Raw genomic sequence first — 60,948 nt, 5'->3', positions numbered from 1 at the left:
AGGATTATGTGTTGAGCTACATAGAGGTCTGCTGACGATATATTGCTGTTTTCTATTAAAATGCTTTAAAATGTGACAGCATGACTTTCACTTTGGTTTGTGTATTTTCAAATATCCTGTTACTTTTGTCAGTTTCAAATTATTTCAATGAAAATCATAGATTTTTCTCTTCATCATAAAAGATTACATACAAATGTATCCATGACTACAGATTGTTAAAATAGAGCCTCAACCGGACAGATAGTTTGGAGCCAATATTATAATAACACCAGTATGATTCCTGATAGGCAAACTGCCCTCATCAAGTGTTTTAAAACTTCACCCATTGATCAAAGTCAGTAAACAAACTATTTCTTCTTTATATATATATTCTATATAACTATATTTATTTATATATGTATATATATATTTATTTATACTTTTCTTTTATCAAACTGCAAAATAATCAGTACTGAGTAAAATATCTCCCTCAGTGTAAACATTATGAAAAAGTGTTGGCACAAGAACATACAAGAATATATATTTACACATTGTGTACCTTTTATTGCGTGGTTTCATAAACAGTGTATGTCTTATATGGTCTAATTTATAAATATTCAAACAAATCATGAATATATAATGTTCACACTAAGGCTGCTATTTTCAAGTCAATCTTCCTTATATAGCCGTATGTCACTAATTTACCGAAATAAGCTTTACAGTCTGTACAGTGTAGTTTGACACAGCAACTATTTCAGCACTCCAAACATGTCAAAGTAGTTTTGTGTTGGCAAAATCACCTTGAAATATTTTTCCAGTAATAATAATCCTGAAAGCCGACCTGAACCAGCTGTAAAAGAAAGCATAAATGAATGGATTGAGCATTGAATTGGACAGTGCAAGCCAGTTAAGAAGTTCATTCACTGCAACTGGTACACTCACGTTATCTAATAGCTGAAAGGAAAAACAGAGAAAGAAAGGCAGCCAACACATCAGAAAAACTCCCATAACTATAGTCAGAGTTTTGGTGGCCTTCCTCTCCATCTTACTGACAGCTGCTCCAGACTTTGTTGTGTTCTGGATTCTCCGTGCCTGTCTCAGTGCAACAAGGAAAATCTTCAGGTAGATACACAGCATTATAATCACTGGGAGGTAAAATGAGAAAATAGGTCCCAGCATGTTTGCAAGCAGAACATAAAAGTAACATTTTTCTTTGCATTTTTCATGGTTTAATCCTGCAATAATAAAGCCAATGGCAACGAGAACAGAAATGCTCCAGGTCACCAGGATCATGATCACAACAACATGAACATTTATCTTAGTTCTGTATGTCAGCGGCTGACACACTGCATAGTATCTGTCAATGGAAATACAACATAGGTTCAAAATGGAAGCTGTGCTCAGTGTAACATCAAAGCTTTCTCGTACCTTGCAGAATAAATCTTGATAATACAGACAGGCGCTGACAGTGAATTCCATGCTGAGTGGAAAAACTAAAACTCCAACAAGCAGGTCGGCCACAGCCAGAGAGAGGATGAGGTAGTTCGTAGAAGTGTGGAGCTGTTTGAAGTAAACGATGGAGATTATTATGAGAAGGTTTCCACACACAATTACAACAGATAACGAGCCAAGGAAAATACATAATAAAACACATATTGATGAAGGCTTGTTTGTCACTATGTAAGAGACCATATCTATTTCATAACAAGGATGTATGTCATCAACATCTGTGCGGTTTACAGAGACTCCTGGTGACATGTCGTCCTGTACAAATGCAAAAATACAGTAATAGTTGATTAGAAGTACAGAAGGATTTTCAGTTAATTAAATGCTCAGTATCACTAAGGCATCAATTTGCCCGGGTATCTTTCATTACTGTGCCACTGAGCACAGTCTTGATTTTATCAGCCCCTATCTCATTACCATAACTCATACATTCTGTAATTGTCCAATCAGATGCATGACTCCTCATGTGGATGACATGAGATGGCAGAATACCATAATGTATTAATTAATTTACCCAGAACTGCTAATATCTCCTTCACCATTTAAGTAGACATATACCATAGTGTCCCCCCACAGCTGTCAAAGTCTACTGGCCAAAATGTAAAATTAAAAAATTATGATAAAAAAAACAACAACAAAAAAACAAATCCTAATCTATATATATGAGATCAGAAAATAGACCCAATCTAACAAGATCTGACAATAATGTGGAGATGCAAAACAATACATCATTTTACATTTGGGGAGAGTGGAGTAAAATGAGTCGTATTGTTTTTTAACGGAGCATCAGACAGGAATACAACTCAATTATAAAGGATGTGTGCCATCAGTTGAAACATTAACACAGTCTCTCAACAACATCTATGATCTCATATTTGGTGGCCCAAAGAAAGTGGTCGTGTGGCTCAATTGTGCTCATTTCAAGAATAAGTTGATCCACCTGAGAAAACAGTTACTAACTAATGTATTAACCAGATTTCAAAATATAATGGTTAATGATTAAAGACCTAATCTGCTTATTTTACTGGTCTTTTTTCAATTATTATTATACATGTTTGTCTATAGTTCTAAAACCCGAATATGGTTTGCCAAGTATCTATTAAGAAACACAACTGGAGGTCTTAAATTGCATGAAACCTTTATTGTTTTGGGGAACATCAATAGATTGTGTATTTATAACTTCAAATGTAGACTCTCAACAGCATGTTTACTGTAATAGAAAAAACTTTTAGCCTATAAACATGACATAAACACTAACATGACACAATGTTCTACAACTATTGTGAATAGTTTCACAATTAATGTGGTTCATGTTGCTTGTGTAACACTGTTTATATTGTTAAGCTGTAAACGTGAGAAGCTTAATTGACATGATTTACTTTTGTTGTGAAAAGCATAAAACAAGAAATGCTGTTACTTTGAAGTACCAGGAAGTAGCCTGGTACGTGGCTTCTTGACGCTAACTGAAAAATGATGATACGGAGAATACCAGATGTCGGGTGCAAGAACGCGTTCTGTTCACTGTTCCAGTTTGTAATACTGCAGTTCAGACAGTAAAGTGTTCCGTTCAAATGAGACGTGTCTTGGTCCTCAGTAGAAGCTCCACTTCACAACAACAACCCTGTTTCCAAAAAAGTTGGGACACTGTAAAATATGAATAAAAACACAATGTCACAACTCACAAGTCATACAAACCCATAGTTAATTGAAAGAAGACCAAAGACAACAAATCAAATGTTGAAACTGAGAAATTTGATTGTTTTGGGGAAAATATATGCCCATTTTGAATTTGATGCCAGCAACACATCAAAAAAGTTGGGAAAGGGACATGTTTACTGCTACTTTTCATTGCTTCTTTTAACCACACTCTGTACAATTTTGGGAACTGAGGAGACCAGTTGCTTGAGTTTTGAAAGTGAAATTTTGTCCAATTCTTGCCTGATTTAGGATTTTAGCTTTTCAATAGTTTGGGGTCTCTTTAATCGTATTTTTCATTTTATGACACTCCAAATGTTTTCGATGGGCGACAGGTCTGGACGTCAGGCAGGCCTGTTTAGCACCCAGACTGTACAACTACGGAGCCATGCTGTTGCGATACATCCAGGATGTGGTTTGGCATTGTTTTGCTGAAACAAGCAAGGTCTTTTCTGAATAAAACATCTGGATAGCAGCATATGTTGCTCCAAAACCTGTATATATATCATTCAGCATTAATGGTGCCTTCCCAGATGTGCTAGCTACCCATGCCATGTGCACGAATGCATCCCTGTACCATCATGGATGCTGATTATTTAACTGAGCGCTGATAACAAGCTGGGTGGTCCCTCTCCTCTTTTGCCCGAAGGACATGGTGTCCATGATTTCCAAAATGAATTTAAAATGTATTTATTGTTTTAGCCTTGTCCCTTATGTACAGAGTTTTCAACGGATTCTCTAAATCTTTTACTGATTGTATGTATCGTAGATGATGAATTCGCCAAATTTTTTACAATTTTACATCAAGGAACATAACTCTTAGATTGTTACACTATTTACCCATGCAGTCTTTCACAAAGTGGTGAACCCCACTCCAAATTAATTGCTGAGACTGCTCCAATCTTGTTACTATTCAACACCATAATTCAGGAACAGAAGGGAAAATGGTGACCATATTTGGTCTGATGTGGACTGGGGACACTAATCTTGGGTGTTCACTTTGAAACTGTGGTGATTGTATAGAGACATTCTGTGCTGTCGGGTTAGAGATGTGTGTCATAATTTATAGGTTCTTTGCAGCAAAATATATATTTGAATAATTTTTTACTGTTAATCAGCTTCATTGACCAAGCATGTGAACATTTATGAGGATTCCTTCAAAGTCTTCGCAAAATAAATTATATTTGTCCGGACAGATATAATTGTAAACTGCAACTTGACTGGTAGGTGAAGGCATACATTTTTATGAAAACAAATACCCTTCTCATTATACTTATCATAACATTAATTTTTAATGATCATTCATATAGAGAGCTTTTCTATTACAGGTCCTGTTTAATGTTTAAGTATAGCTATGATAGTTTTCATCTTAGGTTGGCAAGTTCATGGAACAGAAGCATGATATACTGTACATTCAATAAAGTACCAAAACACGGAACTAAATTATATGCAACGGTGTTGTACAGGAAGGAAATGTTGTAACTTTAACTTATGCTTAAGTCAAGAAAAGTTATCATGTTTCTTTGGTTTACGACACAGTATTTCACTATGTTTAGACACTCCAGGAACAGTAAAAAAAAAAACACTCTTGGAATACTGCAAGAAAAGCAGCTTGTGATATTTTCAATTTTAACTTGCAAATTTAATAGCCTGATTTTTGTGCTTCCAACAGTGCATTTTATTATGGGAATGCAACACATGAAAAACACATACATGATGCCCAGTTATACATGTAAAGTCATTATTTAAATTAGTATTTCTCAACTGTGCCATTATCAGATGGTAATCCTAATGCTGTCAGCATCAGTAAATCAATGCATATTTCATCATAATAGATTTTCTTGAAGCCAATCTGAACCAGCTGTGAAAGAAAACATAAATAAACATAATGTGCATTAAAGTTGACAGTGAAGGCCAGTTTCTAGTTTCAGACAGAAAGTGGCACTTCATCAAGGATCAAAGGTTAAAACATAATGAAGAAAGAAAGGAACAGATCAGAGAGTTATTAGGTTACATTATGACTGCTTGTTTCTCATCTTTAATTTAAGTCAGTTTTTTAGGGGTCTTTGTATCCAATTGTTTATTTCTGTAACAATGGCAACAAAGCATCCCTGACTCGTCATTTTAACCCAAACCACAATGTTTCCCTTAAAACAGGGCCTGATTGTTCCCGAACTCTTTGGGTATTTTAGTCTTTTATTGCCAATTACTGTCACATTTTTGACAATTCAATTGTGTTTTATGCATCTTAAACAGTAACTCAATGTAATTTTGAGTTAGCAAAATCCCCTCTAAATATTTTTCCAGAAATAATCATTTTAAAGGCCAATCTAAACCAGCTGTAAAAGAAAGCATAAATAAATGGATTAAGCATTGAATTTGACAGAGCGAGCCAGTTAAGTGTTTCCATCACATGAACAGGTACTGAATCATTATTATAAGGCAGAAAGATGATGCAAAGAAAGAAAGGAGTCCAACATAGAAGAAACACTCCCAAAACAACAGCCAGAGTTTTGGTGGCCTTCCTCTCCATCTTACTGACAGCTGCTCCAGACTTTGTGTTCTGGATTCTCCGTGCCTGTTTCAGTGCAACAAGGAAAATCTTCAGGTAGCTACATAGCATTATGATAGCTGGGAAGTAGAATGACAATATAGGTACAATAGTGTTGGTTATGAGAACATTAAGTAAACATCTTTCCTCGCATGTTTCACTGTTTAATCCTACAATTATTACAACAATTCCAAGTAGAGCAGAGACACCCCAGTTCACCAGGATCATGATTGCAACAACATAGTGATTGATTTTAGTTGTGTATGTTAGGGGCTGACACACTGCGTAATATCTGTCAACAGAAATACAACACAGAGTCAGAATAGAACATGTACCCAGTGATATATGAAAGCTGCCGTGTACTTTGCAGATCAAACCGTCAAGATACAGGCATCGGCTGAAAGAGAACACCATGCTGAAAGGAAAAACTATAATCCCAACAAGCAGGTCAGCTGCAGCCAGAGAGAGGATGAGGTAGTTAGTAGGAGTGTGCAGCTGTTTGAAGTAAACAATAGAGATTATGACAAGGAAGTTTCCACATATTGTTATAACAGACAATAAAGCAAGGAAAACATATATCAATACACATATAATGGAAGGACTGTTTGTCAGTATATTATTGAAATTATCTATGATATAGCAGGGATGTATTTCAGTCCTATTGACAGAAATGTCTGGTGCCATGTTTCAAAATTCCTGCGTTTCAATAAAATGAATATAATCAACAATGTAATTTCAGCGTCTGCACCAACCTGAAGCTCCACTTGACCTGGCCTCTCCTGGTCAACTAACGAGCTGCTCAGCAGTAAGAGAGTCGACACACAGAGTTAAAGGTTGTAAAGAAGAGAGACGGTGTTGAGAGTTGTCCTATCACATGTTGATGACAAAAAACACATTATCATACTCTATCATGAAGGTGGGAGGGTCCGGAAGAGATGAAGCACGTTTTTGGTGAAAAAACTTCCTTCGGCACGGGGGGTGTCAAATGCTTCCCAATTATGTAGAACCTAAATGGCCTCTATCAGACAGGAAGTATACAGTGCATCCGGAAAGTAATCACAGCGCTTCACTTTTTCCACATTGTTATGTTACAGCGTTATTCCAAAATGGATTACATCAATTTTTTTCCCTCAAAATTTTACACACAATACCCCATAATGACAAAGTGAAAAAAATGTTTTTAAAATTTTTGCAAATCTATAAAAATAAAGAACGAAAATATAATGCGTACAATGCCTATACAAAGTATTCACCCCCCTTGGATGTTTCACCCTTTTGTTGCTTTTATACATGAAATCATGGTCAATATTATTTGGCTTTTTTGACAAGAATTTGCAAAAAAAAAAAGCTTCTTTCATGTCAAATTGAAAACAGATTTTTACATATTAATGTCAATTAATTAAAAATATATAGTGTGAAATAAGTGTTTGCATACATATTCACCCCCTTTAAAGTGACTGACCTAATTCAACAGAGGTCCAGCTAGTTGATGCCGGCAGTGTCACAATTAGTGAAATGGAGAGCACCTGAGTGCAGTTGATGTTTGTCAAGTGATTGTAGTATAAAAACACCTCTGTCTGGGAGGTCCAGTCTCTGGTTCATCAGTATTGCTGCTACAATTGCAACATGAAGAGAAAAGAACACTCCAAGCAACTCAGAGAAAAGATCATTGAAAAGTATAAGTCAGGAGATGGCTACAAAAAGATTTCCAACTCACTGGACATACCACAGAGTTCAGTTAAATCCATCATTAAGAAATGGAAGGAGTGTGGCACTTGTTTAAATCTGCCTGGAGCTGGCCGTCCTCACAAACTGAATGACCGGGCAAGAAGACTGGTGAGGGAGGCCACCAAGACACCTACGACCACTCTGAAGGAGTTAAAAGCTTCAGTGGCTCAGATGGGAGACTGTACATACAACAACTGTTGCCCGGGTTCTTCACCAGTTGAAGCTGTATGGGAGAGCGGCAAAGAGAAAGCCACTGTTGAAAAAAGCTCACGTAAAATCTCACCTGGAATTCGCCCAAAGGCATGTGGGAGACTCCAATGTCAATTGGAAGAAGGTTCTTTGGTCTGATGAGACAAAAATGTAGCTTTTTGGCCATCAGAGTAGACGCTATGTTTGACTAACACCAAACACTGCACATCACCACAAACACACCAGCTCCACCGTGAAGCATGGTGGTGGCAGCATCATGCTCTGGGGATGCATCTCAGCAGCAGGCCCTGGAAGGCTTGTAAAGGTAGAAGGGAACATGAATGCAGGAAAATATCACCAAATCCTGGAGGATAATCTGATTCAGTCTGCAAGAGAACTACGATTTGGGAGAAGATTTATTTTCCAGCAAGACAACGACCCCAAAGCATACAGCAAAAGCTACACAGAAATGGTTCAAAGACAACAAGGTGAATGTTCTGGAGTGGCCAAGTCAAAGCCCAGATCTCAATCCAATTGAGAATTTGTGGCTGGACTTGAAAAGAGCTGTTCACACCTGATCCCAGAGCAACCTGACGGAGTTTAGGTTGCTTTGCAAGGAAGAATAGAGAAAATTGCAGTGTCCAGATGTGCCAGCCTGTTTGAGACATATCCACACAGACTCAGCGCTGTGATTGCATCTACTAAATACTGACCTGAAGGGGCTGAATATTTATGGGATCATTTACTTTTTACCGTAAAAAAATTGGTTTAAATCCACTTTTGTTCATTTTCTCACATGAACGTAGCCTCCGTGACATTAGACATATTATAAGACTGTTTTTGAAGCTCAGGCTGAAAATAGTCAGTTTTCAAAAGCTTCCTGACTGAGTGAAGTGACCTGGAAGTACTAATAAGGTCTCAATTATGTAAATGCCTAGGAAAGGTGTTTCAATGCTTCCTTTCTTGTCTCATTTAGCATAGGATACACCATCTTTTATGAAAGAAAAGGACATAATCCTGTATGAAGGTATTTTTGTGTCTTTATAATGCAAGCAAAAAGCTTGGAAATAGAAAAAAAAACAGTTCCTGAGTTCAAAATAAATGTTGTAACCCATCCATCCAGCTTCTCATCTAGACTCTTTCAACCTGTAACCACATCAACTGACTTCTCCTTTCTTTTTTGCTGTTTTCTTACTGACACTTTTGAAAGTTTTTAAACTTTTGATCATGTTTATATATGGTTTCTTCTTTGCAGTGTGGAGTTTTAACCTGCAATTGTGGATGCAGCAATGAACTGTGTTCACAGACGATGGATTTCAGAAATATTTCTGCGCCTATTCAGTGTTTTCCAGTAAAGATTTTTATCCGTTTTTAATGCAGTGCAGAGGGGCTGAAGATCAGGGCGTTCAACATTGTTTTTTCAGCCTCATCCCTTCTGTACGGAGATTTTGTCAGATTCTCTTGGTCTTTTACTGATTTTATATATCACAGATGATGAAATCCCCAAATTCTTTGCAATTTTACATAAAGCAACATTATTCTTAGACTGTTACACTATTTACCCACAAAGTCTGTCACAGAATGGAGAACCACACCCCATCTTCTCTCCTGAGAGACTGCCTCTCTTGGAAGCTCTTTTTACATCCAATCTTGTTACTTATCTGTTGGCAGTCAACTTAATTTGTTGTGAGATCTTCCACCTCGTGTTGTTTTAGCATTATACAACTTTTTTACCCTGTCCCAACTTTTTGGGAAACAGAGCTGTATAACTGTATAATTGCAAACTTTGTAGCCAATGACATAAATCCTAACATGTCACGTGTGAATGGAAAATGCTCTTGAAAATGGCAAACCAGTGAAACTTCCATGTCATCCATAAAAACTGTATGCAGGGATCTGAGGACATAATGAAAAATAGGCCTACATGACCATGACAGCAATGTAACGTTGCTCCCTCTTTACAGTTTTGGGGGTTTAAGCAGCATTTTCAGGATATCACTCCAGGTGAAAAATCCTTTATCTTGTTCCTTAAGGGCAAACTGTGACTTCAAGGATGAACTGAAATGATTTTGGAGGTGAAAGGTCATGGTGACCCCCAAAACATATTTGTGGCCATGACTCAATAATTCATACCATAATAGCATTTCACACAAATGTCTAAAAGGATGAAATTATGAAGTGGTACATTTTATATTTAAAAGAACACAGGTCAACTTCACTATTACATTATTCTGCAGGGAAAGGGAAATGGTGACCATATTTGTGAAAATTGGTGTTATGCTGAACTGGGGACACTAATCTTGGGTGTTCACTTTGAAACTGTGGTGATTGTATGGAGACATTCTGTGCTGTTGGGTTAGAGATGTGTGTCAATTCACGTTTTAGAATTCATTGTTTCTTCACAGCAACATCTATATTTGAATAATTGTCGAGTGACTTTAACTTGTCATAAAATTATCATAGTTGTCTGGACAGATATAATTGTAAACGATAACTTTACTTGATGATGGAAGCATACAACCATGAGGAAGTAATTCAGTTTTGTCTGAAAACAAATACCCTCGTAAAATTAATCATTTTCTAAATAGAGCTTTTCTATCACAGGTCTTACATTGGATCTATATAAGAAAGTTGAGGTGGGAATTCTAAACCGTACTTGTAAAGTCATATAGTACAGAGACATATATGGCGAAACTATTTACATAGCTGTCTGTTTGCCAAGTTTCCTGTTTAATGTTTAAGTCTAGCTATGATATTTTTCATTTTAGGTTGACAAGATCATGAACCAGAAGCATTATATGCTGTATATTCATTAAAGTACTAAAAGATGGAACTAAAAATATGCCCCGGTGTTGTACAGTGTGGAAATGTTGTAACTTTAAATTATGCTTATTTCAAGAGAAGTAAATTTCAAAAGTTGCTTTGAAATTTGATTTGGTTTATGACACTGTATTTGACTATATTTACACACCGTGCAAAACATCAAGAAAAGCAGCTAAGGAAATTTGTAATTTCAAGTGGGATTTTTAATCATATTTCAGTCAGTTAATTACACAAAATAACTTACTTCTACATCTGAGCCAGGCTTTGACAGCATTTATTGTTTTTCATGTACATGTAAACATATTAATGGCCGGATTTTTCTGTGATTCGAACTGCATGTTACCATGGAAATGCAAAGAATTTACAAATGAAAAACACATACATGACGTCAGGTATATTTATTTATATATATATATATATATATATATATATATATATATATATATATATATATATATATATATATTAATGATTTATGTAAGTAAGTTTAGTTTAAATGATATCAACCGTGCCATTATCAGATGGAAATCCTAATGCTGCCAGTGTCAGTAAGTCAAAACAGTTTTCACCTTATTTTCTTGAAGCCAACCTGAACCATCTCTAAAAGAAAATATAAATAAACATACAAAGCATGACATTTGACAGTGTAGGCCAGTTACTAGTTTCAGAGAGAAAGTGGCACTTCATCTAAGAAAGCATCAAAAAGAAAAGAAGTCAGCTGATGTGGTTACAGAGTCCACATGAGGAGCTGGATGGATGGGTTACAATGTATAGTTTTAACTCTTCTTCAATTTAATTTTGTTTTTTTAGTTTTTTGTATCCAACCGTTTATTCCTGTAACAATGGCAACAAAGGTTCCCTGACTCGTCATTTTAACCCAAACCACAAAGTTTCCCTTAAAACAGGACCTGGTCCTTCCTTGTAACAAACCAAATCATTGGGTTTATTAGTTTATTACGGTCTTTTACTGAAACATTTATGACAATTCAACTGTGTTTCTTTGCACCTTAAACAGTAACTCAATGTAATTTGGAGTTAACAAAATCCCCTCTAAATATTTTTCCAGAAATAATCATTTTAAAGGCCGATCTGAACCAGCTGTAAAAGAAAGCATAAATAAATGGATTCAGCATTGAATTTGACAATGTTAGCCAGTTAAGTGTTTCCATCACAGAACCTGGTACTGAATCATTAGTATAAGGCAGAAAGGTGTAACAAAGAAAGAAAGGAGTCCAACATAAAAGAAACACTCCCAAAACAACAGCCAGAGTTTTGGTGGCCTTCCTCTCCATCTTACTGACAGCTGCTCCAGACTTTGTGTTCTGGATTCTCCGTGCCTGTCTCAGTGCAACAAGGAAAATCTTCAGGTAGATACACAGCATTATGATCACTGGGAGGTAAAATGATAATATAAGTCCAATAGTGTTGGCTATGAGAACAGTAATTAAACACTTTCCCTCGCATGTTTCACTGTTTAATCCTGCAATTATGACAACAATTCCAATTAGAGCAGAGACACCCCAGCTCATCAGGATCATGATCACAACAACATAGTGATTGATTTTAATTGAGTATGTTAGAGGCTTACACACTGCGTAATATCTGTCAACAGATATACAACACAGGTTCAGAATAGAACATGTGCTCAGTGATATATCAAAGCTGCCTCGTACTTTGCAGAATAAACCCTCATGATACTGACATGAGCTGAGAGAGAACACCATGCTGAAAGGAAAAACTATAATCCCAACAAGCAGGTCAGCTGCAGCCAAAGAGAGGATGAGGTAGTTAGTGGGAGTGTGCAGCTGTTTGAAGTAAACAATAGAGATTATTACAAGGAAATTTCCACAAACTGTTGTAACAGACAATAAAGCAAGGAAACCGTATACCAATACACATATAATGGAAGGACTGTTTGTCAGTATATAATTCAAATTATCTATGACATAGCAGGGATGTATGTCAGTCACAATGTCAGTCCCATTGACAGATACTTCTGGTTTCATCTTTCACAATTCAATAAAATTCAAATGATGAACAATATAATTTTACCGTCTGCACCAGCCTGACGCTCCACTTGAGTAGCCTGATCAACTAACGAGCTGCTCAGCAGTAAGAGAGTCAACACACAGAGTTAAAGAAGGTTGTAAAGAAGAGAGACAGTGTTGAGAGTTGTCCAATCACATGATGATGACAAAAAAACACATTATCATACTCTAACTATGAAGGTGGGAGGGTCCAGCAGATCTGCAGCACGTTTTTGGTCACGTGCAGCCTAATTGTGCAGCACCTACATGGCCTCTATCAGACAGGAAGTATATGTATTCACAAAGAAGTTAACTAACCAACTACCAGGTAGACATGAGTAAACAATTTTTTACCTCAAACTCATTTTGCAATACCTTGCAACAAGTACAATTTTGGATACTTGGTAGCTTTCCAGCAATCAAATCCACCCAAGACACATGAAGTGACAAAGTGTACATGAGGTTTGTCACTCTCAGATCTTAATCCATCCTTGCACATCATGACCCTCCTTAGGCCATGCTCCACTGCACTGTCGAGGCATTTTCCCAGGGCCAACCAACATCTTTTCCTGGTAGTCCTGTGGATTATCAGTTTGTTGTTGATGAAGACGACAAGTCCGTCACCGTTAATGTCCCAAGGACTCCCAATCATTTCATAAAACTTTATTTTTGATCGGTTTGTGATTTTACAAGTCTCTGCATGTATCGGCAGTAGTGCTGGAACTCGGTTATTGTCCTCTGGACAATAATCGGATGACTCTGAGTCCTTGCACTTTTTGCTTTTGGACCCCTTCTTTTGAGATATTCCCCCATTTTTTTCATCTCGTTCCTTCTTTTTATCCTCCGAAATGTCAACCACCCTAATTAATTCATTCACTAACGGGGTCATTTGGTTTGGCAGAGATTTAGGGATGTCAAGTTTGGTAGGGTCTGTGTCTGGAGGTCATGGTGATTCCTCTATCCCCCATTTTCTGGATCAGATTAAGGATCAAAACTGCTTTTTTCTGATCCATCTCTTTTGGAGCCATGGCTTTCGAACTGGCTCTGACTATTTTTATAGTTGGCTAGTTTGGGTCTTGTATGCTCACAGGCGGTTCAGCTGGTTTGATGCTATTTGTACCTGCTGGTTGCCTTAGATCCAGTGTTTACCAACACAGAGTCTATTCCAGCTTCACCAGCAGTCATTTTAACTATGGAGTCATACATGGTGGATGGGCTCACTTGGGTGGACACCCTGCCACCCCTCCAGTAGCATTACCCACCATTCCAGCCAGATGTGAATGTCCCCTATTGTCTTTACATTGGTTGGACTTTTCCCCACCTCTACTAGCTGGTTCCCCTTGGTCTTCTGGGAGTAGTGGATTTCCTGGACCCGGCAGGTTTCTTCCACCTCTGCCCCGAGTCTGTCGCTGTCCTTCCCCAGGTTGCATTCTTGGAGGTGACGCTGCACCGACTGGTCCCAGGTGTCGCAACTGTCCCCCCTCAGGATGATCTAACACGGGAGCTGATAGGTTGCTCTGGCAGGATCCGAGGCCTGACTCCCTATAGAACCTGGTTCAGCCATGCTGTTATAATATGTCCAGAATGTGGTTTGGTAGTGTTTTGCTGAAACAAGCAAGGCCTTCCCTGAATAAAACGTGGTCTGTATGGCAGCATATGTTGCTCCAAAAGCTGTATATATCATTGAGCATTAATGGTACCTTCCCAGATGTGCTAGCTACCCATGCCATGTGCACTAACGTATCTCTGTACCATCATGGATGCTAGTTTTTTAACTGAGTGCTAATAACATCGTGGATGGTCCCTCTCCTCTTTTGCCTGAAGGACACAGTGTCCATGATTTCCAAAAAGAATTTCAAATTTTGTTATGTCAGACCACATGACCGTTTTGCACTTCACTTCAGTCCATCTTTTGGGAGGCACGGTGGTGCAGTGATTAGCATTGTCGCCTCACAGCAAAAAGGTTCCGGGTTCGAATCCGGTCCTGGGCCTTTCTGTGCGGAGTTTGCATGTTCTCCCTGTGCTTGCGTGGGTTCTCTCCGGGTTCTCCGGCTTCCTCCCATCATCCAAAAACATGCACGTCAGGTTACCTGGCGCTGCGCTAGTGGCAGCCTGTTGCAGCAGCTCCCCCCTGAGAGCCCCCCTGCTGTAGCGAAGAAATTTCCCCTCGGGGATTAATAAAGTGAAATAAATTAAAATTAAATTAAATCTTAAATGAGCTTGGGCTCAAAGACAACAATGTTTGTGGATCATGTTTATATATGGTTTCTTCTTTGCATGGTGGAGATTTAACCTGCAATTGTGGATGCTGCGATGAATTGTGTTCAAAGACGATGGATTTCAGAAATGTTTCTTCTCCTACTCATTGTTTTCCAGTAATGATTTATATCTGTTTTTAATGCAGTGCCGAGGGGCTGAAGATCACGGCGTTCAATATTGGGGTTTTTTCAGCCTTGTCCCTTAGGTACAGAGATTTTGCCATATTCTCTTAATCTTTTACTGATTTTATATATCGTAGATGATGAAATCCCCAAATTCTTTGCAATTTTACATAAAGCAATGTTACTCTTAGACTGTTACACTATTTACCCACAAAGTATTTCACAGAATGGAGAACCACACCCCATATTCTCTCCTGAGAGATTGCCTCTCTGGGAAGCTCTTTTTACACCCAATCGTGTTACTTATCTGTTGACAGTCAACTTAATTTGTTGCGGGATGTTCCACCTCATGTTGTTTTAGTATTATACAACTTTTCCCATCTGTTTTGACCCTGTCCCAACTTTTAGGGAAACAGGGTTGTAAATATGTGTAATTGCAAACTTTGTAGCCAATGACATAAACCCTAACATGTCACTTGAATGGAAAATGCTCTTCAAAACGTCAAATCAGTGATGCTCCCATGTCATCCACAAAAACTCCTACAAAGCCATGGCTATTGCAGAAATGTATGCAGGGATCTGAGGACAGAATAAAAAATAAGTGTACTTAACCATGATAGCAATGTAAAATTGCTCCCTCTTCACGGTTTTGGAGGTTTAAGCAGCATTTTCAGGATATCAGTCCACGGGAAGAGTCATTTATCTTGTTCCTTCAGCGCAAACTGTGACCTCAAGGATTAACTGAATTGATTTTGGAGGTGAAAGGTCATGGTGACCCCACAAAACATATTTGTGGCCATAACTCAGGAATTCATGCAATAATTATAACAACATTTTACACAAATGTCAAAAAGGATTAAATTATGAAGTGGTGACATTTTATATTCAAAAGATCACAGTTTAATTTCACTGTTACATTATTCTGCAGGAAAGGGCAAATGGTGACCATATTTGACACAACAGATATTATTGCAAATTGCAACTTGACTTGTTGTTGGACGCATTCAGCCACAAGACAGTAATTCTAGTTTTTTTCTGAAAACAAATAACCTTCTGACCAGTGTGACTTTTTTATTATCATTTTATATAGAGAGCTTTTCTCATGCAGGTCTTACATTGGATCTATATAATAAAGTTGAAATGGGAATTCTAAACCATACTTGTAAAATCACATATAGTACAGAGACATATCTGGATAATTTTTTCACGTAGATGTCCGTTTGTCAAGTTTCCTCTTTAATCTTTCAATATAGCTATGCCATTTTTCATTTTAGGATGAAAGGTTTATGAACTAGAAGCATTATACACTGTACATTCATTAAAGTACAAAAATATGCAATTAAAAATATGCCCCGGTGTTGTAGAGTATGGGAATGTTGTAACTTTAAAATCAAATTAATTAAAAATTAATTCAAGAGAAGTTAATTTTCAAAACTTGGAAACTGCTTTGCATTCACCGAACTCTTCGTAATTGGAAAAATAAAATATGATTTCTTCAAAACATAGGTATATATTTTATTAGTGCACAAAATAAACCATGCATCAGTTGCACACAAAATCACTGTGTGCAAAGAAAAAAACCAACAAACAAAACATGAATTTCACACAAAAACATAACTCAATGAATGATTTGCGATCAGGTACGCAACTTCATACGATGCTGTGAGGATCGGTTTGTCGACAAACAAAACATGAATTTCACGCAAAAACATAACTCAGTGAATATTTACTGCAAATCAATGTGACTTTTGCTGTTGCCTTTCAGATACAAGTTCAGAAATGCACGGCTTCTCCTTGGCAAGTGCCACTCTCATATCATTTTTGCAGCAAAGTCTGTTCCTTTTCTTAGTTTTCATGTCCACCATCCTCGAAAAGGATTGCTCACAAAGATACGTTGTAACAAACGGTGTGAGTATCTCAAGGGCTTTCTTGGCAATATGAGGGTATGGTACGATTTGGTGACACCAAAATGTTGAGAGCGTTGTTGTTCCGAAGAGTTGCTGTTGAAGCTGGCTCTGCTGAAGTTCAATGATTTCGTCGAGGCATTCATCGTTGACATCTGTTGTCGCAACACTAAACGTGAACGGCTGTCTCACCCTTGCTGGATATGACTGTGTGGTGGGGAAGTATCCGTCGAGGGACTTTGCGAGCACATCTAAGTGCATGGCAATCGCTTGCTTCAGCTCCCCAGGTACAGAAATGTCTCCAATTCCAGACACGTCTTCGATCTTACTTACACAGTCGTCCAGCAGGGGAAAGTTTGCAAAGTTGTCATTCTCTGTTCGTCGTTTCCATAAAGGTAGCTTTTTTTTAAAAACGCATTCAGGTTTTCTTCCGCTTCGATGATGTTGACTCCACCGCCCTGCATCTGTCGATTGAGATGATTGAGAGCATCGAAAATATCGGCCATGTACGCCAAGATGAGAATGAACTCAGAATCTTCGAAGCAATCTGCGTGACAATGTTGATGCTCTCGCAAAAACAGGGCTAATTCCACACGCATTGCAAAAACCCGATTCAGCACATTTCCCCGGGATAACCACCGAACGTTAGAATGGTACAGAAGTACCTCGAATTCAGAGCCCATTTCCTGACAGAGCTCTTTGAAGATGCGATGATTCATAGCACTATTTCGCACGTAGTTCACACATTCAACTACGATTTTTAGTACTTCTGCCAGTTTTGGAGGCAAGGTTTTTGTTGCCAACGCATGCCTGTGCAGAACACAGTGTGTAACAATGATGTGTGGTGCATCGGATTTCACCAGCGCTCCAAAACCAGAGTGTCGTCCCAGCATGGCTAGAGCTCCGTCCGAACAAACTGCAGAAACCATATTCCACAAAAGATTGTTGTCTCTGAAGAAGTCATCCATGAGTTTCTTCACATCGACTGCCTTGGTTGTTGTTGTAAGAGGCTTACAAAATAAAAAATCTTCCTTTATCTCGTCGTCTTTCATATAGCGCACGAATACAACAAGATGGCTGAGATTGGAAACGTTGGTGGTCTCATCGAGTTGGAGGCTGAATTTTGCTGGGCTTGAAATCAGATCTGCAACTACTTGAGCCAAGATGTTATTGCTCATGTCGTCTATTCTGCTGCTGATCATGTCATTTGAAAGAGGAATTTGGGATGACTTATCTTCAGCAGCAGTGTTCGCCATCTTCAACGCAGCTGGTTTCGCGAGTGTTTCACCAATGGTGTGTGGTTTGCCCTGCTTTGCGATCAGGTACGCAACTTCGTACGATGCTGTGAGGATCGGTTTGTCGATGGGTACGAAGCCGAGAACAGGCAGAGTAGCCTTTTCATCGAATCTGGCTCCTTCACCTTGAATTCAGCGAGCGTTGTGTTCTTGTATTTCCCATCATGCAGCTTTAGGAAGTGTTCCTTTAGTTTTGCCAGTGCTAGACTAGAATTGCTCAACTTGGCATTGCAAATCATGCATTGAGGACGCTGACTCCCATCACGTTCCTCTTTACACGTGAATCCATATTGTACGTATTCGTCCAACCACTTTCTTTTTTTGCTCGACATGTTAGTATGAAGGGATTGAAAATCACAAATGGCGTACAACAACAGAGCGCAATGTGGCGTGATCAGCTGCAGCCAATGATGGCCAAGCGCAGCATGACGTCACGAATAATACGTGGGCTGAATTGCGCACACCGAGCGCCCCGTTCGGTGTGAACGCAGCATATGTTTTAGCTTTCTCCGTGCTTTTTGGGCTATCCAAGCCACCGTACCCGTTATGCTGCGTTCACACCGAACGGGGCGCTCGGTGTGAACGCACCTTAAGGAATAGACGGTCATTCATTTTTAAAGCGGCGGCTCACTTGACTGCAGTGTGTGTCTGCTGAACCCCTGAGAGTGACTCATCGAACCCCTGGGGTTCGATCGAACCCAGGTTAAGAACCACTGGTATAGAGTGACTCGTGACACTCAAACAGGTCAAGAAAACACCCAGTTGTTGGTGCCAAAAAGCCGTCGGGAAATTATTTTCCAGGCGGCTCACTATAACCCGATGGCGGGCCACATGGGATATGAGAAAACTCTGGACCGGATAATGGCCCGGTTTTACTGGCCGGGCATCCGGGGGGATGTGCGCCGTTGGTGTGCCTCTTGCCCGGAGTGTCAGCTGGTAAACCAGCCGGCCATTCCGAGGGCGCCTTTACATCCGCTACCCTTGATGGAGGTCCCATTTGACCGTATTGGCATGGACCTCATCGGGCCATTCCACCAGAGCGCACGCGGATATCGCTTTGTGTTAGTCCTAGTGGATTCCGCAACACGATATCCCGAGGCAGTGCCGTTGCGCAGCATTTCGGCAAAAAGCATTGCGCAGGGTCTGTTTCAGGTCATCTCCCGAGTGGGAATCCCGAAAGAGATTCTGATTGACCAGGGCACCCAGTTCATGTCACGAACACTGAGAGAACTTTATGGATTACTGGGCATTAAGTCTATTTGGACCAGTGTTTATCACCCACAGACTGACGGGCTGGTGGAGCGTCTGAATAAGACTTTAAAGTCCATGAGTCGTAAATTTATACATGATGATGGATGTAATTGGGATAAATGGCTTGATCCTCTGTTGTTTGCAGTGCGGGAGGTCCCCTAGGCCTCTGCGGGATTTTCTCCCTTTGAACTGCTGTTTGGCAGGAAACCACGAGGGGTGCTCAACCTGCTTAAGGAAAACTGGGAGGAAGGTCTGAGCCCCGGGAAAAATGAAATTCAGTACGTCATGGACCTGCGAGCAAAACTCCACATACTGGGTCAGATGTCACGTGAGAATTTGCTCCAGGCCCAGGAACGTCAACAACACCTGTACAACAGAGGGGCCAAGCTGAGGCAATTCGCACCGGGAGAAAAGGTACTTGTATTGCTTCCGTCTTCCAGCTCAAAACTCCTTGCCAAGTGGCAAGGGCCCTTTGTGGTCACACGGCGGGTAGGGGACATCGACTATGAGGTGGTGCGATCTGACAGGGGCAGAGCTACACAGATTTACCACCTCAACCTCTTAAAAATATGGAGAGAGGCGGAGCCTGTTTCTCTGGTGTCCGCGGTATCTGAGAGAGAGGAGCTGGGGCCAGAGGTTCCAAAGTCCACCAATCCTGCCTCGCTCCCTTTCAACGCCCATCTCTCCGGGACCCAGAGAACAGACGTGGCCCAGTTGCAGAAGCAGTTTGCTGACGTGTTCTCCCTCCGGCCAGGACACACAAACCTCATAGTGCACAACATTGAGACGTCTCTGGGCGTGACGTTGTGGTCACGGCCCTACCGGTTACCTGAACACAAGAGGAAAATTGTTCAGAGGGAATTGGCTGCTATGCTGGAGATGGGGGTAATAGAAGAGTCCAACAGTGCCTGTTGTAGCCCCATTGTTCTTGTTGCCAAGAAGGATGGATCTATATGGTTCTGTGTGGACTATCGCAGGGTGAATGATGTGTCACGATTTGATGCATACCCAATTTCCCGGGTCGACAAACTCCTGGACCGACTGGGCACTGCACGTTTCTTCATGACACTGGATTTAACCAAGGGCTACTGGCAGATTCCTCTCTCAGCAGAGGCCAAGGAGAAAATGGCCTTCTCTACTCCGTTTGGGTTATATCAATTCACCACGCTTCCCTTTGGGTTGTTCAGTGCCACAGCCACGTTCCAACGTCTCATGGACCGGGTGCTGCGTCCGCATGATGACTGTGGCCAACTTCCTCTCCCGCTCTCTGGGGGGGGGGTTAGGTTAGGCCGGATGGCTCCCCGGCCTAAGTCGGGCGGTGGGGGTATGCGGTGATGAGGTGTGATTTAGCTCAGCTGCAGGGGGTAGAGAGTGGGAGGAGGGAAATTGTGTCTGACCTTACAAAGGCAAGCAGGACCTGTTGAGGAGGGAGGAGAAGCAGCCCGGAACCCGGACGCTTGGAGGCTGAACAGGAGAGCGCCGGCCCCAGTTGTAAAGGAGTGAATCACGCAATAAAAGAAACCATAGACCAAACTTGGTGGCTCAGTGTGTCGTCTGTCTCAACGGAACCCCCACGGTAGCTCAGACCTGCTACACCCATCTTCAATTTAAATCAGTTTTTTAGGGGTCTTCGTATCCAACTGTTTATTCCTGTAGCAATGGCAACAAAGGTTCCCTGACTCATCATTTTAACCCAAACCACAATGTTTCCCTTGAAACAGGGCCTGATCTTTCCTCAAATCATTGGGTTTATTAGTCTTTTATGCCCATTTACTGTCATATTTTTGACAATTGAATTGTGTGTTGTTGCACCTTAAACAATAATTTAATGTAATTTGGAGTTAGCAAAATCCCTTTGGAATAGTTTTCCGGAAATAATTATTTTGAAGGCCGATCTGAACTAGCTGTAAAAGAAAGCATAAATAAACGGATTCAGCATTGAATTTGACAATGTTCGCTAGTAAAGAGTTCCCATCACAGAACCTGGTACTGAATTATGGAGTTTAAACTAGAAAGTTGATGCAAAGAAAGGAAGGAGTCCAACATAAAAGAATCAATTAAAAAAAAAGGCTTTCGATCCAGGCCTATTAGCAAAATGTATACCTATAGATTATCTGCCCTTTATTTCAAAAGTTTTTGGAAAAGCAATTGCAAAATAAATGGTCTGACTGAATTTTTCAGTCAGGGTTCCAGTGCCCTTCCTGTGCATCAGAGCACATTACAAATGATCTTTTCATTGCCTCAGCCAATGGACTCATCTGTTTACTCTTTCTGCTACAGTAGATCTCGTGTTGCTTTTGGCACCATTGATCACATGTCATTACAGAGACGAAAACATGTCATTGGGATTGAATGAACTGCATCAGGCCAGTGGAAGTCATATTTATCGGATAGATTTAAATTTGGCCCTGTGAACGATTCTATGAACACAAAAGCTAGACACGGAGTTCTACAAGTTTCAGTGCTAAGTCTGATACTTTTCACCTTATGCATTCTCCTTTGAGGCCAAATTATTAAGATGCACTGCATTACTTTCCATTGTTATGCAATGAGACCCAACTACACTTATTTTTGGAAGTGAACAAAACAAATCAGTTTGTCAAATTTCAAGTAAATGGCTGGATGACCAGTATTTTTTATTTATAAATCCAGAAAGAACTGAACTTTTTTTATTTTTCCCAAAATTACAAATTCCTTAACAGTTACTGTAGATGGGTTTGCCTTACCTTTTAGCATAATTCTTAGTAATCTTAGAGTTAATTTCATTAGGATACATCCTTAAACTATTTAAGGAAGTCTCAAGGACTGCTTTCTTTGTGCAATATTCCATGCATTTGTCACTTCTAGGCTACACTACTTTAATTCCCTGTTGTCAGGATGCTCTGGTGGCTCCCTGAAAATCCTCCAGCCAATTCATAATGCTGCTGCAGGACAGGAGTTGGCATGAGAGAGCATATTTCCCCCATTTTACCTTCCCTACATTTCGCTACCTTTCAAATCACAAATAAAATAAAAATCAAGCTCCATCCTATATTAAAGATCTCGTATGTACCCTATTATTATAATAGAGCATTTTGTTACCAAAGCACAACCTTGCTTAAAGTTCTGACAGTTTCCAGGTGTATAATGGAAGGCAGGGCCTTTAGCTATCAAGTACTCAAGTGAAACAAACTCTTGGTTTGAGTTCAGGAGGCAGACATCCAATCTATTTTTTTTAAAGTCTAAGCCAAAAACATTTCTTTTTTAACAAAGCCTATAATTATGGTAGGCAAAAATGACCATGAACCATCCTTCTCCTATACTGTTGTCCGCTCTCCTAGCTTGTGCTACCAATGCATACTATTTTAACATTTCCTTGCAGATGAATGTCATTGTTATTGATATGTAGCATTAATAATTAATTGCGCTTGTATATTATTTAATTCACTGCAATTGCGCCTCAACTTTAGGAGTGCTTTAGCCATTTTCCCAACTTTGGATTTTAATAATTTCAACTCCAGAGAAGAATCATGACAACAGCAACCAAACGTCTTTTAACATACATATAGCATTTGAATATTGTGTCAGACATGAAACATTGTGAACATACTGTAGCTGTGTGAAAGATATCTTTAGGTTTTCCAAGTCAGTTATAATGGACTCTGCAAACATTTGAGAATTTGAGGTAGGGATTTTCTGTTTTAACATAAGGTTAGATATTGAAATTCCCTTCCTGAGACATTAAGTCAGATGAAACAAACTCCCTTTATAGCATGACAAAGACAAATTATAACTTTTGTTGCCTCCAATCACATCAGATGGCTGCATTTGTAAATGTGCTGAAATGTAACTATTTCGGTTTTACTTCAAAGTCCATCGAAATACTATAAATTCTGCTCAGATGTTGAATACATATATTACTGGGGACATATTCATCTTTATGATGGTTGATCTTTATTTAAAAAAAAAGTATCCAAGTGTTCAAAAGTACATATCAAAGGAGTTTTGTGTTACAAAAATTCCCTTGAAATATTTTTCCAGTAATGATCATTCTGAAAGCCGATCTGAACCAGCTGTAAAAGAAAGCATAAATAAATGGATTGAGCATTGAATTGGACAGTGTAAGCCAGTTCAGTGTTTCAATCACAGCAATTGGAGTTACATCATATGTTAAAGGTTGAAAGATTATACAAATAAAATATGGAGTCCAACATAAGAGAAACATTCCCATAACAGTAGCCAGAGTTTTGGTGGCCTTTCTCTCCATCTTACTGACAGATGCTCCAGACTTTGTGTTCTGGATCCTGTTTACTTGTTTCTGTGCAACAAGGAAAATCTTTAGGTAGATACTGAGCATAATTATGACTGGGATATAAAATGAGAAAACACATGCAAAAGTGGTTGATATTAGAGCATCAATTAAACAACTCTCGTCACACTTTCCTTGATTAAAACCTGCAACTATTATACCAATTCCAATTAGTGCAGCAATTCCCCAGCTTACTAGAATCATCATCCCAACGATACGATCATTTATTTTACTTTTGTAAGTCAGAGGCTGACACACGGCGTAATATCTGTCAATAGAAATGCAACACAAGTTTAAAATAGAAGCTGTGCTCAATGTAACATCAAAGCTGCCTCGTACTTTACAAAACAAGCCTTCATGATACCAACACGTAGTGACGGTGAATGCCATGCTGAAAGGAAAGACCAAAACTCCAACAAGCAGGTCAGCCACAGCCAGAGAGAGGATGAGGTAGTTAGTAGAATTGTGGAGCTGTTTGAAATAAATGATTGAGATTATAACAAGGAGATTTCCACATATTGTGACAAAAGACAATGAACCAAGAAAAATATACAATAAAACACAAGTAATGGACGGGTTGCTTGTAAATATGGAAGACCCATCATGTGATTCATAGCAGGGATGTATGTCACCAACAGTCCTGTTGACACTCAACTCTGGTTCCATGCTTGTAGATTCCTGAAATGAAGGTTTAAAATAACATCACATTACAATTTGAAATACTTTATATGTATAACCACTGAAAAAACAATGTTCCTCAGATGTTTAGTTTGAAAAACACAAAGAGTTGCAGTTTATTAAGCATCATACCGTATGCCTCGAGTCTGTCAATGCATCAGTGTTGAAGTGTGTCCTTATTCACTGTGCCACTGAGCAGGGACTTAATGTTTAAATAATTAACCCGACCCAGTTATCATAATTAATGCACACATCTTGTCCAATCAGATGGGACACACTACATTCTGTTTGCATGTCTTTGAGTAACGATACACAAACTGTGTTCTTGAGTCTGTTGAAAATGTTTCAAATTAACCTTTTTAAATGAATAATTTAATTCAAAATAAGACAAGATAAACCCTGAAACATGCAAAGTTGGGAGATATTTTCTCTTGCAATATTATTTGCTCTTCCTTACTGTGACAGAACAGTGCAAGCAGAAGCTTTACAGAACTTATTGTAATTTCTTGAATATTTGTTGTTTGTTTGTTTTAGTCACATTGTTTGAATTTGTCTATTCAGTGGCCTGGGGATCACCATCTCGAATCAATTGGTACCAGGCCACCATTTGACAGTAGATAATGATTCAAATACATTATTTGTGTATGAAGTCCTGAGTTATGGGCGCAAATGTGTTTTGTGAGGTCCAAGTGACATTTGATTTCCAAAATTGGATCACTTTATTCTTGAGTTCAAGTGAAAGTTTGTCCCACATTTGAAGAAATGTTCCTGAGATGACGTGTTCACTACATATATTATCAGAGTCTGTAAAAATATTGATGTAAACTGCAACTTATTTGGTTTGTGGAGAGACACACAATGGGGTGGTAAATCTGGTGTCATTATTAAGCAGGTCCAGTTGCTCCACAAATAATGTGAAAGTGTCAAAATTCTCAGACCATGGAGAAATGCAAACAGCCCGTATTGACAAACTGTGACATTTGGACTTCTGTAAATTTGTGATGGTACAAGCTCTCGCTCATGTAATATGTCTGCCTGCAGTACGACCCAGAGTCCAGCCTATTATGCAAAAGAAAACATCAAGCGATCATTCAGCCACAGAGCTAGCAAGCTACAAGACCGAAGAACACCTGTGCTTGGCCTGGGTGTGCGTTACTCAGAAAAGAGTCAGCCGATCAGAAGAGAGGGTAATTGATATCAACATTACAGACACAAATCAGCCAGTTCTTAGAACCCCTAAAAGAGAATCTCCACAGAAGATGTAAAATGATGTTAAAATGAATTTTGGGAATTCAAACCACAAAAATATCTTATGGAAGTCAAAACCATAAGTAAAACATGGGACCTCAAAGTAAGCAAGCAATTAATTGACTGTGAACTGGAAGCTTCTTTTACACTTCATTTTATTTTGTAAAAGAGACAAGCTTAATGGCTTAATGAGTCATTATTCAAGAAGAGACAATTAAGGATGACGTTCTGGTCAAAATTATCTATTACATTTTATAAATAATAAATAAATACATTTAAACTCTCAAAGGAAAGGTGATGTGTATCTGGATAGGAGCGTCCTATATTTTATGATTTCTCATCACCACATCTGATGAGGCTGATGATTATTTTGTTGTCTGCAAAACTTTAAGGGTTAATGTAACCCAAAACTGTAACTAGCTCTTCATGGAAATGTTTATTCTGGGGAAAAACTGTCTAATTTCTGCAATGTAAATGCTTTGCGTAGGTGCTAATGGCCCATCATGAATTATGCGACACTGCAAACTTCTGTCAATAAAGTAACTGTTGATGCAATAAGCGCAAGTAAATTAGACTTGAAGGTCCCATTGCAATCCATTTATTGACCACATTGACCTTAAAACTTAACCAAATGTTGATTATATATGTATTAATAATTTCAATCAAAAAGATTATGACAATAGATGACTATTGACATACTAATAACAGTGTCTGTCAATTATGTAACATAAGAGGAATAAATGACTTGGGCAACTTTTTGAACATGCCTTTGTGACTTAAGCAATTTTAAACCTTCAACTCTGTCAACAATAAAGCATAACTAACAAACTAACACAACATAATGCTGGCATGTGCATCTCCTCACTTCTCCCTCCAGCTCTTGACTGATCCCTATTGATGTGGCAAATTGTCAAAGAAGTGATGCATTTAAATGACACCGTTATGTGGTGGGTGTTTTACCAGGACCCAAATGCAGGTTCACAGACTCGGGTATCGGTTCCAAAATACAGTCTTTATTTACATAAATAAAAATAAACAAACAAACCAAAAGGTGGCACCTACAGTGTCCACTTGCTTCCAAGTCGGGAGGGCAACTCAACCAACTGATCTAGGGAGACACGGCTGGCAGGGCAGCCGGGCAACTCCACAGACTGGTAGCTCTGCAGGTGGAACAGGAGCCAGAGGAACGGGAACGGGACCAGGACGGACGGAGAATGGACGAGTGACTAACTAATGAACCAACAACCAGAGGAGTGCAGGGGCAGGGTACATATAGTCCAGGGAGGTGATCAGGGAGATGCAGCACACCTGCAGGTGGTGATCCAGGGTGAGTGGCTGCAGCTGCTGGGACCGGTGAGGGGCGTGGCCACGGGAGGTGAGGAGAGGAGGACACAGAACAAGCAGACAGGGGACTGAGGGGACACAGGAGGAGAGGTGATCGGGGGCAAAACGGAGGAAAACCAGACTCCTGACAGACACATTGTTCCACACTACTACTACTTTTTCAAACTGTAACCAATTTATGTGTAATTTGATTGCAATTCATTTGTAGTTAACCCAGGTTGCCATTTATATTTTATGGGTGAGATTGGCTACTATGTCATGAAGCACGCCAACTGCCTGATTCATATCCAATTCGATACACAAGAGTCAGCTTAATTGTTATTATGACTAACTGAATTGGAAGGTTGCATTCAAAAATCTTGTTTAATTGTTCATGTAAGTGGGATTAAATATATAGATTTGTATAGGTCTGCTCATGTTCACTGTGGCCCAAAATCACATACACCAGAGCATGCAAACTTGTAAATAAAGGCCAGACATTTCTGTGCTTTAAACAGTGCATTTTATTATGGAGATGCAATAACTTTACAATTGAAAAACACATACAGTTATCATGTATATTTGTGTCTGAGCTGTGCCAATATCAGATGGTAATGTTGATGGGGCCACTATTAATAAATCAATACAGTTTTGTATTAGAAAAAGCACGTTGAATTTTTTTTCCAGAAATGTTTAAAGCTGACCTGAACCAGCTGTAAAAGAAAACATACTAAGCTAGTCACATGTAAGCTAATCACGTTTTCAGACGCAGAAAATGGCACTTAATTTTGGGTCAGAAGCCGAGATAAAAAAAACAAAGAAAAAAAGGACTCCCAACAGATTAGGAAGTAAGTAGGCGACACAGCGAGTGTCCTCCGAAGAACAATGGCAGCATTAGTCATTGTACTCCCCCCAAGCAACATGTTTATTTAAAAGAGACTCGTAGCTATTGTAACTGACCAAAAGAGGAAGTCAGGTGATATGGCTAGAGGCCACATGAGGAGGTGGATGGATGGGTCAAAACATTGCACTTTAACACAGCAACTGCTCATCCCCATCTCCAACTCAGTCCCTTTTTAAGATGTTCCTTTTTTTGTTTTGCCATGACCAAAAGAACAAGAGTACTGTCATCTACTGTTTATTACTGCAAGAATGAAAAGAAAAGTAATTTTAACCCAAATCACAGTGTTTCCCTTAAAATGGTTCCTGATCTTTCCTCATAATTAACCAAGTCATTTGTGTTCACTTTTCAATCGTTATTTGAAGCAGATTTGGGAGGCAATACAAAATGTTGTCAGACCAGGAGATGTTTTGATGTGTGGCACCAAAGAATAGCATATTTTGTCCTTTGATTTATTGTTGCAACTTGTCAGATACAGTAGATATTTAATCACCATGCAATATACTATGCTGCACTTATGATGTTTAGGTTTAAGTTACAGGTTACAGGTTGTGGGTAGGCTATTAGTTGCAGTCACTGTGGTGTTTCTGCCTTTTCTGGTAATTAAAAGGTAATTGCAGACCTCTACTTTCAATTGTTACAGTAAAAACCTAATTTCATTTAGGAGATGCTAAATTGGATTCAGATTTGATGAAGTTCTTTTCAACCTCAATCTGATTCATATTATAGCCCAAAAAACTGTTACAAGATCCTATTCAGAGCATTTAGATTGAAGTGCAGCACATACGGTACATATTTAGCACAACTGTGCTAAATTAATCAGTCTGCATGGTAAGTTATAATAACCTTAAATTTCTACCAAACTGTTATGCATTTCAAAAACAAAAATTGTCTTCATAAGAAACAGAGTGGATTGGTTAAAAATGAGTTCAATTCTTTTTCAAATCTTTTGGGAAAAAAATACATTTTATTCTTTTAACTTATTTTATCTATCATTGTTGTGATGCTATGGGTAGAGTAAAGAAAACATATGTAAATATAGTCACTTTTACTGTCATTTACCATAACATATTTGACATTTAAATAGTGCACCTAAAAAGTAAATCAATGCAATTTGGAGTTAACCAAATTGCACTGGAAAATTTTTCCAGAAATAATAATTCTAAAGGCCGATCTGAACCAGATGCGTGGAAGTGATTCCAACTATATCTAGCTGATACTGCTCCACCTCCTGCACCAGCTCCAGCTCTTTCCCCGCTAGCGAGGTGACGTTCCACATCACTAGAGCTAGTCTATGACACCGGCGATCGGCTTGCCCGGGCCCCCAGCCTAGCCCGACGCCCGGTCTGCATTGCACCCGACCCCGATGATTGTCCACAGGGTGGCTGTTCCATGTTGTTTCTTCGAGCTGATGGTCCGGCCACCAGACGCTGGCCAGGGAGCTGCCCTCCTAGGTCTGTCTCTGGGAGGGTGCCCTGGTTTCCCTGATCCGGGCGAGGTGACTGTAGACCGTGGGCTGCTATACATCGGGGGTCTTTCGAACCGCTCTTAGACTGGGCTCTCACCTGCTGAACTGGGGACACTAATCTTGGGTGTTCACTTTGAAACTGTGGTGATTATGTAGAGACATTCTGTGCTGTCGGATTAGAGATGTGTGTCAATTCACGTTTTAGAATGTATTGCTTATTCACACCAACATCTATATTTGAATAATTGTTGACTGTCAATCAGCTTCATTTACCAAGCATGGAAACATTTATAAAGAATACTTCAAAGTCTTCCCAAAAAATAGTATAGTTGTCTGGACAGATATAAGTGTAAACTATAACATTAAAGTACTAAAACATGGAACTAAAAATATGCCCCGGTGTTATACAGTATGGAAATGTTGTAATTTTAAATCATGCTTAATTCAAGAGAAGTAAATTAAAAAAACCTTATTTTGAAATATGACACTGTAATTGACTGTTTACACACTGCAAAACTGCAAGAAAAGCAGCTCAGGACATTTGTAATTTCAAGTGGAATATTTAATCATATTTCTGTAATTTCAAGTGGAATATTTAATCATATTTCAGTCAGTTAATTACACAAATTACCTTACTTTTACATCTAAGCCAGGCTTTGACAGCATTTATTGTGTTTAATGTACATGCAAACGTATTAATGGCCAGATTTTTCTGTGATTCTAACTGCATTTTATCGTGGAAATGCAAAAAAAATGACAATTGAAAAACACATACATGACGGTCAGGTATGTATATATGTATATGTACATATGTATATGTGTGTGTGTGTGTATATATATATATATATATATATATATATATATATATATAAATAAATAAACAATTTAGTTTAAATGATATCAGCTGTGCCATTATCAGATGGAAATCCTCATGCTGCCAGTGTCAGTAAGTCAAAATAATATTCACCTTATTTTCTTGAAGCCAACCACAACCAGCTGTAAAAGAAAATGTAAATAAACATACTGAGCATTACATTTGACATTGTAGGCCAGTTACTAGTTTCAGAGAGAAAGTGGCACTTCATCATGGCTCAAAAGTCAGGTGATGCGGTTACAGAGTCCACATGAGGAGTTGAATGGATGGGTTACAACATATAGTTTCAACTAATCATCTTCAATTCAAGTCAGTTTTTTAGTTTTTTGTATCCAACTGTTTATTCCTGTAACAATGGCAACAAAAGGTTCCCTGACTCGTCATTTTAACCCAAACCACAATGTTTCGATTAAAACAGGACCTGGTCCTTTCTTGTAACAAACCAAATCATTGGGTTTATTAGTATTTTACGGCCATTTACTGTAACATTTTTGGCGATTCAACTGTTTCTTTGCAACTTAAACAGTAACTCAATGTAATTTGGAGTTAGCAAAATCCCCTCTAAATATTTTTCCAGAAATAATCATTCTAAAGGCAGATCTGAACCAGCTGTAAAAGAAAGCATAAATAAATGGATTCAGCATTGAATTTGACAATGTTAGCCAGTTAAGTGTTTCCATCACAGAACCTGGTACTGAATCATTAGTATAAGGCAGAAAGGTGACACAAAGAAAGAAAGGAGTCCAACATAAAAGAAACACTCCCAAAACAACAGCCAGAGTTTTGGTGGCCTTCCTCTCCATCTTACTGACAGCTGCTCCAGACTTTGTGTTCTGGATGCTCCGTGCCTGTTTCAGTGCAACAAGGAAAATCTTCAGGTAGATACACAGCATTATGATCACTGGGAGGTAAAATGACAATATAGGTCCAATAGTGTTTGCCATTAGAACATCAATTAAACACATCTCCTCGCATGTTTCACTGTTTAATCCTGCAATTATGACACCAATTCCAATTAGAGCAGAGACACCCCAGCTCACCACGATCATGACCGCAACAACATCGTGACTGATTTTACTTCCGTACATTAGGGGCTTACACACTGCGTAATATCTGTCAACAGAAATACAACACAGGTTCAGAATAGAACATGTGCTCAGTGATATATCAAAGCTGCCTCGTATTTTGCAGAATAAACCCTCATGATATTGACATGAGCTGAGAGAGAACACCATGCTGAAAGGAAAAACTATAATCCCAACAAGCAGGTCTGCTGCAGCCAGAGAGAGGATGAGGTAGTTAGTGGGAGTGTGCAGCTGTTTGAAGTAAAAAATAGAGATTATGACAAGGAAATTTCCACATATTGTTATAACAGACAATAAAGCAAGGAAAACATATATCAATACACATATAATGGAAGGACTGTTTGTCAGTATATAATTAAAGTTCTCTATGACATAGCAGGGATGTACGTCAGTCACAATTCCAGTCCTATTGACAGTAATGTCTGGTTCCATGTTTCAAATTTCAATAAAATTCATAAAATCAACAATACAATTTCAGTAGCTGCACCAGCCTGAAGCTCCACTTGACCTGGCCTCTCCTGGTCAACTAACGAGCTGCTCAGCAGTAAGAGTGTCGAAACACAGTTAAAAAAAAGTTGTAAAGAGACACAGTGTTGAGAATTGTCCAATCACATGATGTTATGAAAAAAAAAAAAAAAACATTTTTATACCCTACCGATGAAGGTGGGAGGGTCGAGAAGATCTGCAGCACGTTTTTGGTCACACACTTGACACAAGTTTGTAGCACCTACATGTCCTCCATCAGACATGAAGTATACAGTGCATCCGGAAAGTATTCACAATGCTTCACTTTTTTTTTACATTTTGTTATGTTACAGCCTTATTCCAAAATCGATTGAATTAATTTTTTTTCCTCAAAATTAGATACACAATACCCCATAATGACAAAGTGAAAAAAGTTTTTTGCAAATCTATTAAAAATAAAGAACGAAAATCTAAGTACATAAGTATTCACAGCCTTTGCTCAATACTTTCTTGAAGCACCTTTGGCAGCAATTACAGCCTCAAGTATTTTTGAGTATGATGCTACAAGCTTGGCACACCGGTTTTTGAGCAGTTTCTCCCATTCTTCTTTGCAGGACTTCTCAAGCTCCATCAGGTTGGATGGGTAGCGTCGGTGCACAGCCATTTTCAGATCTCTCCAGAGATGTTCAATTGGGTTCAAGTCTGGGCTCTGGCTGGGCCACTCAAGGACATTCACAGAGCTGTCCCGAAGCCACTCCTTTGTTATCTTGGCTGTGTGCTTCGGGTCGTTGTCCTGTTGGAAGATGAACCTTCACCCCAGTCTGAGGTCCAGAGCGCTCTGGAGCAGGTTTTCATCAAGGATGTCTGTACATTGTTGCATTCATCTTTCCCTCCATCCTGACTAGTCTCCTTGTTCCTGCCGTTGAAAAACATCTCCACAGCATGATGCTGCCACCACCATGCTTCACTGTAGAGATGGTATTGGCCAGGTGATGAGCGGTGCCTGGTTTCCTCCAGACATGACGCTTGGCATTCAGGCTAAAGAGTTCAATCTTTGTTTCATCAGACCAGAGAATTTTGTTTCTCATGGTCTGAGAGACCATAAAAAATATTTAATCCATTTTGAAATAAGGCTGTAACAAAATGTGGAAAAAGTGAAGCGCCGTGGATACTTTCCGGATGCACTGTATGTATTCACACAGAGATTCAGGTATGTTTTATGAGTCATAATCAATGCAATTTGTTTGATACACCCAAGGCACATGAAGTGACAAAGTATAAATGAGGTTTCTGAATCTTAACCCAACTTTAATCCCCTGAAATTGTTTTAAATGTCCATCCTTTATCTATACCCGCTTAATCATGTCACCCTCGACAGGTCACCAGTTTATCACAGGGCCAACACAGAGACAGACCATTCACACCTATAGAATCACCAATTATGCTAAGATGCATGTTTTTGGACAATGGGAGGAAGCCAGAGTACCCGGAAAAAGAACCCACACAGGCACAGGGAGAACACTGCACAGAAAGGCCCAAGCCCGGAATCGAACCCAAAACCTTTTCGCTGTGAGGTGACAATGCCAACCACTGCACCACTGTGCTGCCCATTGGTGTAAATGTACCTTTTGGATTTTTCTCACAAACCAGCCATCAAGGAATTGCAGTGGCATATTGCATACTGCATACTGTATTAAAAAAGATGGATTTAGCCCCTGTGACATCACCAATAGGTTTCCTGGAGACTGATTTTGAAGCTCAGGGTGCAAATAGTCAGTGCAAATAATCTGCAGTAACAATACTTTCATATGCAGATAACTTGTGACGATAACCTTATGGTCACTAGTGTTGATGAAAAGTTCCAGGGGTCAGTCCATGACTTTTGTATCGTCAGGGAGTCTGCACTGTGCCTCAAATTCGAACGGGACATGGTAGCCTATCAGTACATTGCATATTTTCTGTCATGTTCTTGAAACTGCGTTGTGTGACACTAATGATGGCAATATCTATTTTTAAGTTTAGGGCTGTTCAGTGGGTTATTTGTAGGAGGCCGTAGGTATGCTTGCCGGCCCATTGTTATTCTTACCCTGAGGGAGGACCATAAAATTGATACAATGCGGGATAGAAATTACATTTGGAGTCCTGAAACTGGTTCTTCTGCTTGCGTGGGCTCTGAGTAACTTCTGACTGGACACACAGTGACAGGGCAGTCAGGGGCCGACCCTTATTATTGCTGAGGGCCCTCTCCCATCTCCCTCGATTAATTTATTTTTCTGTTGGCCGGAAGCAAAGTCAAAGCCCTCTCATTGTGCTTTAATAGGATTATACCAATATCATCCTACAGCTGACACTGATTGATGTACAAAATATGAAAGGAGGCAACTCTTTTCTTTGAATTATGCTTTCATATTTATTTCTTATTTGCTCCCAAGTTTGTTTGACACCACTTGGGTTGCAGCTTAAAGAATATCTACATTAATTAAATGAAATACACACATGTAATTTTAATCAGCCTGCTCTACTGATGGGCAGTGATATTAGAAGCCTTTTAACTTTTTTCTGCCAGCTGTCCCTCCTGCATTTGGCAGCTGCAACTGTGTTTCTTTTGCTGGATTGTGTTATAAACCTTTTCATATTTTTCAAATATTACAGATAATGGTAACATATTCGGAGTATGTTGAACCTAGTTAGTATCACTGGCCTTAGTTTCTGGAGTTTTGAAAGTGAAATGTTCTTGCCTAATATAGTATTTCAACTTTCAACCCTGAATTTCAGTTCAGGGTCTCCTTTGTCTCATGTTTTATTCGGGGTGCTGGGTGACAGGTTTGGACTGCAGGCAGGCCAGTTCAGCACCTGGATTCTTCTACAACAAAGCCATGCTGTTGTAATACATGCAGAAGCAGGTTTGGCATTGTTTAGCTGAAATCAGCAAGGCCTTCCCTGAATAAGACATTGTCTGGGTAGAAGCAAACATTGCTCCAAAACCTGTATATATCACCCAGTATTAATGGTGCCTTCCCAGATGTTGAGTTAACCATGCAATGTGCTCTGATGCACCCTGATGAATGCTGACTTTTGAACTGTGCGCTGATAACAGGCAGGGTGCTCCCTCTCCTCTTTAGCCCATGATTTCCAAGGGTTTTCAGAAGTGTCTCTGGGCATTTTCAGTGGTTTCCACCAAAGATTTGCGTTTGTTTTTAATGCGGTTCCCCCTGAGGGCCAGAAGATCCTGGCCATCCAATATTGGTTTTCGGCCTTGTCCCTTGCATACGGCGATTTTTCTGAATCTTTTAATGATTTTATGTATATCGTACCTGATGAAATCCCAGAATTCTTTGCAATTTTTATTTGAACATATATTGGAACCCGATGGATGCAAATTGCCATCACATTCCTACCCCTTCTTGGTTCAATTGCGCAGCGAGTAGCGACAGATGCATAAGATATCCTATTAAACTGCACGACTGGAGCTTTACAAAAATGACAGTGCCTCGTCTGTGTAATGAAGCATTGCTGAGATAATTAATGATAAATTTACTTCAAATTTAATCATCACTACACACTGCATGAAGCGCTGCATTTTAATTGAAAGAAATACCGAAGTCCTGGTCACCTCACAACATACTGTATATCAAAATAAACAGCAGAAGTTAGTGCTTGAATTTTGACAGGCAGTGTTGTCTTGAATCACACGCTGCTCTTCTGCACCACAGTAATGACTGTAACATGAAAGCATCACCTGCAAACATATTCGATGCATTTGTTTGGTCATTTTATCAGTAAATGAATGTCTTCTCTTGACCTCTGTTCCACGCACACAATAAATCTACTGATGGTTTCTGTCCAACAACAGAGGTTTATAGTGTTCTCGTATTTTGAAAATAAGTCGGTAGTTCCTCCCTCTCCGCTATAATGGCGACCGTTGACGGTGAAAATTTTCCATCGTTTTATACTCAATTTGGGAACTGGTATAAGTACATCATTCAGGTACTCATAGTTTGTTGCATATTTCCATACTTGGCATCGTGAATGCACTTGTGTTTTCAAAATAGCAAGTATAAGTCGTATGACAGAAGTAACTGTTGTCAGCTCAGCTGTGACATAAAGTATCCTTCAGTATGATACGCTGTAATTTAAAAGCTTAGTAGAGGCACTCGTGGGCCAGAGAAATTTAAATTATGTGATATTTGTCGCAGATTGCTGGTTTGTAAGTTATTAACCTTAAAAACAAGTATTATTTAATGTTGAAATGTACTAAACAGTCAATTCTGGCAACAGATTTACTGAAGAGAAATATATCAGAAAGAGCACATAGCATTATTAATGGTGACATGATTGCTTATTGATGTGTGCACAATGATAATATTGAAAACGGAAAGAAGAACATGGAACATCAGGCCTAACAAGCAATGGTTGAAAAATATGTTCCTTTTTTACTTTTCTGAATAACTTTTTTTTTATTCTTTTCTTGTGCCACAATTATTTTCAATAAACTGTAACTGGGTTTTCAGTTCGTTTTCCTTTATTTAGCTTTATCACTGCAATGCTTTGTTATGTTTTCTGAATAGCAGTAACATTCAAAACACAAAGAGGTTTAAAAATCTTTAAAATCAAAAGTTGAATCTGTGTTGGTGCAAGTGCTCACCTGTGTCTTCATAATTATGTCCCAGGTTAGGTGATGTGATGCAACAGCCTTCAATTAGAGGTGTGAAAGGATGGTGTGGTTGTTGGTCCCTGAGCTACCTCACCAAACACCCCCACTCTGCACACAAACAAATGCGCACACACACACACACACATACACTTGTTCCACTCAGGTTGTCTCACCTATTCAACCCGAGGCCTTATTGTTTTCGAGCAATAACAAAACTAATATAGCAAAACAAATTAAGGGCCACTTAATAGTTTGAATGATGATTCAATAGACCTATAGAGTCCAATTTAATAATGAAAAAGGAACAAACAAAACAAGTCATAATAGCCTTCCTTGTAACTGAGAGAGTACTTTCTGTTTATTTTACTGATTAGCAAGCCACAAGTTTTCTTAGGTGTGAAAATGATTAGTAAGTCATCATGATATGATGCAACTGTTATGATGTTGTGTTATGCTCTAAAGTTCCTTGGCTTAACTTTAGAAACTGTGCAGCATCCATAATAACACTCAAACATATCATTGAATAAAATGCTAATTTATAATTTGTTAGTATAAATTCTGCATACTACATAGTCAGTATTCTGTATCCTATAAATATGTATATTTTATGGGGTAAGATGATCTTGACAAAGATGTTAAGCACAAGACACTATATTCATATAAATATTGACATAAATTTAAAGAAAAAACAGCTGGAGTGAAGAAAAGGCCCAGCCACATCATTGGAAATACATATCAGACCATATCGCAGGTGTTTTCCAGCTGTCATGATTACATCCTGTGGGGGTGTCCACATAAGCAACATTAAACTTTGAAAGATTGCATTTTGATTTATTCTGTAAATTATAGATATATCTCACCTTGGCGTGAGAAGTAGAGGTCATGTGACGAATGTCATGTTACAGAGGTCATTTGACAAAATACAAAAGTGCTGAAGTCCAATATTGTGTTCTGAACGGCGTACTTACGTAATAACACTCACTATTCTGAGTGCATAAGTGCGTTCATACTGTCAAGTATAGAAACATGCAGTCAGTGCACAAGAAGTACCCGGATGATGCACTTACAATGGTCCAAAAAAGAAGTGTGAAACGCTGGACAATTTTCACTCTAAACGGTCGCCATCTTGGCTACGTGGAGGGACTGATATAAAGAATTTGAAGCTGTAGCTGTTGCAGAACACTGCACAAATGTGTTTATTTACTTTTCACTAGAGCTGCAGGACATAAGCCATCAGTGTGTTTATTCAATGTGTTAAACAGAGGGCACGAAAACACGTTAATTTCTGGGCAAAATAATTAAAGCTGCAGATATTTTAGTGGGTGTTGTGTTCCCATGCTGCAGTTATCTTTCAGTGCAGAACAGCAGTGTGTGATTTGAGACAACACCACTCTGTCGAGCTTCCTGCACTACAAAAGTAAGAGTCCTAACATGTAAAAGCATTGTTTTTTTAGTTTACGAAAGGGGGAGTATGTTATTAGGAACGCAGTTCATGTGTCATAACCAACCTCAGACATGACAGCCATGACAAAAGAGATAGAGGCTCTAACCCTAAGCATTGGTGGTTAGCTGTATACAACACTGCAATTTCACACAGGAGACCAGGTTTTGAGTCTGCAAGAACAGGATGCAGATTTCTTTAAAGAAATCTTTCCCTAAAAAGTAGTTTTGTTTGTTGGGTTTTGTTTTCCTGAACCTGCCCTGATGGTTTTTCATGCTTATAACCATGACACTGGGACGGCATCTGCTTTTGGACTGAATATATATTACACACAGGATATTGGGTTAGAATAAACTACAACTATCAAACCTTGTATTGTGGTGAGAGATAACTATCTTGCCACTATGAACTCGGTCTTGTTACTCCACACAGGGAGACACCAAACTAAAGAACACTCTATTTCCTTATAGAAACGTACAAACCTGAGGGTTCTTTCATCCAAGTACAATCAGTTTTAAATAGAAGTGGATGGGCTGGCACACACAGAAAAATGTTAACAACCTTTTAATAAACTGTAACACAGGGATGCCCAAACCTTTTTTCAACGGCGGTAGATTTGTAAATAACACCAAAGCCGATTTACATACAAATGCACTGTTCTATAACAGGTTTATTTTCAGTGAAATTAAAATGGTGAGTTGCTAAAATGGCAACCTTACCAAATGTAACCCAACATGCCGTGAATAGGTCTTTAACCCTATGTTGACCCTACCCTGTGCAATGCAGATTAAACTGCCTGTAGATCGCAAGAGGAAAACATGAGGCCCTTTTTTTGGTTAATGGGTCTTTTGTAAAGCTACAAAAGAAAAACAAAAAACCCACTGCTTACTGATGTTGAATGCTCAGATAAATTTAAAAAGATCCAAAACTTATTTTGAAAGTTATTTATTTTTGAAGTCTCTTCATGCACCACATGGCTCAAAGTAAATGTTGTTTTTCAGAACACAGCCCAGTTTGAATAGGACATCTGTCCTCTTATCCATGTAGTGAAAATGCAGGAGGTATGGCTGGCCTCTTTTGCATTAGGATTCAGAAGTACAATGATCACTGATTACTGATCCCTGCTTTTAATTTGGCAGCTTTCTGAAGGCATTGCCTCTGACAGTGGCAAAGATGAAAAGGAATGAAAAAAAAGAAACAAGACGTTTGTCTTGTTTCTTTTTCTTTGTAAATATACAAATAGTTCCTTCTTCTTGATCAAGAAGAAGGAACTATTTGTATTTTTTTTTTTTTTTTTAATCAACGCTGCTCTCAAAAAATGTCTCAACAAAGGCTGTGTGCTTGACGCCCAAGTGAAACATATATGTATGTACCCGGAAATATTCCTGGTGAACATCAGATCACTTCCTGGTCTGAATTCAGGATGATTTGAGACACGTTGGAGGTTTGGTGCATCTCTAATGTTTCCTCATGCCTCCTCTGAAACAGCTGCCTGTAATTGAAGTGCACAGAGACCCTGACTCTGTTCACAACCATTAACATTCATATGACACTGAATGACATTTTTATTAAAAAGATAACACAAGTAAACACAAAATGCAGTTTTTAAATGAAGTTTTTTTTATTATTAAGGGAGAAAAAAATAAATAAAAACACATGGCCCTGTGTGAAAAAGTGTTTGCTCCCTAAACCTAATAACTGGTTGGGCCACCCTTAGCAGCAACAACTGCAAGCAAGCATTTGCGATAATTTGCAATGAGTATTTTACAGCGCTGTGGAGGAATTTTGGCCCACTCATCTTTGCAGAGTTGTTGTAATTCAGCCACATTGGAGGGTTTTCCAGCACAAACCGCCTTTTTAAGGTCATGCCACAGCATCTCAATAGGATTCAGGTCAGGACTTTGACTAGGCCACTCTAAAGTCTTCATTTTGTTTTTCTTCAGCCATTCAGAGGTGGACTTGCTGGTGTGTTTTGGATCATTGTCCTGCTGCAGAACCCAAGTTGGCTTCAGCTTGAGGTCACGAACAGATGGCCGGACATTCTCCTTCAGGATTTTTTGGTAGACAGTAGAATTCATGGTTCCATTTATCACAGCAAGTCTTCCAGGTCCTGAAGCAGCAAAACAGCCTATCACACTACCACCACCATATTTTACTGTTGGTATGATGTTCTTTTTCTGAAATGCGGTGTTACTTTTACGCCAGATGTAATGGGACACACACCTTCCAAGAAGTTCAACTTTGGTCTCATCAGTCCACAGAGTATTTTCCCAAAAGTCTTGGGGATCATCAAGATGTTTTCTGGCAAAAATGAGATGAGCCTTAATGTTCTTTTTGCTCAGCAGTGGTTTTCATCTTGGAACTCTGCCATGCAGGCCATTTTTGCCCAGTCTCTTTCTTATGGTGGAGTCATGAACACTGACCTTAACTGAGGCAAGTGAGGCCTGCAGTTCTTTGGATGTTGTCGTGGGGTCTTTTGTGACCTCTTGGATGAGTCGTCGCTGCGCTCTTGGGGTAATTTTGGTCAGCCGGCCACTCCTGGGAAGGTTCACCACTGTTCCATGTTTTCTCCATGTGTGGATAATGGCTCTCACTGTGGTTCTCTGGAGTCCCAAAGCTTTAGAAATGGCTTTATAACCTTTTCCAGACTGATAGATCTCAATTACTTTCTTTCTCATTTGTTCCTGAATTTCTTTGGATCTCTGCATGATGTCTAGCTTTTGAGGATCTTTTGGTCGACTTCACTTTGTCAGGCAGGTCCTCTTTAAGTGATTTCTTGATTGAGAACAGGTGTGGCAGTAATCAGGCCTGGGTGTGGCTAGAGAAATTGAACTCAGGTGTGATAAACCACAGTTATGTTTTAACAGGAGGGGGCAAACACTTTTTCACACAGGGCCATGTGGGTTTGGATTTTTTTTTTTCTCCCTTAATAATAAAAACCTTCATTTAAAAACTGCATTTTGTGTTTACTTGTGTTATCTTTGACTAATATTAAAATTTGTTTGATGATCTGAAACATTTAAATGTGACAGACATGCAAAGAAATTGGAAATCAGGAAGGGGGCAAACACTTTCACACCACTGTACATTCGCAATGATCTTGACGATCAAGTCACTTAACTGGTCAGACAAGTGTGACTCAGACAAAGCACTCCAGGAAGTAATGAATGTGTGCAATGTCTTTGTATCTGGAGAAGCACATTAAGATGATCATGCCCAGCTGACAAGAGCCTTTTGGAAGGCAGAATACAACGACAGGTAAACAAATCTCATGATCTTATATTGGGGGTTGTTATATATATAGTACGTTCAGACAAACTGCATTTACTTATTATATTTAACCTTTACTTTACCTTGCGAGACATTACAAATCCTTAATAATAATGAAGGCCTGATAAGTGCCAGAAGACACTTGTGGGAGGAAGAGAGGGAGAAGACAATGAAACAAACAAAAAACACAAAACAAACAAAAGGGAGGATAATGACTAAGTAATCAAATGAAAATAAAACGTTTACAAGTAGCTGAGAAGTATGTTAACTAATCGTTTAATCTACAGATCAGTTTTACATTTATCCCCATTTACAGCAGTTGAAATAATGATGAATAATGTGCTTACTGAAGATAAACAGAAATCACTGGACTATGTTGATTTTTCTTCATTATAAATACCAGAGATATAAGTTCATTACCTTTGAAAAAACACAAGCTTAAACACAGTTTACTTTTTAATTCATGAACAAACAGCAATACGAAATTAAAACAGTGGCAAAAACCCTCAAAGGGTGAAAATCTGAACACGATTCTGCACAAAACATTTAGCTTGTATGTTCCCTTTTAAAGTAGAACACGAAAGGAAAACCTTGCCAAGGTTTATTTTTTTAGGAGAGCTGTATGGGAAATAATATAACGTAGCTCAGACTTGTAAAAAAAAAAAAAAGCCTAAAAATGTAGTTTAACGTAAACCCCATTCCCTCGGCTAAACTTACAATACCAGCATTATCAAGATTAATATCTCTAAATATAAATATAAAAGTAGAAACAGCACTTTCACTTTCTGCTGCGTTGAAAGAGTCAGAAGTGACGATACAGAAACTAATTCCGGAGCTAGTTTGATCACTGAGTTGTAAATTACACGTCAGTGTGGCATTAAGAAGTGTTTTTCTTAAACACGTTGTAGGCATCAACTCAGAACACTTAACACCCTCACTAAGAAAATATAAAACGGTTTAATGCCGTGTTCTACTTTTATGCATTACATGAAACCTGATAAAAGTGCTTGTAGGGCCGAAGGTGGAAACAGTAGACAGGGAAAAGCAAAATAGAATATGACCTACGAGAAGGAATTTATCACACTTTACCTCCACAATGTTTAAAAAAAAAAAACAATACAGTTGTATTTTATTTTTGATAACGGGTAGTCTACATCCAGAATTTATCTACAGATAACAGAGCTTTGAGGGTATGGTATTGCCAAGTTTCTCAATATGACTCTGCCTGGGAAACCAGCATTTAGTTCAGACAGTGTCTTGTTGATAGAAATAAAGGCAGAGCATCAGTGGGGAGTACAGCACAAAATGTCAAGTAGTGCTCTACTGTCACCACTGTAAATCTTTTTCCTTGTGATAGGCTTCAGTTTCAGAGTATGTTGACACACACGCACATTAACAAAGGAAGAAAGAAAAATGGCTTGTACAAACAGAACACAGGTAAACAGAAAAAATCTGCAGATTCACTTAGACAAGATGGATGCCAATCCTGTGTCTGTAGGCTAACTATGAAGCTGAGCATAGAGACGGGAAGGACACGAAGACGGAAATAAAAGAAACAGGAAGAAAACTATTTCTGTCCAAAGACAGAACTACATTCACCGATTAGTCCTTTTAAAGCTCCCAAATAAATAAATTATGCAGTTTATTTAAACCCTTGCTAGTATTGGCAAGTTTCTCAATATGGATATTGAGGCTTTGTTTTTGTATTCTTAATCAGATATTAACAGTCTAAACTACATCACAGACAGATAAAGGTGTGATACCAGTTGTAAGTGCTGGAATCCTCTTATGACTTTATTTTCACATTTTCACTGTTAAAGAAAGCGGTAAATTATCGATTTTAGTTTTAGATTTTTCATGAATTTGCAAGAATTTCTAAAAAGTGTTTTTCCTTTTTGTCATTATGGGTTACTGGATGTAGATTGATGGAGAAAATGTTTTTTAAAAAGGAAAAGGGTCTGAATTATTTGTGAAGCAACTGTAAAACCAAACTGAGTCCTTACAATGACTCTTTACATTTGAATAATAAAAAGAGGTTTCATTAAATAGAATAAAATCATATCCACGGAAATTAGATGGAGACAACTCAACTAGTTAATCTGGTTTGAAATGCCCCATAATTTAAAAACGAGTCTGACTCTGTCTGGGAAACCAGCATTTAGTTCAGACAGTGTCTTGTTGATAGAAATAAAGGCAGAGCATCAGTGGGGAGTACAGCACAAAATGTCAAGTAGTGCTCTACTGTCACCACTGTTAATCTTTTTCCTTGTGATAGGCTTCAGTTTCAGAGTATGTTGACACACACGCACATTAACACAAACAGCTGAAACGGGGGAACCCATCTGGTATGCGCTCAGACATGTCGACTATCAGGTCGGCCTGCATTTTTTAATTGTTGTCTTCCTGGTAGCATTATCTAGGATTGTTTAACAGAAGGAACTTATACAACACATTGTAGTTTCAACCATCTGATCTCTCTACACAATACAAAGTTTACACTTTCAACACGAAAATATAAGCATGGCTTTTGATAAGTTTAATGAGAAATCCTTCTCTTGACTGTGTTTTCTCTCTGATCAGGATGGCAGTACCAAAGGCAATAGGATTTGTGGTCATTATTCTGGTTATAAGCTACAATCTGGAAAATCAGGTGTACAGACAGTCTCTGAATACCTTCTTTCAGGTAAAGAATCAGAATTGATAAGAAATAACACCAGCATTTGTGGTGTTATATGAGATACTGCAACTGCTTACATCACAGCAGTAATATACTGTATTAAAGATTCAATGGAGATAAGCTGCACATTTGAACTAACCTGATGATTTTTACAGGAATTAATGGGAATGAAAGCATCCCCCATCCATGTCAGACCAAAAAGAGCAAGTGCGTCACATTTTAATGGTATGAACAGAATGCATCAAGTATTTATCAGTCAATCATTTTGACTATTAACTGCGTCTGTCCTTATCATTGAGGTATCAGTTCTACATTGATACAGTATCTAATTATGTGTTTCAACCGTAGCTTCCTTAAATTCCACTGAGTATGAACTCCAAGTTGTAATAAGGATTTCTGACCCGGAGAGTCTCCGACTGATTTTGAACACACTCGAGTTTCCTTTACTGATCAACAGCACTGGGGAAATTACCAGCATTGACATCACAACAGGTAAAACGTCCTTTCACTCTGCTGCTCCATTGTTCAATACGTTTATTATATCTTCAGCAAACGTGTCATTAAACCTCGATGTTGTGTGCTGCTGGTTCTTCCCATAGTGTGTTCACCAAATATGACCAGATACCAGTGCACATGTGAGGAGAGCTTTGCTTGGTCCTTTAACAGCTGCATTAACCATGAGGCCTGTGATGACATCATCGGTGACACATGTGGATGCATTAATGCCCTGCCAGCAGACGGCCAGTACTGCCAGCCAAACAGCAGCCAAACAGGTAGCTGCTATCACACAATACATAATTTCATCACACACTCATGTGTTGTAAGAACACCTGCACATTTACCCCAAGCACTATATTTGAAGTATTTACACTGTGCCTTTTCTAGAGTGTTTTAATTTTATACTAAATATTTCTAAAAACCTAGAAAGCAAATATCAAAAACCAAGTTATTGCTATATAGTAAATAAAGCCTCCCAACAGTCCATAAAATAAAGTTTAGCTTTACTGCAACAATATTAAATTCCTTCTCATAATGTTAATGCATAATACTACTGTTCTGCTTTATGTCTTCAATGTCTCTTTTTTTTTTTTTACAGCGATAACACCAACCACACCATCTCCTTCACCACCACTCGGTATGATACATAAAATGTACAGCTATTTCAATGGTCTGGAAATACATATGTTGGCCTGTAAGCTTATAAAACTTATGGTTACAAGTTGGAAGTTTGAAGAATGGATCTACTGGCAGGATTGTGGGCATGCATGAGCAGGACAAACTGGGAGCATGTTGTTAACATTTTCGTGCGATCATGACCGACTTCTGTGATAAATGTTCTCCTGTTCTCCTCCACAGACCCAGTGATCATTGAAATAGATGTTGATTTGCGTGTCCCAGTCTCCACCGTGCCAACAAATTTCTTTGATATAGTCAGAGACACTCTGAGAAGTTTAACCTACCCTATAATCATCATTGAGTCTTTAAATGTAACAGACTTGAATTTCACTACAGGTAACTTACTTGTTTTCATATTTAATATAATGTAATGCTGCTTATAAAATAATGCATTATTTGTAATCTTGTTTAAATGTCTTTATAAGGGTGTTATCCGAACGCCACTCAAGGACTGCAGTGTCAATGTGAGGAGCAGTTTGCTTGGTCATGTGACAAGTGTAGCATCTACGGTGAATGCAGTAACGCCTCCACACAAACCTGTTCGTGCATAAATGGGCTTCCTTCTGATGGACAGTACTGTGAGCCAATCACAAGTAAGTGTTGCTACTTTGTATCATTTGCGACAAATACTGCATCTACCTTATCTGCCTGACTTTCTTACATGTGCTGACATAAACATAGGGTTTTGTTTAATTATCTGTCACATATATTCATGTACTTGAAGCTATGATGTTTTTCTTTATGGTTGCTCCTTAGGTATCCCTCTGTGTCCAACACTACCTCCTGGTATGGAAATATTTTTTTTTGATTTGGACCTCAACACATTCTGTAGTTGTTGAACTAAAAAACATTTATTGATCTAAAATAGCTTTTATCGATGATAACAGTTGCCGATTTTGTATTTGCAGAGATATCGACCACAACACCAACCACAATGACGACTACAACGATTTCAACAACAACCACAACATCTCCTTCACCACCAATCGGTATGATACATAAAATGTACAGCTAATTCAATGGTCTGGAAATACATATGTTGGCCTGTAAGCTTATAAAACTTATGGTCACAAGTTGGAAGTTTGAAGAATGGATCTATTGGCAGGATTGTGGGCATGCATGAGCAGGGGAATGGACAAACTGGGAGCATGTTATTAACATTTTCGTGCGATCATGACCGACTTCTGTGATAAATGTTCTCCTGTTCTCCTCCACAGACCCAGTGATCATTGAAATAGATGTTGATTTGCGTGTCCCAGTCTCCACCGTGCCAACAAATTTCTTTGATATAGTCAGAGACACTCTGAGAAGTTTAACCTACCCTATAATCATCGTTGAGTCTTTAAATGTGACAGACTTGAATTTCACTACAGGTAACTTACTTGTTTTCATATTTAATATAATGCAATGCTGCTTATAAAATAATGCATTGTTTGTAATCTTGTTTAAATGTCTTTATAAGGGTGTTATCCGAACGCCACTCAAGGACTGCAGTGTCAATGTGAGGAGCAGTTTGCTTGGTCATGTGACAAGTGTAGCATCTACGGTGAATGCAGTAACGCCTCCACACAAACCTGTTCCTGCATAAATGGGCTTCCTTCTGATGGACAGTTCTGTGAGCCAATCACAAGTAAGTGTTGCTACTTTGTATCATTTGCGACAAATACTGCATCTACCTTATCTGCCTGACTTTCTTACATGTGCTGACATAAACATAGGGTTTTGTTTAATTATCTGTCACATATATTCATGTACTTGAAGCTATGATGTTTTTCTTTATGGTTGCTCCTTAGGTATCCCTCTGTGTCCAACACTACCTCCTGGTATGGAAATATTTTTCTTTGATTTGGACCTCAACACATTCTGTAGTTGTTGAACTAAAAAACATTTATTGATCTAAAATAGCTTTTATCGATGATAACAGTTGCTGATTTTGTATTTGCAGAGATATCGACCACAACACCAACCACAATGACGACTACAACGATTTCAACAACAACCACAACATCTCCTTCACCACCAATCGGTATGATACATAAAATGTACAGCTAATTCAATGGTCTGGAAATACATATGTTGGCCTTTAGGCTTATGAAACTTAGAACCATGTAAACTCTCAATTTAAGCACAAACAGGCAAAGTTTGATATGTAGCACACAGGGGTAGAGAATGGATGTACTGGCAGGATTGTGGGCATGCCTGAGACAAAAATGGACAAACTGGGAGCATGTTGTTAACATTTTCATGCAAGTATTGTTCTGAATGATCATGACCGACTTCTGTGATAAATGTTCTCCTGTTCTCCTCCACAGCCCCAGTGATCATTGAAATAGTTGTTGATTTGCGTGTCCCAGTCTCCACCGTGCCAACAAATTTCTTTGATCTAGTCAGAGACACTCTGAGAAGTTTAACCTACCCTATAATCATCATTGAGTCTTTAAATGTAACAGACTTGAATTTCACTACAGGTAACTTACTTGTTTTCATATTTAATATAATGTAATGCTGCTTATAAAATAATGCATTATTTGTAATCTTGTTTAAATGTCTTTATAAGGGTGTTATCCGAACGCCACTCAAGGACTGCAGTGTCAATGTGAGGAGCAGTTTGCTTGGTCATGTGACAAGTGTAGCATCTACGGTGAATGCAGTAACGCCTCCACACAAACCTGTTCGTGCATAAATGGGCTTCCTTCTGATGGACAGTACTGTGAGCCAATCACAAGTAAGTGTTGCTACTTTGTATCATTTGCGACAAATACTGCATCTACCTTATCTGCCTGACTTTCTTACATGTGCTGACATAAACATAGGGTTTTGTTTAATTATCTGTCACATATATTCATGTACTTGAAGCTATGATGTTTTTCTTTATGGTTGCTCCTTAGGTATCCCTCTGTGTCCAACACTACCTCCTGGTATGGAAATATTTTTTTTTGATTTGGACCTCAACACATTCTGTAGTTGTTGAACTAAAAAACATTTATTGATCTAAAATAGCTTTTATCGATGATAACAGTTGCCGATTTTGTATTTGCAGAGATATCGACCACAACACCAACCACAATGACGACTACAACGATTTCAACAACAACCACAACATCTCCTTCACCACCAATCGGTATGATACATAAAATGTACAGCTAATTCAATGGTCTGGAAATACATATGTTGGCCTGTAAGCTTATAAAACTTATGGTCACAAGTTGGAAGTTTGAAGAATGGATCTATTGGCAGGATTGTGGGCATGCATGAGCAGGGGAATGGACAAACTGGGAGCATGTTATTAACATTTTCGTGCGATCATGACCGACTTCTGTGATAAATGTTCTCCTGTTCTCCTCCACAGACCCAGTGATCATTGAAATAGATGTTGATTTGCGTGTCCCAGTCTCCACCGTGCCAACAAATTTCTTTGATATAGTCAGAGACACTCTGAGAAGTTTAACCTACCCTATAATCATCGTTGAGTCTTTAAATGTGACAGACTTGAATTTCACTACAGGTAACTTACTTGTTTTCATATTTAATATAATGCAATGCTGCTTATAAAATAATGCATTGTTTGTAATCTTGTTTAAATGTCTTTATAAGGGTGTTATCCGAACGCCACTCAAGGACTGCAGTGTCAATGTGAGGAGCAGTTTGCTTGGTCATGTGACAAGTGTAGCATCTACGGTGAATGCAGTAACGCCTCCACACAAACCTGTTCCTGCATAAATGGGCTTCCTTCTGATGGACAGTTCTGTGAGCCAATCACAAGTAAGTGTTGCTACTTTGTATCATTTGCGACAAATACTGCATCTACCTTATCTGCCTGACTTTCTTACATGTGCTGACATAAACATAGGGTTTTGTTTAATTATCTGTCACATATATTCATGTACTTGAAGCTATGATGTTTTTCTTTATGGTTGCTCCTTAGGTATCCCTCTGTGTCCAACACTACCTCCTGGTATGGAAATATTTTTCTTTGATTTGGACCTCAACACATTCTGTAGTTGTTGAACTAAAAAACATTTATTGATCTAAAATAGCTTTTATCGATGATAACAGTTGCTGATTTTGTATTTGCAGAGATATCGACCACAACACCAACCACAATGACGACTACAACGATTTCAACAACAACCACAACATCTCCTTCACCACCAATCGGTATGATACATAAAATGTACAGCTAATTCAATGGTCTGGAAATACATATGTTGGCCTTTAGGCTTATGAAACTTAGAACCATGTAAACTCTCAATTTAAGCACAAACAGGCAAAGTTTGATATGTAGCACACAGGGGTAGAGAATGGATGTACTGGCAGGATTGTGGGCATGCCTGAGACAAAAATGGACAAACTGGGAGCATGTTGTTAACATTTTCATGCAAGTATTGTTCTGAATGATCATGACCGACTTCTGTGATAAATGTTCTCCTGTTCTCCTCCACAGCCCCAGTGATCATTGAAATAGTTGTTGATTTGCGTGTCCCAGTCTCCACCGTGCCAACAAATTTCTTTGATCTAGTCAGAGACGCTCTGAGAAATTTAACCTACCCTATAATCATCAGTGAGTCTTTAAATGTAGCAGACTTAAATTTCACCACAGGTAATAACTTCAGATTACTTACTTGTTTTCACAGTAAATATAATTTAATGCTGCTTATAAAATAATGCATTATTTGTAATCTTTTTTAAATGTCTTTATAAGGGTGTTATCCGAACGCCACTCAAGGACTGCAGTGTCAATGTGAGGAGCAGTTTGCTTGGTCATGTGACAAGTGTAGCATCTACGGTGAATGCAGTAACGCCTCCACACAAACCTGTTCCTGCATAAATGGGCTTCCTTCTGATGGACAGTTCTGTGAGCCAATCACAAGTAAGTGTTGCTACTTTGTATCATTTGCGACAAATCCCTCTGTGTCCAACACTACCTCCTGGTATGGAAATATTTTTCTTTGATTTGGACCTCAACACATTCTGTAGTTGTTGAACTAAAAAACATTTATTGATCTAAAATAGCTTTTATCGATGATAACAGTTGCTGATTTTGTATTTGCAGAGATATCGACCACAACACCAATAACAATCACCACAACAATGATGCCAAACACAACAACCATGGTGCCAAACACAACCACAATGATGCCAAACACAACAACCATGGTGCCAAACACAACAACAGCGATGCCAAACACAACAACTATGGTGCCAAACACAACAACAGCGATGCCAAACACAACAACCATGGTGCCAAACACAACCACAATGATGCCAAACACAACAACCATGGTGCCAAACACAACAACAGCGATGCCAAACACAACAACTATGGTGCCAAACACAACAACAGCGATGCCAAACACAACAACCATGGTGCCAAACACAACCACAATGATGCCAAACACAACAACCATGGTGCCAAACACAACAACAACAACAATCCCACCCACCACAACAACAACGACTCCAACGGTTTCACCAACAACCCCAGTGACAACAATAACACCAACAAATGTTCCTGCTGAACAGAGGACCTTTGAACTTATCATGAACATAGATTTCCAAGAGTCATACAATGAACCAACAAATCCAGTTTACCAAGACATTAACAATGCTGTAAGTTTTGAAGCATCCTCTTTCTGTGTCATTAATTTCCCTCCCATTGCTATTGCACTGATTGTGATATGTTATCCTGGTTTGGCTATGTCACTTTCTCAAACAGGTTCAAAGCCAATGCCAGCAGCACATCTCAAGTTTTATTTCAGCTGAGGTAACTGATTTGCGGTAAGCCAAATTTGTATCCTTCTAATCTAAACAATATCTCTTGTACTGTCATGGCTCAAAGTACAGCAGTGTTGGTCATTCAGTGGATCCACCAATTTAGTCAACTGTTAGATTGTCAGGAAATTTTGAACACACTCTTGTGGCTTATCTGACTCTTCCTTTAGTGACAATTTTGGATAGACTAGGATAGTCTGATGATACCATGAATTTGTCTCCTGTGTCACTGAAGGTATTTAAGGGTTTCCATATGGTTTACCCTCATGTCTTTGTGATCCCTCACTTTTTTTTAGCACCACCAGTAGGTCAAATATTTCACTTTTTTCATGAAAACCTGTCAGCATGTTCTTGATGGATTGGCACAACATTTGCTCCAGACAGTAATGTTGCCCAGATGTATCTTAAGGCCTTTGATGGGATTTCATTTGTTACAGCCATGTGGTTGACGTATGAATGAAATGTGTCAAATATCACTGGATGGATTGCCATACTTTTGATCACTTGAGTGTTCTTCAAGTGTGATTTTCTGGTCAAAATTTTAGTTTGCCCAATACCATGACTTATACCCCCTTTTTGTTTATAACTCTGATGCAAGTTGGCATCATGGATGTAATTAGCACACTGTGCAGAACTAAGCATTACGTTTGAAACATCACTGGTTATAGCTGTAGACTCTTAGACCTTATTCTGGGAGAAATAATTTCCTGTATTAAGTGTTTTGTTTTACAAAAGCATTTGTGTATTTTGGCTAATCTGGCATTGGCCTTGACCAAGGGAGTATTAATATGGAACTATATACAAATATGTACACACTGACTTTAACCTACTATTGATCACTTACAGGGCAGTAGGGGTTTAAAGTTTTGAGTAGTGAATATTCACTCTTTAAGATTCTTATGGTGGTTAACATTAAGTTACCAAAGCAGGTATAATATGGTTCTAAATGAGGGACAACACACATGTTGGTGGTTGGATTTTCACTGGGATTCCATTCTGCATTGCAGGAGCGGCAGCACCATCGCTACCTACAATGTCCGTGCTACTTCTTTTGAAGAAACAGAAATTGATGCAGTTAATACTGGGTTATTCAAAACCCTGTCAGAAACATACCCTATGATATTTGACAGTAAGGCAGTCTAATACATTCATAATTTTATAATGTCACACTTGCAATGTTTGTCAGGCCAAAAATATCTGAACTTTGTGTACAGATGGTTGTATTATAATTGTCTGCCCTCTGGGTATATTTTCAGGCGTGACACCCCTACAGTTTAATCCAACTGAAGTATTTTTTGAGAAAAGTGTGACGGTGACATGCGGCCCTCCGCCAGCGGATCTTAATTTTAGTGCCAGCTTTGCTGCAGAGTGGACACGTAATGGCCAGCGCATACCTGAAGATAGTGAACACGTATTTTCAAGACAGGATGGAGCAGCAACATTGACTGTGTTAAGATTTTTTGGCAGTGACAATGGTAAGAAATAGATGGAGTGTGGTACTAACAGTCCCAAATTATGCACATTTAAACTGAGGGTAGTGCCTAGGAATTTTCTCTTAGTGCTCTGGCTTGAGAATTTGTAAAATCTTGAATAGCTTCATGTCAATCTTTGTTGTACATTGCAAAATCAACACTGTCAGTGCATTCACTGTCTCACCAGACCCACCCATGCCAAAGAAATATATCTGACCTTATGACAGTGAGGGAAATTATGTATACCTTTATTTATTGTTAAAAGTGGTATTACAGACTAAGGACCACACCAACATCTAAACAGTGAAGTGACATGTGCAGAGAACATGAATATGCTGTAAGTATGCTGCAGCTGGGACGCTAATAAGCTGTCTAGCCTGCAAACTGGCTGTCAGTCTGAATGTCTTTGTGTGGAATGCTGACAAACACTAACTGTTTCACACCAGTGGGGTTTAACAGAAATCTCCATCTACTTAGAGATAATTAACATTATTCCAATGATTCCAAAAATAGGATGTCATGCTCTCATCCCACATATCCTCTGGACTCATATAATGATAATCATCTTTGGTTTCAGGACAGTATGAATGTATGCTGAGACGGGGAGACAATTCAATTTTCATACAGAAATCGGACAGAAGGTTTGCTTTTAAAGACACACCCTTAATCCAAGTGACACCAGTAAGAAGAAATGTGAGGTGTGAGGATGAAAATGTGGAACTGAAGTGCTCTGTCAACAGTCCCTACACGGTTGAGTTTCTGAACTTGCCTGTTGCAGGTAAACCTGAAACATACAAAAACCCCAATTCAAATCTACTGTTAGAAAAATGATTTACATACCATGTGCTCACTCAATTATTTGTGATGATAGGAATTTCTCTTGATTTGTGACGAAAAGAAGTTTTTTTTTATTACCAGTTGTTTTTGTTGTTCTTAAGGCACAGATCGTGAGATTACCTATCTGTTTCCATTACCTGATGACTGTACAAACCAGGAAAGGAAGTTCACCTGTCAATCAAAAACTAATTCAGTATTTAAAGGAGAAATCACACTGCGGTTGTCCACAGAGCGTGAGTACAGATCAAAAATGTACAGACCATACGATAATAATAATAATAATAATACAATTCCAGTAGTTTCCCTGTAATTTGGAGCACTGAGGTCAAACCATGTTTTTTTCTCTCCAGAGTTTCTGTGTGATGATCCAGAATTTGGTCGCGGAACAATAGATTTCGAGGCTGCAGCTCCCTGCCAACCGAACAAGGTGGGAGAGATTACAGCAGTTTGTAAAGCAAATGGTAACTTTGAAGATCGACAAGACAACTGTGTCCTACTTCCTGTTCAGGAGCTGCTTGACCAATCTGAGGTGACTGAGTTCTCCACTGGTTTCTGACATCAAATTAAGCTTGCTTTTCTTTTCTTTTCCCCCTTTATCAGCCCCTACGGGAGATCGGGATCTCGAGATTGAAATAATTAACACAAATTAAAGCAATCTCTGCAGTATTTGCAGGAGCTTACAATTTTTGCAAAATTCCTGCAATAATTCTGCAAAACATTTTCTCAACAGAAGCTGCTGAAAGTATTACAGCATAGACTAGCCTTTCCAAAACAAAACTAGCTTTATTAACATAAATAACTCCCCCTGTGAGGAATTTGTCAAATTATCTCTATACATATTTCAAATAGTAAGAGACTGTAATTTGTTTTTGTGCACCCCGTAGGCATATGTGTTGAATTAATATTATTCATAAAGCACTCAAAGCTCTTACTGCAACAGCAGATGTAGCCTTTGTATTCTATATTACAGGCAAATATTTTATTTGTAAAGCTGTCACTTTTATGAAATATTTGTGTAACTTAGAACCCTATGGTTCTTAAGGTTAAAAAAAAAAAAAAAAAAAAAAAAAAAAAAAAACTATATCTATAAAGATTATAAGTAAAATATTTCTTTGATTTACAGCATTTTTATAATCATAGGAAGTGATTATATTTTACTTTTTATCAGACAATTGTTAAGAGAATTGCAATTTTTTTTTTGTTGCCTCGTATTTTTTGCTAATTTTCACAATTTCACAGCAAGACACTTACTTAAGACATTGCAAATAATTTTTTTTTTAGAAAAGCTGCTGCAAAATCAAGCATATTTTATTTTGGAACAATCACAAAAAAACGGTGTAATCCTGAAGGGATTTGATTATATTCATAAAGGGCGATTAGCTGAGACCTTTAAGGCATTCCTTTAAAGCAAACAAAATGTCCACCATTTGGAGGGACAACAGTTAACATTGATTGACACTGGCAAATTTTCAAAGTGGGCTAACTCTGCTCTGTTCTTTTCACATTGCGTGAACACTTAGCCCCTTTTCACACGCATTGCAAACCTCAGTCCGACATTATACAAGTCACACTGCACTTGCCTGAAACAAAGAACAAAAACGGATACTATGCAGATAATTTTAAAGATGCTACGAGAGAATACGGATTCTATAATACTATAGTAACTTAAATTTGATTGTTGACATAATATGTATCACCAATCTTTTCTTTTCTTTTGTCTCTGAAAATGTCACAGTTCTTGAATAACAATTCACTGCCAGTATTCTTGGACCAGCTCAGCAATGTCACTGCCAACTTCACTGCGGAGGTGGTTGATTCTCCGGCCACCATTGCAGCCATCGTGAGAATACTCAACAATGTAGCCAACGCGTCTTCAACACTGAATATCTTAATAAGTACTTCTTCAATGGAGGTATGTGAATTACTCTGCTGAAGTTTACACATCATAAACAATACATGTTTTTAGATCTAATATCTATGTTTCTTTCAATGTAGGATGTCCTGGAAACTGCAGGTATTCTCACCACAGAGGGAGCACAGCAATCATGGGCCACTCTGAACACCAATGATACCTTAAGCTCAACATCAAGAAGTAACATCCCCCAAGCTAAAAGTAGTAGCTCATCCTTATTACAGTCTCTTGAGATCATAACGAGTGGCCTTACAAATGGCACTTTTGACATTGACACACCTTCCATTCTCCTGAGTAAAACAACATTCACAGACACTTTCAATGCTGACATTAATTCTTCAGTGGAGATCGACATACCAGAAGCCGATGGAGGGAATAAGTCAATCACTGTGATTACATTTGCCTCAATGGATAACGTTCTCCCTCCAAGAGACGAACTCAATTCATCGCTCGATGTTATCAATGGCAGGGTCGTGCTTGTTCAGTCCAGTGGCACCATCAATAATATCTCACTAACATTTGATATTATAAATGACAGTCTTGCGAACCCTAAGTGCGTTTTCTGGAACTTCAGCCTCTTCGATGGTCTCGGAGGATGGGACGACGAGGGCTGCATGCTGGTGCGCAACATAAACGAAACCGTCACCTGCAATTGTGACCATCTGACCTCATTCTCGATCCTCATGTCACCCTTCAGTCCAAATGACCCTGTGCTGGACTTTATAACCTACATTGGAGTTGGAATATCCATGGCTTCCTTGGTCATATGCCTCATCATTGAAGCTGTCATATGGAGAAAAATCAGAAGAATTCCGACATCTTACTTGCGTCACGTTTCCATTGTAAACATTGCCGTGTCTCTCCTGATTGCAAATATTTGGTTTATTATTGGGGCGGCCATTTCAGATGCAAAGGAGGAAAACCAACCAGCATGCACTGCAGCTACATTTTTTATCCATTTTTTCTACCTAGCCCTGTTCTTCTGGATGTTAGCCTCAGCCCTGCTGCTGCTTTACCGCGCAGTCAGTGTTTTCGGTGGGGATTTGTCAAAATCATCTTTGTTGGCTATCGGATTCTGTCTAGGCTATGGAGCACCTCTCATCATCACAATCATAACCATAGCTGTAACAGCACCCAAAGGAGAATACGTCCGAGGGACTGGGGTTTGCTGGCTAAACTGGTTCGACTCAAAGGCTCTACTGGCATTTGTGATCCCGGCACTGTTGATAGTGCTGATAAACTTCATCATCCTGCTTGTGGTCTTGTACAAAATGTTGAGGAGTAGGGTAACGAGTGATGCTGCAAATGCAGGTGAGAGGAACGTTCTCGTTGTTATTGCCAGGAGTTTGGCTGTGCTCACACCATTTTTTGGATTAACTTGGGGTCTGGGAGTTGGAACTATGACTGACCCAAACAACTTAGGGATCCATTATTCATTTGCATTCTTCAATGCACTGCAGGTACGTCTGTATGTTATGCTGTAGTACTTACTATTGTTTAATGCAGTCTTAATGGTGAACTTGCCTTCTATCACTGAATAACTCATAGCTAATGTCCCTCTGTGTTTGTATCAAGGGTTTCTTCATATTGGTGTTTGGAACACTGTTGGACAAAAAGGTATGTCTCAATATTCAAATATTTATCAGCTTCATTAAAAGGAAAATTCCCTCTGAAGTAGAACTTATGTCTCTAATAATGTGTAGTTAATGATTTGGATGAAAAATTTACCAGGATTCCAATCTCCATTTTGAATTACCAACAAACTGCTACAGTAAATGCTCTCAACAAGAATTTACTCTAGGGTTTACTAACCTCTACTAATAAAGCAGCATGAATACCACTACAAAAGTTGTCCCACCCACAATTGTGCTTCTATACAATCAGGGTTATGAGTGCACAAACATAAGTGAGCTGCTTTGTTCTTTGTCAGGCTTGACACCATGAAGTGGTGGAAGATATGAGCTTCAACCTTTAAACTTTACCATCTCTTCTTCACATCTTGTTTCAGTTTTATTGTAGTGTACTCAGTTTTGTCAATTCACTTTTCAGGTGCGGTCAGAAATAACAATAAAGTCAAAGGTTTCAAGTAGTGGGACAAGGGTAAGAACAGTTTTCTCACTCATATCACTTTTTTAATTAGGTCGCTTTTAATTTATTGTGGTGGTTAATTTTTTTGCTTTTTCTCTTGTTTTAGAGCACCAGTGCTGGAAACTCCTCGAGTGGACTGGGATTTATTTTTAAAAGGAGACGAGCAAGAGGTAGAGCGGAAAAGAACAAACTACAGCTCAATTTTAAAAATGATAATGTAGCATTTTTATTTGGTGTGCTAGTGGTTTTTATTTCAGTTGGTCAGGCGGTCTACACTTTGGTCCAGAATGAAATCAACTGTCGGATGGATTGCCATTAAATTTGGACATAATAGTGCTCTGAGGATGAATCCTTTTCCTAATTCCTTCAGTGAACATTTATATTTGAATTAACTACAATGCTTCACACAAACATCTGCACCACCATTTGTGGTTTTCCCAAAATAAAATCTGATAATTTTGGTGATTGCGTTACTTTTCATCAGGTCAAACTTTCACTTTATCTAATAATATATATATATATATATATATATATATATATATATATATATATATAGATAATATAATATAATATAATATAATATAATATATATAATAATAATAAAAATAATATCTAATCTTTGACCAGATACCTACAAAGTACTCTGCTTTGTTTAGTAGTAGTAACCAAATGTTAGCAGGCTAACACACACAAAAAAAGGATTTCTTTAGGAACCATTAACTGTGAAACATCTGGTTGCTAATGTTATCACTGTAAGCATGTTCATATGCTGACCTTACAATTTAGCTCAGAGCTTTGTTGTAAAAAAATTACACCCTCTTGCTGAGGTACAATATCTGCCCATGTATTGTTTTGCCACAGTCTGAATGATGTTTTTTTTTTCTTTTTTTTTTTAGATGGCTACAACATCTCTGGTACATCCGGGGAATTTCCGTCTTCCACCAACACTTAACAATCTATGCAGACAGCTCTGGTCAGTTCGTTTGACAACAAACCAATCAAACCAGTTTCTGTATGGTCTTTACACACTAAGGGCATTTTTTTGGAACGCCAATATATTTTTGAAAGTGTTGTTTTTGTCATGAGCACGTTCACATCGAACAGAAATATTTGTGTGGCAAAAAAGCAACATTTTCTTTTTTCGGAAGGAGGTCAGTTTTTCTGAGTTGGTGCACCATAAGTAAAGGCATCAACTAATCAAATGGTTAATTTCAGGTATTGTAACATTCCAAGTTTTTCTGTGGGGTATATTTAGTCACACATGCAGAGAGATGTTCAGGCCACCCCCAAAACTTTTCTTGAGCAGACAGAGCACACTGCTTCATCCATGTTGGTCAGCTCACCTGTATCTTCAGGTCTGAACCCCAAATATTCCCAAATAAAACTCCTTCATTCTGATTTCGGCTGCCTGCCTGTTTGTCCAGCTGCAGATTACAGCATCCTGGTGTCAGTTAAAATAAGTTTTCATCACCACAGTATTCCTTATTACCAGCCACGACATTTTTAAAAGTATATTTTTGCCATTTTGATACCATTGTTTTAACTGAAGAATGAGAAGGTGTGAATCTATTCGGACCTTTTCGAACACAAATTCACATCGCTGTGAAATATTTAACAGTTAGTATTTTGCATTTTTGTGTCCTTTATTTTTGACGCTTTCGGTGTGTAAAGACCTCATGTCATAGTATTCACTGTACTATTTTAAATCAACAAAGTGTCCACAAAGTAGATGCAAAATGGCTTTTCTTTTGGTTCACTTCACAAATCAAATCAGTTAGAAAGGGCAAGGCCGTCTTACACAGATCAGTGAACTTGTTTACTGAAGGGGTTGCATCACTGACAAATTAATGTGGACGGTCCTATCAGTCAAAATTTAATTTCAGCAGGTAAAGGAAGTCTCAGGATACACTCAGGATATATACGATGAGACAAGACTTCCATAAAGCCTCAGACAATGTTAACTGGCCCACTAACATCCTAGTCACTCTTTCCAGGCTACAACCAGATACACTTAATCTGTCCTATATATGTATGATTTCTTCACTCAATACATGTGATGTCACTTAATGTAGTTTTGAACATCTACGTCTTCATTTTGTTCTGCTGTTAATTTTGAAAAATGCAGATTGCTACTCTAATATATCTCCTGTGGAAAACAGCTTGTAAATCTTTTTTCATGTGTTTGTAATGAATGAAAATGTATTATTAATTGAAATTAAAGCCTCTAAAAAAGCCCTTCACACTTTTTTTTGACAGTTTCTGCTTCACACAATCTGTTAATCTGCCACATTCTTTTGTCTTAAAAAAAAAAACTACCTGTGAGAGTTGGATGAAAGCACGGTGGCAGTTTTACATGCTTTCAATTTTACTTTAAAACCATTGACAGCAAATGGCAGCTGATAGCTCAGTTACTACAGTTGGGTTGATAATATCACAGGCCTAAAATGTTAAACCGCAACAACTCAGTGCTCAAATCAGTGGATTTGAGCACTGAGTTGTTGCGGTTTAACATGAGGCTATGTGCTGCATGCCGTCCCGATTATGTGATAGCACTGAAATAACACAGTATGCAGCAACAGGGTTTACAGTTCAGTGGTTTGTGATTCATGATTTAAAAGTGTTCCTCGAGTTAGTTTCAGAGCCTGCATTGACTTTGCAGTATCTGCTTCAACGAGGGACTAGTAACAGCTGAACTAATTTAGCTTTAAGGTCACTGTAACATAAATCTGTTACCACTGTGGGTTTTCCTCAGCACAATGACACCTACACCATCTGGTACAGTTTCCAAGTGTTTTATTATCACCACCATCCGGTCACAGTCCGTGCGCTCTGCTGCCGTGCCTCCAAGCGCACCCACAGCATTTGTCTGTCTGTCTGTCTGTTGGCCTCTCTGCCCATCCGTGTCTCCAGCTCCCCCTCCGCTGTGTCACTACTGATTGTTATATGGGGAGAGAGAAACCATCAGTGATAGAATTCAGCTAGGCTAATTAAGCCTCTTCCCGGCACCGTTCCCTGAATCACTCCCCCACTCTGTCCCTCCTGCAGCTGAGCCAAACCATGCCCCACCACCACATTGTGAAGGCAATGAGAAGTCACATTGAAGTTAATTGGAATGAGGTGAGGTACCACACAGATAAGGATCTAATCAAAGACAAAGAAAGTGATGAGAGGACAGCGAGGTGTAGTTAAAGCAGAGGGAGAGGAAGGAGAGGCAGGGAAGTCAGGGCAAAGGACAAGTCATCTCACTTTAATGAATGATCTATCGTCTCATTATCTGATGAAGATGAATTTATCTTTAAGGTGGTTATAACTATATCGACAACAATGTTTGCCACGAATGACATATGAATGAAGATGTAGGCTTTAGAGTTTTTGATGTAGATTCATGGTTGACCACTTGTAAGACAGATTACCTTTAGAACACACGAGGGAAACACGGACTGAATGATATTAATTATTTTTTTCTCCATTCAAACTTAAAAGGCTACCAACTGAATTGACGTCATCAACAATCAATGTCAAGTATAGAGAAGTAAGTATACCATGCACAGTTCTTTAAAGCACTCACAAAATTACCCAAATGAACTGGATCAAGTGTATTCAAAACATGAACCTTGGTTCAAACCTTAGTCCAGACTCTCAGTGAGAGGACACCCTCACCGATGCGCGATGCTCAGGCACCGAATGAGTTTAAAAAGATCCCAAATGTTTCTTTAAAGCTGCTGAATGAGTAGGAGAGTCTTTTAATTGAACATATGACCCAAAGTACCTGCCGGATGTGTTTTTTTTTCACCTTAATGAGGTGATTATTTCAAGCTTCCTCACACTCATTAAGAAAGATTTGTGACCAAACACCTAAATGCATCTCTTCTGTTCCTTCATGCATCTTGTGACACAATTGAAAACAGCTTGTGGATGAAGTGCACTTGGACATTGACTCCCTTGAAAACTGTTCACGTTCACATGACGGTGAAAGAAATTGCTATTTAA

The 60,948-nt window shown here is 38.7% G+C and overlaps 6 protein-coding genes across 7 annotated transcripts; 1 reads left to right on the top strand and 5 right to left on the bottom strand.

The window, feature by feature from the left end:
- Positions 1-750: 750 nt before the first annotated feature.
- LOC138203735 (trace amine-associated receptor 1-like) lies at positions 751-1,737 on the bottom strand. Its single transcript, XM_069158747.1, has one exon. The coding sequence runs from the start codon at positions 1,735-1,737 to the stop codon at positions 751-753; it is 987 nt and encodes a 328-aa protein (XP_069014848.1).
- A 3,703-nt stretch (positions 1,738-5,440) lies between these two features.
- LOC138203734 (trace amine-associated receptor 1-like) lies at positions 5,441-6,427 on the bottom strand. Its single transcript, XM_069158746.1, has one exon. The coding sequence runs from the start codon at positions 6,413-6,415 to the stop codon at positions 5,441-5,443; it is 975 nt and encodes a 324-aa protein (XP_069014847.1). The 5' UTR covers positions 6,416-6,427.
- Positions 6,428-11,490: 5,063 nt separating this feature from the next.
- On the bottom strand, positions 11,491-12,477 carry LOC138203732 (trace amine-associated receptor 1-like). The gene has a single exon (XM_069158745.1). The coding sequence runs from the start codon at positions 12,475-12,477 to the stop codon at positions 11,491-11,493; it is 987 nt and encodes a 328-aa protein (XP_069014846.1).
- Positions 12,478-23,302: 10,825 nt separating this feature from the next.
- LOC138203731 (trace amine-associated receptor 1-like) lies at positions 23,303-24,283 on the bottom strand. Its single transcript, XM_069158744.1, has one exon. The coding sequence runs from the start codon at positions 24,281-24,283 to the stop codon at positions 23,303-23,305; it is 981 nt and encodes a 326-aa protein (XP_069014845.1).
- Positions 24,284-30,639: 6,356 nt separating this feature from the next.
- Positions 30,640-31,626, bottom strand: LOC138203730 (trace amine-associated receptor 1-like). Its single transcript, XM_069158743.1, has one exon. The coding sequence runs from the start codon at positions 31,624-31,626 to the stop codon at positions 30,640-30,642; it is 987 nt and encodes a 328-aa protein (XP_069014844.1).
- Positions 31,627-40,943: 9,317 nt separating this feature from the next.
- On the top strand, positions 40,944-59,198 carry LOC138203672 (adhesion G protein-coupled receptor F5-like). 2 transcript variants are annotated; one of them, XR_011178735.1, is made up of 38 exons: positions 40,944-41,012; positions 43,605-43,707; positions 43,857-43,926; positions 44,050-44,193; positions 44,301-44,474; positions 44,798-44,836; positions 45,058-45,213; positions 45,303-45,470; positions 45,634-45,663; positions 45,786-45,866; positions 46,095-46,250; positions 46,340-46,507; positions 46,671-46,700; positions 46,823-46,903; positions 47,190-47,345; positions 47,435-47,602; positions 47,766-47,795; positions 47,918-47,998; positions 48,227-48,382; positions 48,472-48,639; positions 48,803-48,832; positions 48,955-49,035; positions 49,322-49,477; positions 49,580-49,747; positions 49,931-50,487; positions 50,594-50,655; positions 51,657-51,778; positions 51,906-52,124; positions 52,699-52,899; positions 53,060-53,191; positions 53,309-53,487; positions 54,694-54,870; positions 54,954-56,330; positions 56,446-56,487; positions 56,920-56,970; positions 57,065-57,128; positions 57,855-58,291; positions 58,630-59,198. XR_011178735.1 is itself a non-coding variant. In XM_069158690.1 (37 exons), exons 2-37 carry the CDS (start codon positions 43,606-43,608, stop codon positions 57,908-57,910), a joined length of 5,832 nt encoding a protein of 1,943 aa, XP_069014791.1. In that variant the 5' UTR covers positions 40,944-41,012; position 43,605; the 3' UTR covers positions 57,911-59,198. The 2 variants fall into 2 exon arrangements, 1 of the variants encoding a protein (XP_069014791.1); XM_069158690.1 differs by having other exon boundaries at positions 57,855-59,198.
- Positions 59,199-60,948: the final 1,750 nt, after the last annotated feature.

This window comes from Embiotoca jacksoni, unplaced genomic scaffold, assembly GCF_022577435.1.
Source record: "Embiotoca jacksoni isolate LCO1_2020_lvr unplaced genomic scaffold, fEmbJac1.0.p SCAF_23, whole genome shotgun sequence".
Lineage (NCBI taxonomy): Eukaryota > Metazoa > Chordata > Actinopteri > Embiotocidae > Embiotoca > Embiotoca jacksoni.
This window is presented reverse-complemented; position numbering and strand designations above follow the sequence as displayed.

Excerpts from the sequence above, each read along its gene's own strand:
- LOC138203735 (XM_069158747.1), bottom strand. The coding sequence starts at position 1,737 with ATGTCACCAGGAGTCTCTGTAAACCGCACAGATGTTGATGACATACAT.
- LOC138203734 (XM_069158746.1), bottom strand. The coding sequence starts at position 6,415 with ATGGCACCAGACATTTCTGTCAATAGGACTGAAATACATCCCTGCTAT.
- LOC138203732 (XM_069158745.1), bottom strand. The coding sequence starts at position 12,477 with ATGAAACCAGAAGTATCTGTCAATGGGACTGACATTGTGACTGACATA.
- LOC138203731 (XM_069158744.1), bottom strand. The coding sequence starts at position 24,283 with ATGGAACCAGAGTTGAGTGTCAACAGGACTGTTGGTGACATACATCCC.
- LOC138203730 (XM_069158743.1), bottom strand. The coding sequence starts at position 31,626 with ATGGAACCAGACATTACTGTCAATAGGACTGGAATTGTGACTGACGTA.
- LOC138203672 (XM_069158690.1), top strand. The coding sequence starts at position 43,606 with ATGGCAGTACCAAAGGCAATAGGATTTGTGGTCATTATTCTGGTTATA. Across the intron at positions 44,194-44,300 it reads CAGCATTGACATCACAACAG|TGTGTTCACCAAATATGACC; the intron begins GTAAAACGTCCT and ends TTCTTCCCATAG. Across the intron at positions 49,748-49,930 it reads GTTCTGTGAGCCAATCACAA|AGATATCGACCACAACACCA; the intron begins GTAAGTGTTGCT and ends TTGTATTTGCAG.